The sequence below is a fragment of the Odocoileus virginianus genome, chromosome 11 (genome assembly GCF_023699985.2).
Source record: "Odocoileus virginianus isolate 20LAN1187 ecotype Illinois chromosome 11, Ovbor_1.2, whole genome shotgun sequence".
Taxonomy (NCBI): Eukaryota; Metazoa; Chordata; class Mammalia; order Artiodactyla; family Cervidae; genus Odocoileus; species Odocoileus virginianus.
Window position 1 is genome coordinate 29,428,330 of NC_069684.1, and position 71,417 is coordinate 29,499,746.

Below are 71,417 nucleotides of genomic sequence, written 5' to 3' on the forward strand. Positions count from 1 at the left end.
AACTCCGTCTCGGCCCGTGAGTCCTTCCAGGGTGGACCTGGCTGTTTGGCCAGCCCCGTGCAGCCCTCGAACATTGACTCCAGAGGTACCCTTGGTCTGGTCTCACTCTTACCAAATAGCATTTTGATGAGTTAAGTGTGAGAGAATTAAAAACAACCCGATTAAATTTCCTTTATAAATACACATGGGTCTGGAAATCAAGGGGAAAAGCAGCTTTGGGCTAATAAAATGCTGCGTGCGTTTTCCCCACAAGTGTTAGGGCAACACGGCTGACAAGCCCTCAGAGTCCAGCCCCCCAGGTCCAGAGTCTCTCAAGGAGAGCCCTAATCCCACTCCCTGGCCTGGGAGCGAGGCCGTGCTGACTGTGGGGCTGGGGGAGGGGATGGCTTCCCCTCTCCTACCCTCCGACCCCCCTGATACCTGCGGGTGCTGCGTTCCACCTGACCATCTCATCCAAGACCAGCGGCCATGGCCATGGGCACACAGGAGAGTGAACCAAGGCAGGGAGACTGACGTGCCAGGGGGCCTCCTGGCCTGCAGGAGAGAGCTGGGGAGGGCTGCTGGGCACACGGCATGGGGGTGGGGTCCAGGGCAGTGGAACATTTGAGGTCATTGGAAAGGCAAACAGAGTCATTAACAGCTCCAAAAATAACCCAGCAAGAGAGAGGTCCCTGAGGGCTCCTCCAAGCAGTGGAGTTTGGATAGGGGTGGGGGGCACCTGTATTGGAGTGCAGTGGGCAGGGCCCAGAGCTGGCCTTGGGGGCTGGCCAGGCCCCCAAGAGTCTCCCTCAGCAAGCCTAGGTGCCATCTGTGAAATGGGTCCACATGAGAGCTGGTGGAGGCTGAGCTCATTCATTCACTCATTCACCCCAATTTTAAAGAACTTGGGGCAATGCCAGCATGTAGGGCTGTGTACTGTTCCACGTCAGGTACTATCCTGTGTCTTTTCATAACAGCTCTGGGGGGGGGGGGCTTTATTGGAGTATAGCTGACAGGCAGGAAGCCACTCTGTTTAAGGCGTGTGACTGTAGCTTCTGACATAGGTGTATGCCTGAGAAGCCATCACCATAATCAAGACTGAATGTCCACATCACCCCACAGTCCCCCTGGGCCGCACCGTCACTTCCCCTCCTTACCAGCCCCTAGTTTGGGAAAGCACTGACCTGCGTCCTCTCTCTACAGCTTAGTTCATGTCTCCTAGAGTTCTGTCCAAATGTAATCATTCAGGATGGACTTCTCCTTGACTCACAGGAATTCCTTTGAGATTCACCCTGTTGTCATGTCCACCTCTTCTTCATATCTTCTGTGGTCAACAGTTCCTTCCCTTAAATGTTTCTGGTGGCTCGAGTTGGCCAGTGTTAAATTCGTTCAGCTTTTGTTTGTCTGAAAAAGTCTTTATTTCACTTCTGCATTGAAAAGCTATTTCCACCAGGTGTGGAATTCTGAGCTCAGGAGGTTTTCTCCTTCTAGGACTCTCTCCACTGTCTTCTCATTAGCATTGTTTCTGACAGGTACTCTGCCATCCTCCTTATTTTCCTGTTTCTGTGTTTGTTGTTATTGTTGTTCAGCTGCTAAGTTGTGTACGACTCTTTGTAACCCCACGGACTGCAGCACACCAGGCTCTTCTGTCCTCCACTATCTCCTGGAGTTTGTTCAAATGCATGTCCATTGAGTCAGTGATGCCATCCAACCATCTCATCCTCTGTTGCCCTCTTCTCCTGCTCTCTGTCTTTCTCAGCGTCAGGGTCTTTTCCAATGAGTCAGTTCTTCCATCAGGTGGCCAAAGTATTGGAGCTTCAGCTTCAGCATCAGTCCCTCCAATGAATATTCAGGGTTGATTTACTTTAGGATTGTCTAAGTGTCTTTTCCAAATGTCTCTTTGTTTGCTGCTTCTGAAAGGTTCCCATGTCCCTGGTTTGAGCCACTTGATTATGAACAGATTCTCTTTCTATGTGTTACATGGTTGAATCTTACCACCACCCTTTCAAATGAAAAGTAAGGAGATAATCAGAGGTGATGGGCATCTCGGTTCCTGTTCCAGGCAGGCAGGTGAAACAGATACAGCCTGGGCTATGTCCAGCTGTTTCCAGCACCTGAACTCCTGCTGGTGCCAGGCCTGGCCTGTGTGTTTGGATCCAGTGGAGTCACCCCACTCTGGGGCAGCAAGGCCCCTGGACTAGGGTTCCTGTGGCTGTGGCTGCAGGTGAGGAGGCCTATTGGGGTCCTCTGCCATCTGTGTGGCAAATTCTGGGCAGACACTTTTTAATTTTTAGGATGAGGTTTTCTTCACTCTAGGGTCCTTTTCTCTCTGCTGTCTGCTCAGGCCGAGCTGGGCAGGAGCCACTGTGAAGGCTACATTTGGAAAATCAGAGTGAGCCTGGTGTCTAGCACCAGCCACGTGGCCACTGAAGACTCCCTTCCTCTGTTCCTTCCTGGTCTCCTTTGGGCCAACGGACCGGAGAGATGAGGGCAGAGTGTCTGGGTCCTGTCCCTGTACGACACCGTAGGGCTCACGCAGGTGGATGGCAGCAGGCAGACCAAAGAGAGAGGCTGAGTCTGGATGCTACAAGGATGCAGGTGAAGTCACCAATTCCCTCACCAGGGGCTGTGGAAGATCAGCCCTTTCTGGGGGACACATGGAGTCCTGGGCCTGAGGGGTGGTCAAGGGAAGCCAGGAGAAGACTCCCCGCAGAAAGGGGCAGTGAAGCCAGGCAGGCCCACAATACTGGTGTTTCTACACACACTGTTTGAAGCAGTGGGAGCAAGCAAGTGGGGGCCCAGGGGTGAGATGTTCTAAGCCCCACAGAGGGGCTTCCCAGATGACACTAGTGGTAAAGAACCTGGAGACGTAAGGGAGGCGAGTTTGATCCCTGGGTTGGGAAGATCCCCTGGAGGAGGGTATGGCAACCCTACTCCAGTATTCTTGCCTGGAGAATCCCATGGACAGAGTAGCCTACCAGGCTACTGTCCATAGCGTCACAAAGAGTTGGACATGACTGAAGTGATTGAGCATGCACGCACAGTGGGCAGCCCCCAGGCCCGTCCTGCCATTTATTGCTGAAGCATCACCCACCTTGGCCAGCTAGCTTGAGGCCCTGGAGAGCCTGCCCCCTCCAGCTTCCACTGGCAGCCTCCATGTGAGCTGAGCGATGAGAGCCTTTTTTTGGGCTGGACTGACTTGGTTTTCCCCTCCCAGCTGGGTCTGTTCCAGGGACGGCGAGTATATGAGGCTGCAAGAGAAGAGGCATCTTTGTTTCGTTAATTTTGCCCGTTGGAAAACTCCGGTATTAATATTTATGAGAAATGACCTAATATCCACACCGCCTGCCGTGTGTTTGCTTAACATATTTAACGTGATTTGGGGGCTATGTTGACTTTTTAACTGCCTCGGTAAGGGCGGCCTGACCCGTCTCCCCCCCACCACTGAGGGAAGGCGATGGAGACTCCACAGCCTCCGAAGTTCACCTTTCAGTGGCTTTGGAAAGGCATCCTGGGGACCCCACTTCCCTGGCCCTCGGGAGGGGGCCCTGCTGGGACAGCCGGCGCCAGGTGGGGGTCCAGTGGGCTCCCCAGACGTGCGCCCTCCCAGCCTGAGCCCAGCACACACGGGGCAGAGAGAAGGTGTATTTCTCCTGGAAAAGAAGGAAAAACATTGAACAGGGTCTGAAAATAGCTCCTTGGTTAGTTATAAGACAGCAATTTAAATAAGTGCTTCCACCCCATTTCTCTTAAACATAAAGATAATTGTCTTTTCCCTGAAGTAGATGCCAGTTTTATCTTAAATTGATTTTTTTCCTCTAACATCCTCTGTGCATTGCATTAGCTAATACGGTGCTGCAGGCCAACCCTGTAGGAGTGGTGGGGACCACGTGCCCGGCCTAGGCCTTTAGACCTGAAACCAGGGAGGGTGTGTCTGGGGGAAACGTCCTCGGCTGGAGTCCCAGGTCTGCTGCTGAAAGCTGTGTGACTTTGAATAGGGTGCTTCACCTCTCTGAGCCCCAGGTTCCCCTGGCACAAGTGAGAACAGGAACGATTTCTGGCCTCAGGAGTTGTCTTGAGGGTTTGAATCCGCACCTGATGTGGGCTCAGCCCTTCTACCAGGTGGGTAGACCCACTTCTGGGCTGGTGTGGGGACTTGGGCCCAGTGTCCACTGGTGTTGCTCAAAAAAAAAACACCCCAAAACGTGCTCACAGAGGCCTGTGATGGGCCATCTAACAGGCCCCACACCTGCCAGGGAGTCCAGAAGATGCATCGAAGCAGAGGCTGACTGCTGGGCTCTGCCAACTAGTTGCCCTGGAGCCCCTGAGGTGGATGGAGGGGGAACTCTGGGCAGAGAGGGACCCTCACCAGGCACAGGCTTTGACTTCCAGGGTCTGGCCCCAGAACTTTGGAGATTACAGAGGACATGCTTGCCAGGTGCCATTTGTGAGCTCCAGACATGGGGGGGGGGGTCTCTGCCATGAGAGATTGTGGGGCACCCCTGCTGGGAGACCCATGTCCTGAGCACCTGCCTGAGAGAAAGTAACAGAGGACCTCCCGGGTAACCCCTCCCATGTCACCAGGTGCTCTTTCCCTGGGCACAAGCCTCGCCCTCTGAGAGCGGGGATGATGCTGGAAGTGGGGGAGGGTAGGGTGTCCCATGCAGCCTCTCTGCTGGGGGTCTGCAGCCAAGGCGGGATCTCCCTGTGATCGCAGAAACCCAGCAGGGTCGGGGCTCCATGTTCTGTCCTGGGAGGTGGGGGCAGGACGCCTGGCCAGTCTCTTCCTGGGTCCTGGTGTGGAGCTGAGCTCTCCCGACTTCCCACTCCACCCTGTGGGGCAGGCGGTAGCTCCGTTTTACAGCCTCAGCGCCAATGCATCAAGGAGTGACTCTGATGGAGCCCACAAGACCCACTCCCCACCCAGCCTCACAAATGCACCTGCTCACTATGTGGCCTCAGACAGAAAGTAGACAGGACATCTCCTCCCTTTCCAGTGTGTGGGTGAGGCTGCCTGGATTCTGTCCTCCTCCTGACCCCGCTGTTCCAGCCACGGCTGCCCTAATTCCCCATTGGCCTTCCTCAGCTACCCCGCTGTCCTGCGTGGAGAAGCAGCAACTGCAGCCCACCCAGGAGCCAGGCTAGGAGGCAGGGCTGACCCTGGCAAGGATGTGCCCGGGTGCCAACCCTGGTGTGCTGGTCTGAAACGTGACCCCTCCATGCTCCTCTGCAGAGCTCTGCCCCATAGGGTGAAGATGCAGCTCCTGGACCAGGCGCTGCTGAGAGACATAGCCAGCTGCCCGCCGGGCCTGCTCAAGGCTGCTGGGAGAGGAACCCAGCACGCGTGATCAATCAGTCCCAACGATTCTTGACACGCTTCTCGAGTTACACACCACATGGGTGATGTCATAGCAGCCGCCAGCCGAGGCAGCGGAGAAAGAGGCCCCTCTGTTTCAAACCCAAGCACAAGGACAGGCCAGCTTCTTGATGTCTCAGAATTCCTCCCCCTCAGCCTTGGGAATGAGAGTGCTCGTGCTGGAATCATCACCTATGTCAGATCATGAAAGTGATGTGTGCTTGCTGTAGAGGATGTGGGAAGTCTAGAAAAGCAAGAAGATATAGAAAATAATAAGAATTCCACTCCATTATACTGACTCCTAGTATCCTCCATCACATAGCTCTACTTACCTAGCTACTCCTCATTCACCCATGGACCCATCCATCCATCATCCATCCATCCATCCATATATCCACCCATGCACCCATCCATCCATCCACCCACCCATCCATCCACCCATCCATCAATGATCCATCCATCAATCCATCCATCAACCCACCCATCCATCCATCCATCCATCATCAATCTGTCCATCAATCCATCCATCCATCTGTCCGTCCATCCAGACATCCATCCATCCATGGCATATACATACACACATAGATTCATTACATCCATCATCCATCTATGCATAATCCTTTCTTCCATCCATCCATCCACTATCCATACACATATATGATGATTCATCCATCTATCCATCTATTCATACATCCTTTCTTCCACTCATCCATCGATCTATCCATCTATCTTTTCAAACACCCTTTCTTTTTGACTGAACACCTGAGTTTCCCCAGATGTGTTTCCTAGATTTGGTATTTAACCAGGAAAAAAGCTTATTGTAAGTATAATGTGCCGGTCATGGTGGGGTGGGAGTTGGGGACGCTGTGGCATCTTCAGTTTTGTATGCTTAATTATGTGTATGTGTGTGTGTATGTGGGTGTGTGTTAAAGCATGTGAGTGAGAATGTTGGAGTGAATGTGAATGTGTGCGAGTATGCTTGTGTGTCTCCAGGAGAGAGAGGGGTGTGTTGTGCCAGGCTGGCGTGTACTTTGCTCAGGCCTTCCATGAGAACTCTGGGTCCCACCATCTGCCCAGATGTCCATCTGCCCAGCCCCATGGAAACTGCCCACTTCCTGCTCCAGTGGGCGCATCAGCATCAAGATGGATGACAAGGCTATGCTTGTCACAGAGCCCACTCTGCCACACATGGTCCACGTTAGCTGACCCCCTTGTGTCCACGAAGCACCTGGCTCCGGTGGTCAGTCCCGCCCCTCCCCCGCCAGCCCACCTCCACTTCTAATTGGGCCACAAAGCTGTTTAATGGTGTCTGCGCGGCTGCAGGGCTGCTGGGGCAGACAATGCGCTATTCATGTCCAAACAGAACATGAGCGATCGGGCTAATATCTTTAAGCTGAGAAGCGAGGCTTAATTGGAACAGATGCTGCAAATTCCAGTGCAAAAGGCCAGCTCCTCTGTGATCGAAACCAGGTATGTGCCAGGGGTTCATTTTAATAGTGGCTTTTATTTTTTTTATTGGCATATACAAAACTCACTAATACCTTACACAGAGACAGTAACACCTCTCGGCAAATCTCGGCGAGACGCCCACCACCCGGCCACTGTGTTCCGGTGGACGCCACTCTCGCCTCTCCCCTGGACTGAAGCTTCAGGCCTCCCAGAGCACCTGCCCAGCCCTGCTTTGAGGCTTCAGGTCCCACAGATGTGGCCTCCCATTGGTTAGGCTGCCTCCTCATCCAGACACCCGCCGTGTTCCTGCCGATGCACTGCTGCTCCTGCCTTTCCTCTTCTGAGAGTGCTTCCACTTTTCATATCTTAAATTGAGTCTTCCGGTCCAGAAGAAAGCTCCTAAGCCAGAGCTGATGGTGCTAGCACACAGCTTTCAGTCCGTTGCTGAGCTGAACTGGCTCCGTTTGTCATGCCTTCTGCTTTTTCAGAGAAACATGCCAGGCCCATGGCTCCCAGGTTCTTTTGGGACCCAGAAAGAGCCTGTCTCCTGGTTGTCCTAAGGCCACTGCCTGCCTGCCCCATCCTGCCAGGGTGGATGTCAGAAGACTGCTAAGAGGGAGCCTCAGATAGGGACCCAGAAGCCACCCAAAGGGTGTGCATTCAAAGCACTCCTGGTCTGGCGGTCCAGGTCTGGAAACTGCCTCAGGGTCCTTACTGCATTGTTTCCATCATAAAAGCTAAAACAAGTAGACTTTCTGGCTGGCAAGGACTTCCATTTGCCAGCACTCCTGAGAGCCTGAGAGAGCAGTAGGTAGGATTTATCTGAACAAATGTCTCAGGAGGAAAACTTGGCTTCAAGTAGAACCCAACCCTTCCATTCATCCCTCTATTCCCCCACCCATTCACCCATCCATCCACCCACCCATCCATTATACATCCATCTACCCACTCATCCACCCATCCACCATGGTGGTCATCCATCCACCCATCCTTCCATCCACCATCCATGAATCCATCCACATATCTATCCATTCAATTAGTACTTAGTCAGCTCCTACTAAGCATTAAACTGGTGCATGGCCTCCCTCCCTCTTGGATTGGTGTGCATGGAGTGGCTAGGTGTCCTGTGCCCATGGCTGGTGGCCCAGAGGATGCCAGAAGGACCAGGAAGTCAGTGTATCCACTTTGCACGGGCACAGAGGAGAGATGAAGAAGGGGTCCTCTGTCTGGGGCTGGGGGCTGGCACCTGGAGGCCTTTCCTGCAGGAAAGGATCTCCAGGTCCAAACCAAATCCCCCAAGAAATCCCTTCTCAGGCTCAGGGCTCTGGAAAACCTCCAGATAATTAGTGGGCAGAGGGGAGGGGGGCTTAACACCCGGGGAAGTGAGAGTCAGGGGCCATTAACCAGGGGTGGGCCAGGCTTCCTGTCCTGCCCTCTGAGGGCCCCAGGCCAGGGAAATGCAGGTCAAGCAGGGTGGTGGCCCTCCTGTGACTCCGGCCCAAGGTCCCTGCCATGGGAATCAGGGCCCAGTGTTCTGAGAGCTGCAGGGTCCTGCTGCCAGACCCTCCTGCGTTCGGGTAGCAGAGGATGTGCCCAGACTCACAGTGGGGATGGTCAGTGTCACCTAGGCTCACAAAAGGGATGGTCAGTGTCACCACAACTGAGACCCAGGTGGCCCTACTCTCGAACTGGCTGAGAGCTGGCCCCATGGTCTGTCACCCCTCTAGGGGCCGCAGAGCCTTTCTGGACAGCGGGCATCCTTCCTGCCTTGCTGCAGGTGTCCTCTCGGTGGGTACAGTGAGATGGGCCAGGGAAGTCACTGCGGGCAGGGAGCTGGTGACCTGGGGAACTGGGGTCAGAACTCAGGCTTGTTCTCCTGGGGACCAGAGATGCCCCTTTAGGAAGCTGCCCCACAACACACATCCCCTGGGGGTGATGAGCAAACTATGTCACAGAGACCAGCTGGGGCTGTAGCCCCAGGTGTGAAGTGTTAAGGGGACTGGAGGACCGGTCTGCCAGGGAGAGGTGCACCTCCAAGGGCGGATGATGGGCGAGGAGGGCTCCCCCAGTAGAGGGGCGTGGGGATGCTCTCTGAGGCACCTTCATTTCCATGTCTGTGGCTTCTTCAAGGACTTTTCAGAAGCATGGAATCTTTCCAGAATAAAGCATGGAGGATAGCATGCCAGACCCACCCACACTCACACTGTCTCCACCTTTTTCACATTGGTCACAAGGACGGCCCTCGATCCCATTCTGAGTCCACCGGGATCCCTCAGTGTGACTTTGACCTTCCCCAGGTCTGGTTTGCATCCTCCTGTTGGGGTCACATGCTCAGTTCTGCTTCATGTGTTGCTTGAAGGGCATGTGCTGGTGTTGGCTTCCCCAGCCATGCTGCTGTATGACGTTACAGGTCAGTGGATATGAACGCCCCAACCCCTGTGCTCACCCCATCTCCTGGGAATGGCATCCAGGGTCCTCCCCAGATTCTGCTGTTGTGAATGATGCTAAGATGGACTTTCTTGCAAAGATTCCTTAACACATTCACATGAACTTTTAAGAGTGAGGTTACTGGGCAGGTGTATCTTCATCAATGAAATTTGCCAAGTCGCTTGGAGGTGTTGTGCCAAGATGGGTAACTCCAGCTGTGGGTGGTGTACCTGAGGTCCCCAGCACTGGTGTCAGTGGCTGGGGTTTGGGGGGCCTGTCACTCCTGTTTTGACTAGCATCTCCCTCAGGGCTCATGATGTTGAGGGTCTCTGTCTGGAGCTCAGGCACTCATGTTACTGCCTCTATAAAAGCTCCTGGTGGCCTTTACCCAATTTTCTATTGGAATGTTTTGTCTTTTTGCTTTCTCTTGTGTTTTTTAAATGAAAGATTTATTAAAAGACGACATACATGCAGAAAAATGCAGATGTTGTAACTGTGCAACTGGGTGGATTTTCACAAAATGGGCACACCCATGTATTCAAAGCCCAGATCGAGAAACAGAATATTCTGGTCTGTCACTTTGGGTCCTTCTCATCATGACCCTGCCTTTGGCGCCAAAGGTGGTTACTATCCAAATGTGACACCATGGATTTGTTCTGCATTTCTGAATTTCAGGCAGGAGGAATTATGTGGTATAATAATGTGGGTGAGGCTCTGGTTTCCTGTAGGGAGTAATTGCTGGTGGGTTCTTGTCCCCCTGAAGCATCCTCTTGTTTAAACGAAAGATTTATCCATCCATTCTAATACTGAGTTGTCTCCAGCGTTATGGTATTTTGATGAAGGGTCTTATCCACAAATCTGTGATTGCCTGTGATATTCCTGTTGGGCATGAACATGGGGCGGGCACCCTGGGTCACATGTGTCCTGGTTCTGTAGGTTCTTTTCAGTCATCTCTGCAAGGCTTTGGCCTGACGTGAGCCCTTCTGGCAGTGTGGGAGCGTTCCTATTGCTCCGTGTTCTTGCCAACACTTGCCTTGTCAGTCTTTCCAAGTGAGCCAAGCCAGAATAGCTCATGGTGGTCTGAATTTGCGTCTTCCTGAAGGGTGAGACAGCTGGGACTGTTTCATGCTTCTCAGGCACTTGCTGCTTCACCTTCACGGGAGCCTCGCTCACACGTAGCCATATTCCTGTAAAGTTTTCCGCGGATCCCTCCTCCCTTGCGCATGTTCCCTGTGACTCCAGGAGCCATCCTTTGATCAGAGATGCTGATGCAAAGGTCGTGGTCCATGCTCTTGCTTCTCTCACTCTCTTGATCATCTTCTATAATGGATGGAATCCTTTCACAACATATAGTTGAGCTTATTCATCTTCTCCTTCTGGTTAGTACTCTGGGTACCCTGTTCAACATCTTGGCCTGAGGAGGTCATGAACATAGTCCATGAGAACACTAGAATCATTATAGCTTCCCCTTTTCCAGTTAGAGTTGCCCTCCACCTAGAATATATATTTTTTGTGTTGTAGGAGGTAAGGGCCAAGTTTCATGTTTTTGCTGTATGCCTATCCAGTTGATCCAGCACAATAATTAAAAATACCATCCTCTTCCTCCTTTTCTACCCCACCCTCTTTGTCAGAGACAAGTGTCTGTATAAGCATGGATCTGTTCCTGAGCTCTGTTCTGCTCCATGAGTCTGTGAGAATGAGGGTGAAACCATTATGGAGTTGGTCAGTTGTAAAGAGAGACGGGCAGTGTATCAGTCTCCTATGCTGTATAACAAATACCACACCCTTAGTGGCTGAGAACATCACCCAATATCTCAGAGTTCCTGTGGGTCAGAAATTCGGGGACAGCCCAGTTGTTCTCTGCTCAAGGTTGCACAAGGCTGTGGCCCAGGTGTCAGCTAGATTGGGTTCATTTCTGAAGTTCTGGATCCTCTTTGGAGTTCCTGGCTATCAGCAGAAATCAGTTCCCTGTGGTCACAGAACTGAGGTCTTTGTTTTCTTGCTGGCTATCTGATAGGGTATGGTCTCAGCTCCCAGTCCTCGCTAGGTGGCCTTCTCATCCTCAAAACCAGCAATGAAGACCATCCCTCAAGTCTAACTTCTCCCATGCTCCAAATCTCTTCCCCCTAAACAGCCCTGCTCCCTTCAAGGACTCATGTGAGTAGGTGAGGCATGGAGGAAATTCTCCCTCTACTGATTCAGCACCTTAATCACACTGGCAATTAAGTTCCTATTCTTCCCCTGTGGGTTGTGTGTGTCTGGGTGGGTGACACGTTCCCACTGTTCTACACACATCTGGGTAGAGGAACACACATCACTGACATAGCTTGGACTTTAAGATGGTATAAAGAGTAGATGGAAATTCATTTGCTCTCGCAGCAATAGAATTGGTGGTTGTGAGCTAAGCCAATGACTGTCCAACCTCCCTTGCAGCTAGTTGTAGCCATGACAACTTGACCCACTGGAGTGGAAGTGAATAGGTGACTTCAGAATTGTGCACTTCAGGATGTTCTGATCTTTCTCGTGCCCTCTGTCTGCAACAGACATGGGTGTGCAGTCTTGAATCTTCCTGGATCAGAGAGCTATGGGTCACACCTTAGAGGCGGGGAGGACAAAACAGAAGGAGCCCAGGTTCTCAGACAACTTCCTAAAGGAAACTGCCCTGCCAGTCATGGATGGCCTCTTTCCACCCCTGGGAGAATTAAACCTTATGTGTTTAAACTACTGTGTTTAACTTTTTTGTCAAATAGTTTACTAAGCCTACTTCATACTCACAGTGACTGATGTGAATTAAACTTTTTAATATTAAACCAAGGAGGGCATGGCAACCCACTCCAGTATTCTTGCCTGGAGAATCCCATGGAGGATTCTGGCGGGCTACAGTTATGGGATTGCCTAGATTCCTACATAACTGAACGACTAAGCATGGCACACAGCAATGTTAAACCATTTGCATTGTTCTGATAAATCCAGTTAGGTGATGACATTTTTCCCCTCATTTGTTTGTGTATTTCATGTTATTGGATTTAATTTTTGACTGTATTATTTATGAATTTTTTGGAAAAATCTCTGTTCATAAGTGAATTTAGCCTATACTTTTCTTGCATTACCTTTTTTAAAAGACTGTTTTTAGAGAAGGACCATTTTTTTAAAGTCTTTTTTGAATTTGTTACAATACTGCTTCTGTTTTATGTTTTGAGGATTTTTTGGCCACAACACATGCAGGATCTTAGTTTCCCAACCAGGGACTGAACCCAGAGCCCCTGCATTGGTAGATGAAATCTTAACCACAGGATTATCAGAGAATTCCCTTGTATTGCTCTTTTTTGATTTTTATTATCAAAGTGATTTTGGCTTCATTAATGACTTGGGAGGGGCATTTCTTTGTTAATAATTTTTGAAATTGTTTAGAATTTGAACTTTATAATTACTGAGTATTTTGGAGACTACCCTCTAACAATGCTGTGATTCTAATGGTGTGTTGCATGGGTATATTTTGTATTATCTTTAATGGTAAAGGATTTTTGCTGTTTTTATTTCTTTTTTAGTAAGTTTAAAAAAGGAAAACTAAATTCTAGGTAATCCTTTGGCAGTCCAGTGGTTAGGACTCCGTGCTTCCTCTGCAGGGGGCATGAGTTTGATCCCTGGCCTTGGAACTAAGATCCTGCATGCTGCATATTTTTTTTTTCCGTGTGGCCAAAATAAAACACACACACACACACACACACACACACACACACACACACACACATACACACGACAAAAAACAAACCTAAATTCTAGACCTCTTTTGGATTTCACCAGCATTCCCACTGAGGTGATTTTTCTTTCCCAGGATCCAATCCACTGTGTTTGGATGGCATGCCTTCTTGGTCTCCTCTAATTTATGACACCCTTGTTTTTCCTTGTCATTCATGGACTGCAACACTTTTGAAGAGTACCAGTTAGGTATTTTGAAGAATGTCTACAAACTTGGGTTTGTTTTATTTTCTCATGATTTTTCATTTGTAATTAATAAATGTTTGAGGGGAAATACTTTGCAGCTATACAAATATCCTGTTTGTCCTTAAACTTTTATGCACTAATAGTAGCTTTTATTGGCGGATCCTGCTTACAGCAATTATTACTGTTGTTTCCTAATGGTGATTTTTAAATTTCCACCAGTTCATTTTAAACTTATTAATTACAATATTTCTATAAGTAAAAGTTGCTATACTTCCACTTTCATTTATCTATTTAATCATATGTTTATGAACTCATGGATATATTCCCCTCTGGGTTTTAATCTAATACTATGATTATTTATTAGAGATTCCTAGGTGGCACAGTGGTAAAGAATCTGCCTGTCAATGCAGGAGATACAAGAGACACAGGTTCAGTCTCTGGGTCAGGAAGATCCCCTGGAGAAGGAAATGGCAACCCACTCCAGTATTCTTGCCTGGAAAACCCCATAGACAGAGAAGCCTGAAAGGCTACAGTCCATGGGGTTGCAAAGAGTCAGATATGGTTAAGAGACTATGCATGCATTTATTATGTTACTTGAATTGTTTCAGTTTTGGCCACTGAAAGCTCTTTTGATAGGTTCCCATGTCCTTTAGACATATACCTCCTCCCCATTTTTTCTTCTTTTTCTTTAAGACTTTTGATTATGCTGGTTCCTTTGCATTTGCATATGAATTTTAGGATAAGATTGTCAATTACTCTTTCAAAAAAAGCCAACTGGGAACTTGATAGAGATTTCATTGACTCTCTGGACCAATTAGGGGAATATTGTCATTTTCACAATATTAAGTCTTCTGATCCTTGAACATGAATGCCTTACCATTATTTAGTTCTTTAATTTCCTTCAGCAGTGTTTTAGAATTTTCAGTGTACAAGTCACGAATATCTTTTGTTAAAATTTGTTCCTAAGGATTTCATTCTTTTTGAAGCTATTATAACTGAAATAGTTTCCTTAATTTCATTTTCAGAGAGTTCACTGCTAGTGTATAGAAATATAATTGCTTTTTGTATATTGATCTTGTGTCCTGCAACCAGCTGAACTTGTTTATTAGTTCTAATAGATTGGTTACTCCTTAGGATTTTCTATATACAGGACTATGTCCTCTGTGAGTAAATATAGTTTTGCTTCCTCTCCAAAGTGAATGCCTTTTATTTCTTTTTCTTGCCTAATTACCCTGGCAATTATCCCTAGTACAATGTTGAATAGAAGTGATGAGAGCTGCCATCCTTGTTTATTTCTGATGTTAAGGAAAGATTTTTGGTGTTTTAGCATTAAATATGATATTAGCTGTTGACTTTTCATAGATGTTCTTTATCAGATTGAGGAAGTCTCCTTATATCCCTAGTTTGTTGAGTGTTTTTACCTTGAAATGGTATTAAATATTGTTAAGTGATTTTTCTCTATTTATTAAGATGACCATGTTGTTTTTGTTCTCTATTCTATTAATTTGATGTACTAGGTTGATTTTCATAGGTCAGACTAGCCTTATTTTCTTGGCATAGATTCTTATTTGTCATAGTAAATTTTTTACAAGTCATTGGATTCAAATTGCTTGTTTTTTTGGGTGGTTTTAGTATTAATATTCATAAAGAATTCTAGCCTTTCCCCCTAGGTTCTAGTCTAGTTTTCTTTTCTTAGGATGTCTTTTTCTGGCTTTAATATCAGGACATTATTTTCTTCATAGAAAGAAAATATTCCCTCTTTTATTTTTGTAAGAGTTTATACAGATTTATCTTAAATATTTGAAGAAACTTGACAGCCAGGAGAGCCCATGGGTGCAGTAGCTCCATGGGCTGACAGGCTCAAGACCCAGGAAGACCTATAGGAAGAGACTGACATCCCTTTCTGAAGGTGGTCAGGTTAAAGGTGTTCCCTCTTACTCACAGGAGGGTCAGACTTTTTCTTCTATTCAGGCCTTCAGCTGATTGGATGAGATCCACCTACATTAGGGAGGGCAGCCTGCTTCACTGAGTTCACTGATTCAGATATGAACCTCTCCAGAAACATCCTCACAGACACACTCAGAATCATGTTTCACCAAATCTCTGGGCCCCCTATGGCCCATCAAGTTCACATGCAGAATTAACTATCACACCTTCTTCCTCTCTGCATTGTTTGGTTTGCACCTCTTTTTCCAGTGTATTAAGTTGGAAGTTTAGCTTAGTGACTTGAGAACTTTCTTCTTTTTCAATATTGGTGTTTTAGACCTAACTCTATTTGCTGTTTTGGGTGCATCTTATAAGATTTTGGTATGTTGTTTTCATTTTTACTCTTCTCAAAGTAATTTCTAATTTCCTTTCTGATTTCTTCATTGATCCATCAGTTATTTATAAGTGTGTTATTTATTTCCATGTGTTCGTGAGTTCCCCAATTTTTCTTCTTTTATTGAGTTGTACTATCATTCCACTGTGATCTGAGAACATAATTTGTATGATTTCAGTCCTTTTAAAATTACTGAGACTTAAATGGAAAAAAAAATAAAATAAAATTACTGAGACTTGTGTTATAACCTATTATGTTCTCTCACCATATGTTGTGGTGCTGGAGAAGACTCTTGAGAATCCCTTGGACCGCAAGGAGATCCAACTGGTCAACCCTAAAGGAAATCAACACACTGAATATTCATAGAAGGACTGTAGCTGAAGCTCCAATACTTTGGCCACCTGATGCAAAGAGCTGACTCACTGGAGAAGACTCTGATTCTAGGAAAGATTGAGGGCAGGAGGAGAAGCGGGTGACAGAGGATGAGATGAGTGGATGGCGTCACTGACTCAATGGCCTTGAGTTTGAGCAAACTCCAGGAGATAGTGAAGGACAGGAAAGCCTGGTGTGCTGAAATCCATGAGGTCATAAAGAGTCAGACATGACTTAGCAACTGAACAACAACAAATGTTCTCTCCTGGAGAATGTTTTATGTGTACCTAGCAGAAAGTGTTTTCTGCGTTGCTGGGTGGAGTGTTCTGCAGATGGCTGTTAGGTGCAGATGTCTTAGCATGCTTTTGAAGTCTTCCATTGTGTTAGTGATCTCCTTCCTAAGTCTGCTGCTGCTGCTGCTAAGTCACATCAGTCGTGTTTGACTCTGTGCGACCCCATAGATGGCAGCCCACCAGGCTCCCGTCCCTGGGATTCTCCAGGCAAGAATACTGGAGTGGGTTGCCATTTCCTTCTCCAGTGCATGAAAGTGAAGAGTGAAAGTGAAGTCGCTCAGTCGTGTCCGACTCTTTGCAACCCCATGGACTGTAGCCTATAAGGCTCCTCCGTCCACGGGATTTCCCAGGCAAGAGTACTGGAGTGGGGTGCCATTGCCTTCTCCGCCTTCCCAAGTCTATTCATTACCAAAAATTGGGGTATTGAAATCTCCAATTATTATTGTGATTGTCCATTTCTTTCTTCAGTTCTATCAGTTTTTGCTTCATGTATTTCAGGGCTCTGGTTTTAGATACATATGTGTTTATAGTTACTATCTTCCTGATGGATTCTTTTTATCATTAAGAAAATGTCCTTTGTTTATCATACCATTTTTGTCTTATATTTTGTCTCATCTGATATGAGTACAGCCACTCCATCTTTTTTTGATTTCTGTTTGCTTGGCGTATTTCCCCCATTTCTTTACTTTCAAACTGTTCACTTCTTTGAATCTAAAGTGTGTCTTTTGTACACAGTGTATAGTTAGATTATGATTTTTAGAAATCTATTCTGCCAATCTCTGCCTTTTGATAGGGGGAGTTAAGTGTAGTTCAAATAATATACAATTCACTGTGACTTTACTGCTTGTTTTCTCTATGTCTTAAGTCATTTTTGTGGCTCAAACAGTAAAGATTCCACCTGCAATACAAGAGACCTGAGTTCAGTCCCTAGGTGGGGAAGATCCCCTGGAGAAAGGAATGGCTACCCACTCCAGTATTCTTGCCTGGAGAAGTCCATGGGCAGAAGAACCTGGTGGGTAAAGTCCATGAGGTTGCAAGGAGTCAGACACGACTGAGTGACTAACACTTCATATCACTTTTGTTCCTGTGTTCCTCCGTCACCACTTTTTTTGGTGTAAAATAGATTATTTTCTGGTTTGTCTACTTAATTCTATTGTTGCTTCCTTTGCTGTATTTTCTTAGTATTTTCTCTGAGGATTACAATTAACATCTTAAATGATTACAAGCCAGTTAGAATTGATATCAACTGAATTTCTTTAGTATGTACAAATTCTGCTTTTCTATATAGTTCTCTCTATTCACTCCCCCATTTGGTGCCATATTGCTGTTAAATTTACATCTTTATACATTTTCAGTCCATCAGCACAGTTTTATAAGTATTGTTGTATACAGTTGTCTTCCAAATCAAATAGAATAAGAAAATAGTTACAAACAAAAAACACACACATACAGTCTTTTATATTTAACTTTGTCGTTTTCTTTATAGTTTCTTTGTGTGGATTCAACTTACTGTATAGTGTCCTTTCATTTCAACTTGAAGAATTTCCTTTAGTGTTTCTTGTAGGGCAGTTCTGCTAGTGATAAATTGCTTTACTCTGTTTAACTTACTCATTTTTGAAGGATACCTTTTCTGCATATAGATTCTTGGATGATAGCATGTTTTTTTCAGAGTTTTGAATATGTGATCCCACTGAGCTCTGACATAAAAGTTTCTCATAGACTGTTAGCTTTTCTTTGCTGCTTTAACATTGCTTCTCTCTCTGTCTTTTGGCAGTTTGACTGTGATGTGTCTTGGGGAGGAACTCTTAGGGTTTATTGTACTTGGAATTCACTGAACCACTTTGATGTATAGATTAATGTTTTTTATTCCATTTGGGAAATTTTGGCCATTATTTCTTCAAATGTCTTCCCTTTTCTCCTTCTAATTCCAGGTCTTCCGTTGTATGTATGCTGCTGTATTTCATGGTATTTCACAATTCTCTGACACTCCATTCATTCATTTTTTTAAAAAATATTTTATTATTTATGTATTTTGCTGCTTTGTGTCTTACTTGGCAGTTGGTGATGTTTAGCTGTGCCTGTGAACTCTTAGTTGTGGCATATGGGATCTAGTTTCCTGCCGAGGGATTAAGCCTGGGCCCCTGCATTGGCGGCTTGGAGTCTTAGCTACTGGATCACCAAGGAAGTCTGTCTATTCACTCTTTTCAATTCATTTTCCTTTCTGTTCTTCAGAATGGATTATCTCAATATACCTAACTTGAAGTTCACTGATTCTTTCTTCTGGTAACTAACCTCTGCTCTTGAGCATGTCTAGAGATTGTTTTCATTTCAGTCATTATAATTTCAACCTCAGAATTTCTATTTGATTATTTTTTTATAATTTCTATCTGTCTATTGGTATTCTTTACATGGTGAAATGTCATTCTCGTGCTTCCTTTTATTTCTCTAGACATGATTCCCTTTAGTTCTTTGAACATATTTATAGTAGCTGATTTAAATCTTTGTCTAGTAAGTCCAATGCATGGGCTTTGTCAGGGGAAGTTTCTACTATTTTTTCTTTTTCTATTATGGACTACACCGCTGTTTCTGTACATGTCTCATAACTTTTTGTTGAAAAATGAGCATTTTACATAATATAACAGCTCTGAAAATCAGATTCCCATTGCTTTCATGTTTTTGTTGTCACTATTGTTTGTTTACTTAGAGACTTTCCTGAACGAATTCTATGAAGTCTGTGCTCTTTGTCACATGTGGTTACTGAAGTCTCTGCTCGGTTTGCTTAGTGGTCATTTAATATTTGGACAGAGATTTCCTTCATTACCTTTAATCAATAAGTCCTTGAGACTTTGCTGAGGGAGCTTCAGTGCTCTATCAGGCAGGTAACAACCCTGCCTCAGTCTTCAATTCCTCCGTGTACAGAATTTCAAGGTCAGCTGGAGGTGAGAGGTTAGGGCTCTCAGATTTTTCCTGGGCATCTGCATAGCCCTACATATGCTCACGGTTTTCTAGATTAGCAGGAATGTGCTGGAAGCCCTCCTCCAGTGCCCACTGGGTTGCTGTTTCTCATAGCTATTGTGATGGATACGCTGTTGCTTTTCAGACCACCACACCGTTAGGAGTGGGGAGTAGGGTAGGGCAAGTTAACATGCCACAAAGCTTTCTGTTCTTGAGATTCAAGTATTTTATTGAACTAATTCTCTTCAAATTGTTGGAGGCCTAAGACGAATTTCTAGAGTCCTAAAAAAGTTTATTTTGACAATTTTTAAAAGTGTTCTCCTTGCTTTTAGGGAGGAGCAGAGTTTTGGAGGTCCCTACTCCACTATTCTGGAAATGCCTCTCTTCAGAGTTTAAAATTTTCCATCTCAGTCAAGGTAAAGACTGATAAGCCCCCTTGTAATATTTGTGTGCTGCCAAGTAGATTTTGTTAATATCTGTTCCTTTTATTGAGTTGTATGGGGACCATAGCTTTATGCAGAAGTGTCAGTCCAAACAATTGCCCCTTTGGTGACTATGGGTTTTATTCCCTGTCCTGGGAGCCCATTTCAAGCCCCTTATATCACAACCAGCATCTGGGAACCAGCCCCCAGGCAGCCACAGTGTTAGCTTACCTCACCTACTATTTTGGGTCATGTTATTCATTTTTGTGCCCCTGAAAATTTCCATTACTCTTCTGCAACCTCAGTTCTCCTTTTGAAAGATGTATATCATATTTGCCTGGCATTTCTAAGCTATTTTTTAAAAAAATAAGAACGTTCTCAGGTTATCTTGATTGGCATATTTCTGGAAAAAAGGAGCACTCTATTTCAAAACTCACATAAACATACACATATAACCACCAAAATGCAACAGGTACAGGAAGGAAACATTAAACCATGACAAAGACAGTGTGAATGTCTTGCAGGCAGATGAGAGTCTGACCTGAGTCCAGGGGTCTTCACGACCATCCAGTCCACCCGTGGTCCTCACTGGAGGTATTCGATGTGATGGGAGGGAAGAGTTTAGTTAGGCTGCTGCTGACAGCCAGGACTAAGGAAGCCATGTCATCCCTGAGCCTCTGCCCATCCATAAAGACACCTAATTTTCCTGAAGCAGCAGCCTGGAGCTTCAGGGACTATTGTCAGGACCTCAGGAGGCCCACCACCCTCATCAGCATTCTGAAATAGTGGGAGATTCATAGACCAATGTTCATTAGGAGACTACAGCAGGTACCAGGAGATGTTAGAAGAGACTGTAACAGACTGAATGTTCATGTTCTTCCACAAATCCATACATTGGAACCCTAAATTCTAATGTGATGGCATTAGGAATGGGGTCTTTGGAAGTTGATTAGCTCATGAAGGTAGAGCCCTCACGGACGGAATCAGTGCCCTTATAAAAGGGACCCCCAAGGAGCTCCCTCACCCTTCCACCACATATGAAGACACAGGAGAAGATGGGATCCATGAACCCAGAACTGAGCCTCCACCAGACATCGAATCTGCCGGCACTTTGATCTTGGACTTCCAGCCTCCAGACCCTGAGAAACAAATGTCTACTCTTTATAAGCCCCCCAGCCTGTGACGTTCTGCCAAGTGGTCAGTTCTGACCAAGGCACAGGGGATTTCCCTGGGAGAGGCCAGGATGAAGTTGGTACCCCTGGAAGCTGATCTATTTGTATAAGGGAGCTTTATAAACTGGGAATGAGGGTAATTGCTGGATTACCAAGGACTGTCCTTTGGTGCAAAGAATGCATCTATCTTACAGGTTTCAAAATCCAGCAGGGAGACATGTGTAGAGCAAGGCCAGAGCAGGTGGCAAAATTGTTCAGAGGGTATATGTCTTCTTAGGAAAAATGTTTGGAGCTATCCCACTCATCAGGACGTTAAGTACCACATTTCTCTCAACCCCATATATTCAGATGTGTATTTGAATATATATATCCACACAACTCCAGTTTTCTCTTTTTCCCCTGCTTTCCAACCATTTACTATTGTTGTAAGTTCTCAATTTAGAAATCCACAGAGGGCTGGGATCAGGTTCCATGCATCGAGGTAACTGGGGTCCTGTTTTTAGAGAAACTGGTGAGTGGATGGAGTCTGAAGTTGTTGTTGCTTTTGTCAGTCACTCAGTTAAGTCCATGAAATTAAAAGATGCTTACTCCTTGGAAGGAAAGTTATGACCAACCTAGATAGCATATTAAAAAGCATTAATATGTTGGCATATTATTTTGCCAACAAAGGTCCATCTAGTCAAGGCTATGGTTTTTTTCAGTGGTCATGTATGGATGTGAGAGTTGGACTGTGAAGAAAGCTGAGCACCGAAAAATTGATGCTTTTGAACTATGGTGTTGGAGAAGAGTCTTGAGAGTCCCTTGGACTGCAAGGAGATCCAACCAGTCCATCCTAAAGGAGATCAGTCCTGGGTGTTCATTGGAAGGACTGATGCTGAAGCTGAAATTCCAATACTTTGGCCACCTCATGAGAAGAGTTGATTCATCGGAAAAGACCCTGATGCTGGGAGGAATTGGGGGCAAGAGGAGACGGGGATGACAGAGGATGAGATGGCTGGATGGCATCACCAACTCAATGGGCATGAGTTTGAGTAAACTCCGGGAGTTTGTGACGGACAGGGAGACCTGGCGTGCTGCGATTCATGGGGTCGCAAAAAGTCGGACACGACTGAGCAACTGAACTGAACTGAAGTCAAGTCCAACTCTTTGTAACCCCATGGACTGCAGCATGCCAGTCTCCCTGTCTTTTTTCTGTCTCCTGAAGTTTTCTCAAACTCATGCCCATTGAGCTGATGGTGCCATCCAACCATCTCACTGGGAGCCACATTTCCTCCTTATCGCTGTGTTATCAGTGACCACTGTGCCCAGAGCACTGATCAAGAGCAGGTGCTTTACCAAGTGCTTTATGGGCACCGTGTTGGCCTCCTGGGGTTTCCATTATCCTCCATACTTTGTAAAGAGTGAGAGTTAAAGAGGGAGGGGGGCAAGCTGCTTGTGGCCCCAGGGCTACAAAATTGCAGACCTGGGATGTGAACCCAGGGTTTACTCACTCTGGAGAGCATAGTGGTATCATCACGGTTTTTCCTGACCATTTCCTGAAATTCTAGTTGCCCAGCCAGCAGCAAGGGTATGCTCACATGTCTTCCTTGAGTCTGCTTCCCAAGATGCGGGATGTGGCTGTGTGCGCCAGGGATGTTCTCACCAGAAAAAGCCTGCAAGGGAGAAGTAGAAGCAGAGAAGGAGGGAGATGGTCCCTTGTGGTCCCAGCAGAGTCTCTGGAACGTAAGAGGATGGGCTCAAGCTTATACATAAAGTGTGCGGTAGAGACCATGGTCTGTCCTTTTATACCCCTACATTCATTTTTTCAGGAGCCTGCCCCGGGGGCTACATGCCTTCCAGGACCTGACAGCAGTTCTCTGGAGAAGGAGGTGACACAAACCATCAGCACTCAGCACTCAGGTAGCAAGGAGATTGCGCCATCAATCCAGGATCTGAGTGGGGTCCCAGTAACATCTACTACATTCCACCCTTGCCGGCTCAGAGTCACCTGTTTCTCAATTCAAACCCAGACATCCATCCATAGGTTCTCCATGAGCCTGCTCTTCATTCCTGGGAAAATTTATAAGAAGAGGGTTAGTGTGATGAACTGTAGCCCCACAGTTATAGTGAACCTCACAATGCAACTGACTCATCATTTCCTTATTCTGGATGTCCTCCCCATGAACTCATGCTCCTCTGGTCTAGCTGACTTAACTAGTGAGAGGATCCACTAGATGTCATGGTTGCTATTTCTTTTAAGACCAAAATTAGTGTACTTGTCCATTTATAGTTAACAGCATATTAAAAAGCAGAAACATCACTTTGGAGACAGAGGTCCATATAGTTAAAGCTGTGGTTTTTTTCCCAGAAGTCATGTACAGATGTGAGAGTTGGACCATAAAGAAGAAGGCTGAGTGCTAAAGCATTGGTGTTTTCAAACTGTGGTGCTGGAGAAGACTCTTGAGAGTCCCTTGGACTGCAAGGAGATCAAGCTGGTCAATCCTAATGGAAATCAACTGTGAATATTCATTGGAAGGACTAATGCTGAAGCTGAAGCTCCAATACTTTGGCCACCTGATGCGAAGAGCCAACTCACTGGAAAAGACCCTGATGTGGGGAAATATTGAGGGCAAAAGGAGATGGCAGTGGCAGAGGATGAGATGGTTAGATAGCATCACTGACTCAATGGACGGGAATTTGAGCAAACTCTGGGAGACAGTGAAGGGCAGGGGAGCTGAGGTGCCCAGGAGATCCCGCATGCAGGAAAAGCAAACCCACACCTAGAACACACAACAATCCATCAAGATGAGTCCCTGGACTTTCCAGCAGGGAAATGGTTTTATGGAACCAACTGGCCACTGAGTGGCTGGTTGCCACCTTTAGGGGATGTTGTGATGTCATGACAGATTTTTTTGATGTGATAGATTTTTTTATGTGGACCATTTTTAAAGTCTTATTCAATATTTTACAACGTTGTTTCTGTTTGATGTTTTGGTTTTTCAGCCTGGAGGCATGTGGGATCTTAGCTCCCCAACCAGGGATTGAACTTGAATCCCCTGTGTTGGAAGGCAAAGTCTTAACCACTGGATCACCAAGAAGTCCCACTGCATCAAGAATTTGATTGTAAGGAGCAGATGACACCCCTGTGCAAAGATATGTGTGCAAGAACGTCCACTGCAGCACCACCTCCATGGGAAGTTATCTGCTCCTAGGAGCCCAAGCTAATGAGCAAAATTAATTCAGAAAATCTCGTCTCTACTGGGCTCCTGGGAGGCAAGAGTGAATCAGGCTACCAATCTTGTGGTGTCCTGCTGCTTGGCTCCCTTGTAACACCCTGGCTCTCCAGTGGGGAGAGAACCCCGGCAAGCCCACAAACCCTGCCCCCTGTCTACAGTGTGGGGTACAAGCCAGGGTGCTGGGGCCACTTGACAAAGCTGTAGGCCAGTGGCTGTTACAGGTGGGGCCCCCGGGCCTCTCTGTGGGGGTTATGGCTTTCCTTGGATCCTCCTCCTTCAGAAGCCCAGGCCACCCGGCCACGTTCTGTGAAGAGGACCCTCTCTGACTGTGGGTGCACAGAGTGGGGGCTGAAGGCTAGAGGACCTGAGCCTGGGGCTCCTGGCTGCTCCAGCCCAGTCCAGCCCTGACCCGAAAGCCTGACTGCCCATCCCCGCCCCTCATCCACTGGCGTTAGATGTGGGCCTTCCTCTGACTTGAATCCACCAGATTAGGGCTGATGGGGACACGCCCTGAATTCGAGAGCCAGTGTATATGCTGAGCAGAGAACTGGGAGGCCCAAGTCCTTCCTGCCCCAGGCCTCTGCCGACACTGCCCCTTGTGCTGCTCCTTGCCATGCTGGAACGTTCTGCAGCCAGGCGGCCACGGTGCCCTCTGCCGAGCCTTTGGGGTCTCAGCTCAGTGGGGACATCCTCAACCACCTGTCCCCCTGCCCAGTCTGTCCCCAACTGTTTCCTATTCTTCATGGCCCGTACCCGGCTCTGACACCATCTGGACAAGTATGTGTTACGTCGCTCCTGCCCACCCCACCACCCACCGAGTGTCCCCAGCAAACTCAGCCAGGCACTCGGTACGTGCCCTAGTGGGGTGTGAGGCCAAGGTGGGGGCCCCGGGCTCACCCACACTAAACCTTTGGAACAGCATCCTCAAAGATTTGGCCCTTGAAGGACACAGGAAGGAGCAGCGCAGACCACTGCTCTCCCCCCAGCACGGCAGACTCTGTCCCAGGTTCCTGGCACCCGCCAGGCTCCCATGGCTCTCCATCTGGCTGTTTCAGCCTAAGAGAGTTGCTGCTGATAACTTGGGAACGTGGTGATAAGGGCCGAGCGTGGGTAACGCTTACCTCCCGGCTCTTGTGAGAACCGCGGATACACTGGGGCTGTGTCAAGTGTCTGCCGCGGGGTTTCCAGGGGTCCCTCTCCTGGGAGTCTGGGCAGACAGGCAGGGTGTGGGGGATGGGCAGTTTCCATTTTTAGGATTCTGGAAAGCTGCAGGCACGTCTTTGGCACGGATGCCCAGCCGGGCTCGCTGAGGCTCACGTTCCCCCTTCGCCTGCCTCCTTAGGCTGGGATGGGGAGGGTGCTTGCACCCAGAGTTGCTCCACGTTTGGGGCTCCTTTGAGGAAAACACCAGCCAGACCAACTGTGAACATGCCCACCCCAGGGAGCTTAGGACCCTGAACCGATGCCTGTGAGCTGGGTGCAGGCAGGTGGGGCAGCCAGGTTTGCAGACACAAATTCAAGATGCCCAGTTAAATTTGAACTTCAGATAAACCAGAGAAAATGCCTTGTGAGGGCAGGTCCTACACATGCGGCAACCCACCTCTGACAATAGGCTATGGTCAGAAAACTCGCACACAGACACACCCCTGATTCACCAGCTATGTTGGGCAATGCCGGGCGGGCTGCTCAGGAGTGGTCCTGGCAGGTGGTGCCCCAGACAGCACTGTCTACAGACCTCCATGCCCTAGTGGGCAGGCCCGCACGGCCACAGCCAGCCTGGCAGCCACCAGCTGCACGTGGCTACTGCCCAGTGGCCTGGGGCCCTGAGAGTGTGGGTGGACATGGTCACAGGAGGCTGTGGCCCCCCTGCTGGACATTGTGGTGGAGGGGGGAGCCAGGAGGCCCCTTTGAGTCTCTGGGAGTTTGGAGGAAATTCTCTGCAAACTGGAGCGATGAGGCACCCCAACCATGAGGAGCCCAAGGAGGGCAAGTGTGGGGAGCAGGGTGAGCCAAGGGAAAGGTCGGGGAGGGAAGGCAGGGTCGGCTGGCCTCTGGACACGGTCTGGACACAGTCTGGGAGGGGATTTATTCAGACTGAAGGACTGAAGCGGTGACGACACTAGCTGATCCTTCCCCGTCTCAGGCAGTGGGTCTGGCCAGGTGCTTGCTGTGTCCACCAGCCCGACTGTGTTTCCTGAGCAGTAAGGGAGGTTATCAGCCCTGAGGGAGGTGGGCAGATAAAGCACCAGAGAAGGGGGCTCGGGCCTGCAGTTTTCTGTGTTGGGTTAGGAAACCCCAATTAGTTCGAGCCCCACCCCACCGACTCACCACCAAGACCTCAGACCCGTGACCCTGGCTCTGCCCAGAGAGGCTGCTCCTGAGCACCATGGAGGGTCTTCTTCTTTTTTTTTTTTTTTAGCATTTCTTTGAATTTTATTGAAAATTGACATGGGCATTAGAAAGATATTAAGCTAAACTGTGCTGGTTTGGGGTTGTTTCTCCTAGCGAAATGAAAGCCCCAGAGGAGCAACGACTGGTCACATTTCTGAGCAAAAAGAACAAAGGAGAAGAAAGGAAGAATGAACACAGATTCTGGAAACATGCAAATAGGCTGTCTCATGAGACACGGGACAGTAGAATGGCAATGGTCATAGGGTTATATGGGGATGGGCACACTCAAATGGTATTTCAATGCAAGTTAAAGCAATGAATTCAGGACAGATTTATCAACATCAAAGCTCTCCCTACAGGTCCCACACTGAACAGAAACCTCTCTCAAAACTCCAACTGGCCTTGGAAGACTGAATGGAGTAATTTTGCTCTCACTAAGCTTAAACTCCCTTATCTCTCCTTTCCTTTCTCCAACTGAATGTTAGTAGATCCACTCACCCTGCTTGCTGAGGGGGTCTGCAGAAGGTCTGTGAATGCTTAAGAAGATATGAATGTTGCTTGACTTTCTCATCCATACTCAGAAATGTTTAATAGTGGCTGTAGACAATTGACCCATTGAACTGGAGAACTGGTGTTTAAAAAGAAAAACAGAAAACTCAGATGAAAAACTTGCAAACAGTACTTCCACACCCTCAGCTGGGCTCTCCTGCCTCAGTCACTTACACTTGGGTGAGTCATCCTGCAGTTGTCTCTCTGAGGTTACACTGAGTCCATTCTCCAGCTCGGATGGATCTTTTCCTGCCTTTTTAGATTAGGACAAGACACTTTCATTTAAAATACCATGTAAGTTTGGAGAGAGCTTCTTGCCTGGGCACTTGAAGACTTGTTAAGAGAGAGAGTGTGTGTGTGTGCATGCACACGAGCACACGCGCACAATTTGGAGGGAGAGGGTATTGGTTGGTTTCTGGTTTGAGACAATATAGAACCCTAACTCTTCTATAATGGTAGTCTTTTCATTTAGACTTAGTGCAGCTGCTGAAGACAAGATTAAAAAAAGTTTTTCTTCCCTTTGTTTCTTTTTAGAGTCTGTGAGCCTCTAGCCTGGGAGCCCTGGAACTGGAGCAGCTCCGCAGCCGTCTTCCTCTGTTTGAAAGTGTCCACTTCGTCATCCAGGGATTTCTTCTTATTCTCTAGATTCTTCTCATGCTGGTGTAGTTTCTTCAGACGGTCAAACTTATCATGCAGCTCTTTCTCTGCTTCTTGAAGTTCAGCTTTTTTTTTTTTTTTCAGCTTTTTTCTCTTTGACTCTGGACGAAAATCTGTCTCATCTCCTCTTCTTTTTTTTGGAACTCCTCTAGGAACTTGTTCCTTTTGACCTCATACGTCTTCTGTAAACTGAATGGTTTTCTCAGGGTCGGTATCCTTGAAGCCCATCTCCTCCAGCTTACAGCGGCGGTACAGCTCATAGTGCGGGCCGTGGGTCTGCTCTCGGAGATCCTCCATGTTGACTCAGATCAGCATCTCCCGCAGCTTCACAAAGTCACAGTGGGCTTCATTTTCAGCTTGCGCCCCAGGGATACTGCCACACTTTCATCATCTTGTTACCTATCTTCAGATCTTTTGTGCTGCCCATGACAGCAAACGGCAGGTGGGCATTTATGGTTCTGTTGATCTCTGCTGCTAACTTGTCATCTGTAGGGAATTGGTAGATCTGGACTCTGTTGCTAACAAGCTCGCTGGTGATTTTGATTTTGAACTTGTTTAGCTCAGTTTTAGAAATGGCATCTGATTTGATGATGATGGAGATGATGTTCATCTTACTATCCAGGTTCTTCCTAGTCACTAGGTCCAGAGACTTCAAGGAATGACCCGTGTGGGTGATGAAGTACAAGCAGGCATGGATGCGAGAGTCATGGTAGGTGTGCAGTACCCTGCAGTTCTTCAGCTCCTACTACAGGTAGGCCTCAAACTGGGCATCGATGAATTCCACAATGGGTTTGTAGCTGTCCTCCTTGTTGATCTGGTCCCCGAAGCCCACCATGTTAACAATTGTCAGCTTTAGCCCCATGTTGCTCTCTTGAAGCTCATAGGTATTGGACCGGAGCTGGATTCCTGGTTGTGTGTGGGTGGCTGGCTCCCCCTTGACCTTGGTGTTGAACAGGGTGTCCATGAGGGTCGACTTGCCCAAACCTGTCTCTCCCATGCACAGGATGTTGAAGCAGAAGCCCTGGCTGACTGACTTATTCATCAGCTGGTTGGGCAAGCTGTCGAACCCCACATGTCCAGCCAGGGGGACCGTGCGGCAACCTTTACCCACCTGGCGAGCTCTATCGGTCACTGCCATTGCTCCTGCATCTGCCAGGGCTGCCATGGGTGCTGCCACAATGAGAGCTAGAGCACAGGAAACAGCCAGGGTCTCCCTCTTGATGGGCCCACAATGTTTATTTCTACAGAAATGTTGTCTGAGCCCCTGGCAGTCTAGGTCTGTGTGGCTGGTTGTCTAGAGTCTGACGCTGTTGGGGGACAGTGAGATGTGACGTGGGACTGAGATGGTTGGGGGGACCACTTCCCTCTCCTGAGAATGCCTCCAAGATGCTCCAGGGCCTCTGCCACCCAAGCCAGAGATGAATTCTGACAAGAGAGGTTGCCTTTTGGGTACCTTTAAAGAGAAGGTCCCATAGATTCTCATAAAAAGAAAAAGAAAGGTAAATCAGGACTGGGGAAATGGGTCATTTTAGAAAGGCAAGCCTGGTGGGTGTTATGTCCCCATGACATTCTGAGGCTGTGGGAAAGCTGCTGAGAAGTGTGTCCATTTGCTCCATGTGCCAGCAGCCACCTCCAGACAGCTCCTGGAAAGACTGCATCACATAGGGGATGCTTTCTGTCACCAGTCACGACACATGTGTGTGTGTGTGCTCAGTCATGTTTGATTCCGTGCAACCCCATGGACTGTAGCCCGCCAGGTTCCTCTGTCCACAGGATTTCCCAGGCAAGAATACTGGAGTGGGTTGCCATTTCCTCCTCCAGGGGATCTTCCCGACCCAGGTATCGAACCAGCATATCTCGCGTCTCCTGCACTGGCACCTATGTTTACATAACGCCAACAGATGGAGGCATGTTGTAACTACACAACTATACAACTGCTACACAACTCAGACCTCTGACGGTATCCTGTGAATCTTCCCCCGACATTGTAATAAAACACCAAAATGCGGGGGCAGGGGCTTAAAACAACAGAAATCTGCTCTGGCACAGTCTGAGGCTGGAATTCTGAATCCAGCTGTGTTCAGGGCTGGGTACTTCTGGGGCTCTGAGGGGCCACCTGCCTGAGGCCTCTCCTAGCATCTGGTGGGGCCATGGTCCTCAGCTTGTAGACATGTCACCCCCGTTTCGATCATCACACGTCTCTCCCTGCGTGTCTCTGGTTTTCCTTCTTCCGAGGACATCAGTCATTGGAATTCTCGTCCATTCTAACCCAACATGATCTGATTGCATCTGTGGAGAGCCTATTTCCAAACACTGTCACATTCTGAGGTTCTGAGTGGCCTTGAATCTTGGGCCGACACTGACACAACACACTGGTTTGCATATCCTTCAGAACTGAGCCTGGATTCTCTGGCCAGTCTCAGCCACCTATCCTTGGGACCATCTCCTGGTGGCCCTGGCTATCTTCCTGATGTGTGGATAAGGCTGGATGGGGGTGAGGCGGAGTGGGGGCTCCCTCCTCAGATGGGTCTCGGCCTCCTACCATGACAGGGACCACGCCATGGGGCCCCAGAAGATTCGCAGGGGTGGCGTGGGGGACCGCGTCTGCATCAAGATGCTTCCATCTAGAAACCTGAGCTGTGGGGAGGGATGAGCATTGTCAGAGAAGGGGCTTGTGAGAAAGCAACCTCACCGTGGACAAAAATCCTTTCACCTCAAGTCAAAACTCCAGGAGAGGATAAATCGTGTTCCCCCCTTGTCTGGCTTCAGCACTGATGCCACTTATAGTATGAAAAATGCTGCTGAGCGGGCTGGAAGAAGCACATGGTAAAAAGGTTAGTCCCGAACTTTGGGCTCCAGCCTGTCACCCTGCCCCCACCCGGAACACAAAGCCTTTTCTTTCTCCAGCTGGAAATGCGCACGGCCCATGAATGCAAAGAGCTCTTTCAACATTAGATTTTAAATTATTTGAATTAAATCTGGGATCCTTCCGGGCCCTGTGCGCTCTGGGTTATTTATCACTGGCTAAATGCAGAGGTCTGCCGGGCCTCTCCAGGGACGGCCCCCACTTAGACGCTGCCTCTGAAATGTTATAAACTATTTAAAACCGAAAGCTTGGCTGTGTCCGGCTGGGGGGGCGCGCACAGAGCCTGCTCTTCCGAGCTCTTCGGGAAAACGAGCGACTCACCACTCTGCACACTTGTTCATTTGCTCCGCTTTTCCTCTGGGTAATCACTTTAATACACTTGAAAATAAACCTTGTCCCCACTGAGTCAGGGTGATTTTTTTCCCCCTATTTAGCAAACATTGATTTTTTTTCCCCTCCCCTCGGTGTCCTGCCTGCATGAAGCTAACAAGCCTCCTTTGTTCCCGCGCCCCGGCCCCGCCCCCGCCACCCCCACCGCCCCAGATCTCGCTATCGGCGGTTCCAGCAGGGCACCGGCAGGGGGCGAGAGACCCCCTTGTCTGAGGGCCACGTGGGTGAGGGGATGCCAGGCAGCTCAGAGACTCCACGGTCAGGAGGCAGGGGTGGGGTGGGGTGTGGAGGGAAAGATGTCACCCTAGGTTCCCCGGGATGTCCTAGATCAGGAAGGAGCATTCTGAAGCAATAAGTGGCCGTGTTAGTGTTTTACATAAGCTACGCTGCCAGGGAGGGGTCCAGAAGAGGCTGTGCCCAGCCGGGGTGCTCCTGCTGGTTGACCTGTGTCCCCCGCTCTCCCAAAACATCCACGCACCGCTTTCCATTAAACTCCATTAGTGCCCTGAGTGGCCAGCAGAAGGCAGCATCTCTGCTGAGCTGAGTGGATCTGCGCTGCCAGCCGGTGACCATCCCTCCAGTCCTGGTGCTCCGGTCAGTGCCCAGGAGGGCAGCCTCCAAGATGGCCCTCAATGACCCCTTCTCCAGGCACCCCTCCTTGCTCTGCCCTGGGCTGGCTCATTCTGACCAACAGGAACAGCAGGGGTCGTGATGAGACATCACTCCAAGATCAGCTTAAAGAGGATGATTCCGTCCTGGGTGCCCACCCCCAGCTGCTTCACTAAGAGAAGCAAGCTGCTGTGTCATGAGGCTTCTTGGGAGGGGGCGCAGGTGGTGGTCTGAGGCCTGCTGACGATTACATGGTGAACGGGGAGCTGAGCCCTTCTCACCTCCCATCCACCCAGATTCCAGCCCCTGGAGCTGCAAGGCAAGACGTGTCTGTTGTGAAAGGCCTTCCAGTGTGGCCCTTTGTCCCTGCAGCTCGAGGAGACTACATGGCAGGTGCTGCTGATCTAACCATGCCCCTGCCTCTGGTTTTCCACGTGGCAGCTTTACAGCACCTGGACAGGAGAGGAGAGACCCTTTAGGACCTGCTTCATCGTCCTTCAAACATGGTGCCTCAGAACTTGTCCTTTTCTTCTAGGTTGTTCATTTTATTGACATAGAGTTGCTATGTCAATAGAGTTGCTAGTAGTAGTAGTAGTTTCTTATGATCCTTTGTATTTCTGTGGTGTCGGTTGTAACTTTTTTTTTCGTTTCTAACTTTATTGGTTTGAGTCTTTTCCTAAATGCCCATCAAGAGCTGAATGAGTGGTTAAAGAAGATGTGGTATATACACAATGGAATATTACTCAGCCATTGAAAAGAATGAAATAATATGATTTGCAGCAACATGGGAGGACCTAGAGATTGTCACACTAAGTGAAGTCAGTCAGTCAGAGAAAGACAAATACCATTTGGCATCCCTTATATGTAGAATCTAAAAAGATGGTATGAATGAACTTATTTACAAAACAGAAACAGACTCACAGACACAGAAAACAAACTTATGGTTACCATTTGGGATAGGAGGGGGGATAAACTAGGTGTTTGGGATTAGCATATACACACTGCTATATATAAAATAGATAATCAACAAAGACCTGCTTTAGAGCACAGAGAACCCTACTCAATATCCTGTAATAACCTATAATGGAAAAGAATGTATGTATATGTGTAACCAAATCACTTTGCTGTTCTCCTGAAACTAGCACAACATTGCAAATCAACTCTATTCCAACATAAAATAAAAACTAAATCTAAAAAATGGAACTTCCGACCCTGATAGCTTCCTCCCACCTTGTAAACATGTGCAGTCTTCCCCGTGTGGTTCCAAGTTAGTGTCCAATCCTCGACCACACCACGGGGATGGAGAGGGGTGTGTGGGAAATGACCCACTATCATTTGTGATAGTTTAAAATCTGAAAAATGTCAATAACTGAAAAATTCTTAAATGGGAAAGCCTCATCAGAGATGGTTTGGAGGAATTTGGTCAGTCGGATGACAGGGCACTGAGCAGCACTGAGGTCAAGGCCATGCTCCTCAGGCTTGGGGACAAGGGCACACACTCCCCGGGGGAAGGCAGAATGGTGTGTGTGGCTGCATGTGTTTTGCAGAAAAAGCCTATTTCTGGGTGTTTCCAGATGCACTTGTGCCTGGAGAACATCTGGAAGATTCGGACCCAGCAGTGACTGTAGCCACATTTGGAGAAGCACCTGGATTGGCGGGGGTGGGTCTTTCCAGGGGGCTAAGCAATAAAGAATCCTCCTGCCAGTGCAGGAGACGCAGGAGATGTGGGTTTGATCCTGGGTGGGGAAGGAAATGGCAACCCACTCCAGCATATTTCCACTCCAGGAAATCCCATGGACAGAAGAGCCTGGTAGGTGACAGTCCATGGGGTTGCAAAGATTCGGCTATGACTGAGCACACACATCATCACATCACATCTGGGGGAGGTGGGAGGAGGGGTCTTCTTCTATCACTCTACAATGTCCGTCACCTCAGTGCTTCCATCAGTGGCCCGTTACCTTTGGAGCAAAGCCAAAAGAATAAAAGCAAAAGGAACAGAACACACGATGAGGCCATCACTCTCTTACCCCAGCCGATGGAGCCTCTTGAGCTTGCCAAGCTGTGACCAGCGGCTGGTTCCAGGGCTGTCTCTGGTCTGCCCACTTCTGTTGCTTCTAATGGTTGCAGGGCCATGGCCCCCTCCACGCTTATGCATCATCTGGAAGGGGACATGTTGGGGCCCTGAGGTTTCCAAGTCCAGGAGGAGAGGGGACAGCTCTGCCCAAAAGCCTGTCTGTGGTTCCTCTGGAGGTGGGTGAGGTTCCTGGCTGCCCCAGCCCCCTCCACTGCTGTCCTCCCCTCTGGCTGCCTCCTCCTGCTCCTTCGCCTCTCCCCTCTGGCCTCCTGGGGAGATACTCCTGTGTCTCAGCACATCCAGGCTCTCTGTTTCACCCTCCTCTGTCCAGGATGGAGAAAACTCCCATCTGCCCTGAAGGGAGGTGAACCTGCCAGCAGGCTGTGAGGGCTGAGTCACTGATGGCTTAGGCCCCAGCAACCTTGCCTGCAGAGCAACGCTCCTGCTCCCTTCTGTGGCGGGATGGACAGGACAGCCCCTACTATTGGCTGAATGTGTTCCCCCAGTTCCTATGTGGAAGCTCTGACTCCTAGTGCAATGGTATTTGGAGGTGGAGCCTTTGGGAGGCAATTAGGGTGAGGTAAGGTCAAGAGGGTGGGGACCCAGAATGGATTAGCACCCTTAGAAGAACAGGAAGAGACCCCAGAGTCAGCTTTCTTGGCCCCATGGAGACACAGCAGGAGCCTGGGAAGCTGGACCCAACTGGATCTTGGACGTCCAACCTCCAGGCTGTGAGGAGTAGGTGTCTGCTGTGGGAGCTGTCCAGCTGTCAGTCACGGCCACTGAGCTGTGAGGGCAGAACTGCCCCTCCCCCCCACAAGTGGCAGTACTGGGTCTCTGGACCACCCTGGTCTACGCCGGGAAGGCCAGCAAACCTGTGTCCACACTCCTGAGATGTGGGCTTGGGCCACTCGGCGTTTCAGATGGCCAACATGCAACTGACACCCCTGTCAGGAAAGGTTGCCTTCCAGATCTGCTGAGATCCATGGCTTCTTGAGGAGCCCTGGATCTGCTGCAGGGTGGGGGGGCCTGTCCTGCTGGATCCAGAACCTGGGTCCCCAAAACCTCAGTCTTGGAGTTCCAGCCACACCTGTCCCAGGTGAGCACGTTTCTGTGTCTCCTGCCGGGTGGGAACTGGTCCCCTCCTGCTGTCCACAGAGGTACATGTCCTCTGAGGCTGTGATCAGTTTCAGAGCATCAGCAATCTAGACACTTATAAGGCTCAATGGGCCAGCTGGTCACAGTGCGACCCCAGGTTCACAGCCCACCAGCCACAGGTCTCTGCCATGCTCAGGAATAAATGTGCAGATAATGCAACCAGATAGTAAACTCTTCATCCAACATTCCCACCTACATGAAGAGGCCATTTGTTACTTTGGAAGGACATGATCAGAGACCTGTCACAGCAGCAAATAGGAAGTGACAATGGGGTTGAGTAGGGAGAAGATTAGAAAGGGGAGTGGGAGAAGTGCAGACATCAGGGGCCAGGGCTGGAGTGCAGGGGTCGGGGACTAGGGTGCAGGAGGTCAGCAGCCAGAGCAGTTCTCCCCTGCCACCTCCTGCACCTGCAACTAGAGGTGGCTGAAGTTCCAGGCTCTTGCCTGTCTTCCAGGTGGGGACCCCAGACTGCCTGGCCCCCTGGAGCCCCCGGAGAAATTCTGGTGGTGCTGGGCTAGAAGCATCAGCAGGAGACTGTGGTCACATAGGGCACCTCTGCGGGGGATCTGACCAGGCTGACCTCCACTGAAGAGTCTGGAGGCCAGTTCTGATCCTCAAGGAGCCTGCTGCTGGCTCTGCCCGGGGTTGGGGGGCGCTCTGGAGACCTCACCTAGAAGGGGAGGGGAGCTGCCCCAGGTGAAGTCTGAGGTTCCCTCTACATTCTACCATCATCACTGCCAACCTCCACCCAGATGAGTGATGAAAGAGGAAAGCCCTTGCCCTTGGGGCTGTGGACACACCCGTGGGGTCCCATTATGACTGACGAGTGATCAGATATTCTCCCATAGCCCTGGGGCACTTGGCCCCTGAGCCAGCAGCACTCCCAGTTTAACACATGACCAAGAGCCCCTGAAATGCAAGAGAAACCCACCACCCAAGAGCCCTTCATGGGCTTCGGATGTGGGGGCTCTGCTTGGCCCCTCCCCAGGGCTCTGATGGAAGCCGCTGGGTTGGCCTGAGCAGTTGTGGCCAGGGAAAGTGAGGCAGGCAGGGTGGGAGGGACGGAAGCCTATGGGTCCCAGGGGGGAAGCACGGACCCCACAGAAACAGCCCTGTGAGAACTCCAGCACACCGGCAGGATGTGGAGGATACGGACCACACAGGACAGTCAGACAAGGCATCACTTGGGAAAGTGGGCAGTTGGACACAGATACAGCTTGTCCTCCTTGGATTTTGAAATGGAAAAATCCCAAGGAGCATTCCAAGATATGAGCAAAGTGGGGTCACTTGTACTTAATATCTGCTTTGCAATACTTTTCTTGTGTTTCCCCAATTTTTTGTCCATCCATCCACCCACCCACCTATCCATCATCTACCTAACCATCCATCCCACTTCAAGATTTAAAAAATTTTTTTAAGTGCTCAGGACCAGAGTTCCATAAAAGTGAAGGGCATTAAGCAGAAAGAGTTAGTCACTCAGTCATGTCTGACTCTTTGCAACCCCATGGACTGTAGCCTAGCAGACTTCTCTGTCCATGGGATTTCCCAGGCAAGAACATTGGAGTGAGTGGGTTGCCATTCCTTCTCCAAGGGATCTTTCTGACCCAGGGACAAAAAGCAATGGTGGGGATAATTGGTGGTCTGGCCTCAGACTTCCTCTCCCCTAAACAGATTTGCCTCACTTGACCACTTAGTGGGGTCTCCACTAAGCCATGCTGAGCCGTGGACAGCCCCACCAAGGGCTGCTTTACTAAGGTCCTCAGAGCATATCAGCTCGGTGCCAGTTCCTTCTTACTGCTCCACCAATATGGCTTTCATTAGTGTCATGTGACTGACATCCAGTCCAGGTTAATGAGCCAGCCTCATGGGAGTCTGAGAGAGGAGTGATCTAGGGTGCTGTTCCTCTCCCAGCTGTCTTGAAGAGAACAACAGAGTAGACAGGGCTCTGGGTGCCATGCTGAAGCTCAAAGGTCACCAAGAAAGGAGGTGGACAGCACGACTGGATGCACAGCTCAACTACTAAGAAAGGGAAGGTGGGTGGAAGGGCAGGAGGGAGGGGGGAGGGAAGATAATTAAGCAGGAGACTGGGTGGATGAATGGATGGAGTTGGTGAATGAGTGGGTGGATGGGTGAAAGTGTTGGTGGGTAGATGGATGGTGGATGGGGTAAGTGACCAGATAGATGGATGGAAGAGTGGATGGTGAATTGGATGAATGGGTGGGTGGATGGATGGGTGAGTGGGGAGATGGATGGATAAATGGATGAATGGGTAGGTGGGTGGGTGAATGGATGGATGGGTGGGTGGGTAGATAGATGGATGGATGGATGGTGGATGGAAAAATGGATGGGTGGATAGGTGATACAAGTTCCCATCTAAGAGATTCAAAGGGACTAGTCTCCCAGGAAGAGTGCCCAGGTCTCTGGGCTCGTCTGAGAATGCCTAGAACAGAGTGGTGGGAGAGAAGTCATCCTTGGGCAGGGGGCTAGATTCCCACAAGCTCCCTCCAATACATCCACCATTCTCTTTCTCGCATAAGCAGTGCCTGTCTTGCCATCTACAGAGTCCTTCTGTTCCTTCAGGCTGGCAGCTGACCCTGGTCCAGACCTTCAGCAAGCAGGGTCTGGCCACCAGATGTCAGCCAGCTCTAATGAGCTCAGTCTGCTGGTCACTAATTGGCTAAGGCTCTGGGCACTGGTGACAGAGGAACGAGGGATGACAGGACAGACAGGGACCCTGGCCCAGGGCTTAGCTGGCCTAGGCTCAGTAGCCAGGGCAGTGAGCAGCAGGGTGCCCAGCAGATCCAAGGCCTAATGCCTGGCAACTGCCCAAGGCTGCCCAGTTGCTGTCCAACTCCCATCGAGGGCATGGGCCATGTGGGGGCTGGGGGGCTGCTGTTGGGTGTGACCACTGGGGCAGAAACCAGAGCAAGCTTTCCTTTACAGGGTGGAAGCGTGCCCTGCAGAGTCACCATGGTGTAAGCCTTGCCCGGCGAAGGAGATGGCGTCATGGACGGTTCTCCCGCAAACTCAGTCAAGCGATTTATGATGCATGACTGGCACTGGTTGGTGACAGGGCGGCCCTGGACAGAAGCTTATGACTGGAGCTGGAAGAGGGGAACCATCTGGGATTAATAGCAAACACAACCCCACAGTGACTGCTCAGAACATTGCAGCCACTGAAGGGGCTGAGATAGCTGCAGCCATCCATGAGAACATGTGCACCGAGATACCCAAGGCCCCTCCCTGGCGTCCAGACCAGGTGGCTGGAGGGATGAGCGGCAGACAGGGAGGAGGAAGGAGGGCTGGATGGAGGCTTCTGGGCACCTGAGCAGCACGAGTTGGAATTCCCGCCCAGAGGGGAGCTTGAACCCAGCTGAGCATCATGTAGCTCATAAACCCACCGGTTTCTCAGTGACCATATGGTGTCACCCCCCAGAGATTAGCCTACTTCTTGGCAGTGGGGTCTTCCTGCCTCTCTCCAGGTGATGGACAATCTGTTAGCAGGTCAGACACTTTCAACGGTGGAGACAGAAGCCTTCCCAGAGCCTGGGACCGCTGAAACAGCACATCCAGGAGTGCGACAGGGGAGCTGAGTTCCTGCTGTGGTCCTCTCAGCCACATGCACAGAGGGGAGTACTGCAGGGGTCCACTCTGCAAGGCATGTGGGCCCCAGTGGTCATGGCCATCATGGGTGGTAGGAAGTGAGAGGGTCTCAGACCCAGGGTGGAGGGCTGTCTGACTCTCAGGCTCAGCGGGGGGAGTGAAAACATTTAGGAAGCGGGGTCCTGGATCTCCTTAGACAGCTTCACTTGGAGACATGGACTTGATGGCCAGCCCAGCCTTCACAGCTCTCTCCTTGAGGGTCTGAGCTTGTCCGGGATGGGCAGGGGTGATGGAGGGATGGAGCACTGCCCACTACAGGTCTAGCACTGGTGGGAGGGCCTGGACCTGCCAGACAGGCCATCGTGCACACTGGGCCTTTGGAGATGGTGGAGGCAGTGTAGTGTGTGTCTGTGGAGCTGAACCAGGGTGGGGCGCTGGCCTGGCCATCACTATGCATCGTGCTGTGTCATGTGACCTCAGACCACCACCACCCAGCTGGTCAGTCCAAGCTCTCATGAGCATTTGTCCTCCCTGGCTCTGTTCCCCTACAAATGCCCACATCCCAGCCAGCCCTGGACCCCCAGGACACAGCCTTGGCATTTGACGTCTGCACCCATTATGCTTATATCACCACCCATGTGGGCTGCTTTTAGGGCCAATATCTAGAAACCTTGAGGTCACACTCCTGATTCAGCATGGAGTGTTTGGTAACAATGGGAAAGTTATAGCAAAGCCTGAGAACCCAAGTGCACAGGGCTTTGTGACGCAAGCGGGCTGGAATCCTCAAGACACTGCATTCTCTGACCATCCCCAGCCCAGCAGCCTCCAGGCACACAGGCTGCCTCAGCATCACAGCCTGCATCTTTGAGGTCCCCACAGTTCTGGGCTGTGTGGCTGAGGGCGGAGCATCACCCACCATCAACCCCATGTGCATGTGATTCTGTCCTCAGGGGAGAATCTCAGTGACACTAAGTCTCTATTGATCCCTTCCAGGCTCAGCACTGGGACGCCCACAAAGCTGGTCTACACAACACGTCTACAGCACACACCCACATTGTGCATCAACACTACATGACTAGCACCTATTCCCTTTTTGCTGGTGGCGGGGTAGGGGGGTTTCCCTTATGATTCAGCTGGTAAAGAATCCACCTGCAATGCGGAGGACCTGGGTTCGATCCCTGAGTTGGGAAGATTCCCTGGAGAAGGGAAAGGCTACCCACTCCTGTATTCCAGCCTGGAGAATTCCACGGACTATATAGTTCATGGGGTCACAAAGAGTTGGACACGACTGAGCGACTTTCACTTTCACTTCACTTAGAAGGGTCAGTGGGACACACAGAGAGGGCCACCCATGGAGGCGTGGGTCTGGAAGGGTGGTGGTCCCCTGGGAGAACATTCTGGAAGGGAAAGGAGCTTGCTGGAGGGAGGGGGGCAATGATTGTGGAAGTGACAGAATGTCAAGTCAGCATCCTGTTCACCAAGACTGGCTCCACCTTCATCAAGAAAAAAGTCACCCCTGGGTCCCGGGTCTGTGCTCCCTTCCAGATTGTTCTCCCAGCTGGAACCAGCCCAGGGTGTGAGCATGGGGCTATGGGAGAAGGTGGTCTCCATCCAGCTCCTCGTGGGCTTGGCTAAACCTGCAGCCTTGCCAGCCTCAGTGACCTGGTCACTTCTGACCATGCTTCAGTGGGCTTGGCCAACTGTGTCACAGACCAGAAACAGAGATGTCCCAGGCTTTGATCAGGGATGCCCCGCCATGAAACCTCAGATATTTGTTTTCACAGGTCATTGGGTTCCCGACATCTTGACCACTGGATTTGTGACAGTGCTTCTGGGGCTGCAGAGGGCAAGGAGGGGCCCTGACATCAAACCAGAGAAGGGACACATGTGCCTGGAGAGAGAGCTATTAGGCTCAGAGGCCTCTGCCTAGCAGCTACCCTGTGAGACAGGGTCAGGCAGGGCTCATGGGGCAAAGAAAAGAGAAATTTCCAAGAGCTTCCTGGAAGAGTCTGAATCCCAAAAGTACATTCTGAGTGCCTGCGGTATTGGAGCCTTGGGCTCCACCTGGACCTGTGCCAGGTGCTTGGTCATCCCCTTTAGCAAAGAGAAGTGTGTTTGTCACCCTCCAGACAAAGGGCCAGAGACTCCAGATTTATGGGCTGGCCCTGGCTGGGCTGCTCCACGGGCTCTAAGGCCAGCGGGTCCCAGACCCGCAGGAACAGCTGGCCTTCCTGTCTGGAGTCTCACCAGTTGGGGCAGGTGTGTGCAGAGACTCTGGGCCCCCACCCCCGAAGGCCCTCTGATGTTGGCCAAGGACAATCGTTGCCTTGGCTGGATTGTTACATATGGGTCGTCATCCCTGAAAAGGCCTCAGCAGCCAGGCTTCATGAGAGTAGAGCAGCTCTGCGAGGTGGAGATGGAGAGTTCTTGGGGACTGGCCGTCTGCTAGCCCTGCGTGGGAGATACCCCAAGACCGTGGAATCCTGCGCCTTGAAACTTCCAGAGGAGCCTTGTATGTCACAAAGTGGCCTGAGGGGCTTCCAGCTTATTTGGGGGGAGTGCAGATGAGGATGCTGCAGGCATGTTTGACCCGCGTGTATTAGACTGCCCAGCGGTGATTTTCGACAATGGGTCCGGGCTTTGCAAGGCAGGACTGTCTGGAGAGATTGGCCCCCGCCATGTCGTCAGCTCCGTCGTGGGGCACCCCAAGTTCAAGACGCCTTTGACAGGGGCCAACCAGAAGAAGTACTTTGTGGGGGAAGAGGCCCTGCACAGGCATGAGGTCCTTCATCTGCACTACCCCATTGAGCATGGCCTGATCACAGGCTGGGACGACATGGAGAAGCTCTGGAAGCACCTGTTCGAGTGGGAGCTAGGAGTCAAGGCCAATGACCAGCCGGTGCTCATGACAGAGCCCTCGTTGAACCCCAGGGAGACCCGGGAGAAGATGGCCGAGGTGATGTTTGAGAGCTTTGATGTGCCCGCCTTCTACCTGTCGGACCAGGCCGTGCTGGCCCTCTACGCCTCGGCCTGCGTCACGGGCCTGGTGGTGGACAGTGGGGACGGGGTCACCTGCACTGTCCCCATCTTCGAGGGCTACTCCCTGCCCCACGCTGTCACCAAGCTCTATGTGGCGGGGAAGGACATCACAGAGCACCTCACCCGGCTCCTGCTGGCTAGCGGGAGGACCTTCCCGTGTGTGCTGGACAAAGCCCTGGTGGACGACATCAAGGAGAAGCTGTGTTATGTGGCCCTGGAGCCTGAGAAAGAGTTGTGCCGAAGGCCGGAGGAGGTCCTCCGCGAGTACAAGCTGCCCGACGGCAACATCGTTCCCATCGGGGACCAGCTGTACCAGGCGCCCGAGGCTCTGTTCTCGCCTGAGCAGCTGGGCATCCAGAACCCGGGCCTGTCCAAGATGGTCTCCTGCAGCATCACCAAATGTGACGCTGACATCCAGAAGACCCTCTACGGGGAGATTGTACTGTCCGGCGGCACCACACTCTTCCAGGGGCTGGATGACCGGCTTCTGAGGGAGCTGGAGCAGCTGGCCTCCAAGGGGACCCCCATCAAGATCACGGCACCGCCCGACCGCTGGTTCTCCACGTGGATCGGTGCCTCCATCGTCACCTCCCTGAGCAGCTTCAAGCAGATGTGGGTTACCTCTGCTGACTTCAAGGAGTTTGGGACATCTGTGGTTCAGAGAAGATGCTTCTGAGGGGCCCCGAGTCCAGGGCAGCCTATAGGTGGGAAGTGTGTTCACCATGTGGCATCCTCGGGATGTTCAATAAAAGACAAGATGGGGCAGTGTTTGGCCATGTCAGGCTCGGTTCATTCTCGGGGCACCAGAAAAATTTCTGACCCTGGTGGGGAATCTCGTTTCAGTGGTTCCATCCCCTGGCCCCCTTTCTCCCGAGAAAACCCTGGGTTATGAGTTGAGTGTCTTTACGTAGAGTTTGTGCCCAAAGCAAGGGCCCAGGGCTCCTGCCCAGAACCTGGAACCTGCATTTTAAACATGTGTCTTAGGTCTGTTGGGGCTGGGAGTGGAAACAAGAAGGAGTGCTGTGCTGTTCTGAGGTCACGAAATCTTCCTTTGAGATAACACCACAGGGTTTACACTCTGCCTAAACCTGGGGCGGGCAGCTGAGTGAGGTGGAAACCCTTGCCTGGGTGGAGGGATTCAGGAAGGAGCAGAAATTGCCATCGGTTTACGGCTCTGTGAGGCTTCTCCTCCCAGTGGCAGTTTAAGAATCACCGGTTGATTATTGTGATGTTTCTATTTGTTTTTACTTTCAAAGATGTTTATAGCATTGTTTGGTGGTAAATACTAGAGACAGTTAATGGCCATCAATAAAATCTCATTTGAATAAATTATGCATAAAAGGAATTTTTTCCACATTGATGGTGTGGAACTCTCTCAAAATGTAATTGAGAGAGAAGTAGAAAATAATAGAGATATCTTTATAAAATGAATTCCCCCTTTTTGGATAAAGAAAGCCATAACACTTTAGCATGTATACCTGAGCAGGTTAGTATGTACAGGCATAAGTGAATATGTCTTTTATGGGGTTATAAGCACATGAAGAATGAAGGGCAGATACCATGTGCTGGTGGGGGAAGGAAGGATTGACAGGTATTAGAGGGAGAGAGGAAATCTTTCCTTTAGGAAATTTTACTAAAGAAATTCTGCTTGAATGAAATAAACCCATTTATCTAAATTGTGTGTGTTTGTATGTTTAATGTTTGCCTGGTATATCTTTTCCCATTCGTTTACTTGCAAATTACCTAGGTTATATTTGAAATATGCACACAGTGTATCAAAAGATAGCACATAGTTGGATCGTGTCTGACTCTTTGTAACCACATAGACTTTAGCCCACCAGGCTCCTCTGTCCATGGAATTCTCCAGGCAAGAATACTGGAGTGGGTAGCCATTCCCTTCAGGGGATCTTTCCGACCCAGGGATAGAACCCAGGTCTCCCGCATTGCAGGCAGATTCTTTATCATCTGAGTCACCAGGGAATCCCACTTTTAAAAATCCACCAACATCTGTTTTTTTTTTTTAAATAATAATTGGTATATGTAGATATTATATGCAGATGGTTTACATTTAAGGTCCATCTTAAGTCTGCTGTTTCATTGTTTTGTTTCCTCTTTATTTTTTTCTTACCTTTGAAACCATGTCCCATAGGGTTAAAAAAAACATGACTGGCAGAAATTCTCGAGCTTGTCTTAGAGCTTGTTAAAAACCCCTCTACTTGCAGCCTGCCTTCACTTAATTATTCTATTGCAAATTGCATACACTCCAAGTTTCAGGTAGCCCAAACTATAAGATATTTGCCCTAGTTGTTTGCCAGGAGTTTTGAATCAGCTGTGTCTAATTCAGGGTTGAGCCAGCTAAGACTTGTTGGGACCACTGACCCTGAAACTAGACCTGAGTAGGTACCCTACAAAGGAATTTTTGACATCAGAGGACCAACACCTCCCCCTCATATCTGGTCTAAGCACTGATATTTTTGAATATGCATCCCATGAGGAAGCAGGCAACTCAGATACACCTGCACAGAGCTCTGGTTACAACTTTTCCAGGCACTTTTCCTCACACTTAAGACCACCCCACTTCTTTATCCCACAAATATCTCAAGACACTTGCCTTTGTGTGGGGGAGGAATCTGAGACTGGTTCTCCCATCTCCTCACTTGGCTGCCTTGTGAATGAACCCTCTTTTGGTTGCAAACTTTGGTATCTCTGCATTTGACTAGATGTGAATTGGACAAATGATCCTGCTTCAGTAACCCCTTCTTGCAAGTTACTTGAATGCTTTTGGGGGATTCCATCTTGATTTATTCCATATTTATTTATGGCTTTGTATTGATTTCTTGGTGGTTGCTCTGAGTAAACATCACCACCCCCTGGTATTACATTTTACCTCTTGGAGTAAAGTGTATTTAGGTCTCCTTACCCACCCAACTTTTAAATAGAATTGTTTTTTCTTTAACCAGCAAATGATTCCAGAAACTCAAGAGAATAGTCTAGTATGATTACTGCTATTTTTACCCAATCCCACATTCCTTTGCCCTTTCTGGAGTTCCAAGCCATTCTTAGTAGGAACTTCCCTTAGTTCTTTCAGGGTAGGTTTGCTAGCAACAAATTCTCTTAGTTTGCCAACATTTGAGAGTGTCTTTACTTCCCCATAAAGGATATTTTCACTGGGTATAGAAATCACAGTTAGCCATTTTCTTTCAGCACTTGAAAAATATGGTGCTGATTCATTCTCCATCACCTCTGTGGATTTCAGATCAGAAATCTTATTATTTGATTGGTGTTTCCCTTCAGGTAATGCATCATTTTTCTCTGGCTGCTTTCAAGAATTTTTTCATTATCTTTAGTTTTCAGGAGTTTAGTTGTGGTGTGTTTTGGCCTGATTTCTTGGATTTATCCTGTTGTTGTTATTGTTGTTCAGTCATTAAGTCCTATCTGACTCTTTGTGAGCCCATGGACTACAGCATGCCAGTCTTTCCTGTCCTTCACCATCTCCTGGAGTTTGCTCAAACTCATGTCCATTGAGTTGGTGATGCCATCTAATTATCTCATCCTCTGTCACCCCCTTCTCCTCCTGCCCTCAATCTTTACCAGCATCAGGGTCTTTTCCAATAAGCCAGCTCTTTGAATCAGGTGGCCAAAGTATTGGAACTTCAGCATCAGTCCTTCCAATAAATATTCAGGGTTGATTTCCTTTAGGATTGACTGGTTTGATCTCCTTGCTATCCAAGGGACTCTCAAGAGTCTTCTCCAGCACCACAGTTTGAAAACATTGATTCTTCAGTGCTCAGCTTTCTTTATGGATGTATCATTTTGGGATTTATCCAGTTTCTTGAACCTGCAGCCATGTCTTTTGTCAAACTTTGGAAAGTTTGTGCTATTATTTCTTCTAATATTTTTGTAGTTCAATCTATTTTCTCTCCTCTGGGTCTCAATTTTTTTTTTTTCTGTCCATAGGCCCCTTCCTTCCTCATTTTCAAGTTTACCTTCTGTGTTTTCAGGTTGAATAAATTCTCTTCACCCATCCTGAAAGTTTCTGATTCTATCCTTTGCTATCACACTATTTTTGAGCCTTTCCAACACATTTTTTATTTAAGTTGTGTTTTACAGTTTGATAATTTCCACTTGGTTCTCGTCTTATAACTTCTAATTCTTTACTGAGAGTTTCCAGTTTTGTATTTGTCTCAAGGGAATTCGTCATTGCCTGCTGAAATGTTTTTATGATGGAGGCTTTAAAATCTTTACCCAGATAACTCCAACATCTAGTCCATCTCTATCTGCTCCGACGATCACATCTGCTGATTGTCTTTTCTCATTCATGGTATGGTTTTCCTGGTTCTTAGTATGAAGAGTAATTTTCTGTTTTACCCTGAACATTTTGATGAGCCTCTGGAACCTATTTAATCTTTTTGTAGCATGCAATCACTCCTGTGGAGGTGAAGTGTGAGGGCTGGGTGGGTAGGTGGGACCCATGGTTATCTCCCCATCAATATGGTCACTACTCATGCACCCTTCTTGTGGACAGGTGGGGTGGAGGTTCAGCTTCCCTCTCAGCCCCACTAACCCTTCCTGGAGAAAGTGGGCTCTGACTAACACCTCTTAACTACTCCTGAGTGGGAGGGGGGTAAATGCTCAGCTCTCTGCAGGGCCACCGTGATGCCAGTGGAGGGGGAGGCAGAGTGTCAACTAGCCCACTCCTGCCAACTTTCATCTTGTTCATGCTGAGTGGGGTGGAGAGTCAGACCTCTGCAGGGCCCCACAGATATAGAGGTGGGGTAATGAAGCAGTGCTGACAAAACCCTGCTTACACAGCTCCTCCAGTCTCATTGCTGCTGGGTGAGGCTGGGGCTCAAATCATGATGGTGATTATCATGATGATGATGGTGATGCTGCTGTTGCTGGTGATGATTGTGATGGTGATGACGATGGTGATACTGATGATGGGGGTGATGGTGCTGCTGCTGATGGTGATGATGGTGGTGATAGTGATAAAGCTGAAACACCAATACTTTGGCCACCCGGGGTGAAGAGCCGACTCATTGAAAAAGACTCTGATGCTGGGAAAGATTGAAAGCAGGAGGAGAAGGGGACGACAGAGGATGAGATGATTAGATAGCGTCACCAACTCAATGGACATGAATATGAGCAAATTGGGAGACAGTGGAGGGCAGAGGAACCTGGTGTTCTGCAGTCCATGGGGTCACAAAGATTTGGACACCACTTAGCAACTGAAAAACAACAACAATGGAGATGATGATAGTGATGATGGTGATGATGATGGTGATGGTGGTGATGTTGATGATGATGATGATGATGGTGATGATGGTGGATATAATGGTGATGACTGTAGGTTTCTGACCTCTAGGTCATCTTCAGCACTAAATTTAATGTGTTGTTTGGGGTATGGACAGGGAAAGTAACTCAAGACCCTGACAGAGTTTATATCAGAAGCTTTGAAACTGATCTGGCTTCTAATTCTGGCTTCCCTAAGCAGAGTGGGAGGTCCAGGGAAATGTCCGGTAGGCTAGGCTGCTGCTAATGAGGGAAGAGAAATAGAGCTTGGCCCCTGCTTTGTCTACATGAAAGACCAGGGTTTGGGAATGAGGTAGGCTTAGTCCTGGAGGAGGAGGAGGAGCCCTCTGGCTTTGGGCTCCTCAGACCTTGCCTGCCAGGAGGCCAAAGAACGAATCTGAGCCAGTTTCCCATTTCTGAGATATGGGCTCCCACTCCCCACATCTTGCAGAGGCCTCTTCTGACTGCTTCTCATCTTCTTGGTCCTGGACAAGATCTTTCTGTGAAGCAACATTTAGATGCAAGATGAGACGAAATACTGCAGGCAGGCAAGGAAGACAGAGAGAGCAGAGCCACTCATGCCAGAACACGACCCTGGCTCTGAGTAGACCAACCCACTGGTATCTCCAGTGGGGACCAGATGCTGTCAATTTCTCCATCACCTTGCCAAAGGCCTCTCTCCTGGCCCTGTGAGAGGTGATCACTCATGCCTCAGAGGCCAGTGATATGACTTTGGAGTCCAGGCCCCTCTGTGTGCTGAGGATGGACAATGCTCAGGGCCACCACATCCTCTATGGTGGTCCCTACCATGATGCTCAATCTGCCACCCCCAAAGCTCAGCTCCCACTCTGGACAGTAGCCTTGGTTTCTACAGGGAGCTTGGGAATGGGTTCCATGAAAGATCTCACCAGTGACTGTGGGATACCCACAAACCACGTGATGTGGCAGGAACCAGACAGGAGCAATGCTGCCTGTCAGATAACCCCCACCGGCTACCCCACGGCAAGCCCACCTCCTGAGACATTGTGGAGGAGATCTGAAGGCATCTCTGTCACCAGGGTTCCTGTGGCCCCAGACTCTGATTAAGAGTCAGGAATCCGGAGAGAATGGGGCCATTGTGAAGCAGGTGTTTGGGGGAACCTGGTGCATTAGGGCCCTTCACCCCTTGGCCAAACCCCAGGCCTCATTGTGGATGGTGTGGAGGCCGTGATGGCCACTGTGCGTGTCCACCAGAACAACAGCCTGTCCGTCCACATGATGTGAGCCAGAGGTCGAGACACCCCTGGTACTTGGGTCCTGCCGGAGCAGGGATGCCCTCTGCAGGCTGGACTGAGGATGCACTTGGGCAAGACACTAAGCAGACGGTGTCAGCCCCCAGAAGGGACTCAGGATGATGTGTGTGACTATGTCCTTCCCAAGGGCCACCCCACCTGGAACATAGGACCCCGAATTCACAGCCAGTCCCAACTGAGGGACCATGTGCAGCCAAGACGTCTACCGGACCTGCCAAGGAGCTGGACCGGGTGTGCAGATGTGCCCAAACTGCCCAGCGCTGCTCTGGCTGTCCTACTCTGTGGGGGCTCTCTGCTCAGGTGTGGTCCACCCCTCAGGTGGGGGGTCACCCTTGAGGAGCTCAGTGCAGCCTTGCACCCTGACAGCACTTCTCCCAGGCAGGACTGGTCCCCAGCAGGCCCCCAAACTCACTCCTTCATCCCACAGACCCTCCAAGTTCCAGGCGGGCTCCATGTGCCTGGGGTCCTGCAGGAAATGGCCACACTTCTTTATCCCCCAGCGGTAGGATATCCCCCAGCAGACGTGGCTGCTGAAGAGGAGACAGGGCCTTGGGCAGAGGTGTGAATTCAGATTGAACCCCAGACCCCGTGGTGCTCTATGAAGGACATCCAGTTGACAGGGCTGGGGAAGTGCAAGGGGCATTGCACATCTGGCAGCCAGCGGGCTCTGCATACAGACCCCCAACCTGATGTGGGTGCGGGTCCAGAGCTGTGAGCAGTTGTGTCGACTGTGTGCAGTGCCCGCCCCCTGCATGGACTAGGTGCGTCCAGCTCTTGAGCACTTCAGACCGGCATGGGACCCTCTCCCCAGGGCCTTCGGGCAGAGGGGGCTGCCTGGGAGGGGGTGCCAGTCCTGGAGAAGGCAAGCAGACAGGAACAGGCTGAGCCTCCACAGGGTCCTTCCAGCACAGAGATGGATCCTGAGGCCCCACGGCCAACAGCTGAGTTGGGGGCCTTGGGGGCACCTTCAAGCCCTGTGTCCATCCTGCAACCCCTATGCTCCCCCTGCCCCTGCTCTTCCCCAGTGTGTGTGTTGAGGGGAGGCTCTCTGGCCCCAGGACAGCAAATCCCAAGCTCCCTGCCAGCACAAGGAACTTGTAAATAGGTGAGGTACAACTGTGGACAGTTAGAATATCATAAGGCTTGCTGACGTCCATGCGAGGGGGATTTACAGTTACTTAGAGTTTAGTCTCATCCTCCAGGGACCTGACAAGAGAACTGGGGGGCTACTGGTGGAGATGATACCACTGGGAGGGAGCCCAGGGTCCAACACACAAAGCCAGGATCCTCCACCAGGGTGACCTCATCCTGACACCACCCTCCATGCTGTTCTGACCCCCTCTGGAGAACCAGGAGTGGCTCCCTTCTCTGCAGGGAGCCCAGCCACTCTGGGAACACCCGGCACTGGGGTAGAGGAGGCTGATGGCCTAGACTCTCAAAAGGGATGTGCTGGACTCTCAGGCCACCAGGTCGCCTGATGCCCTAGGTTGTGGGCACACGTGGTAGTACTTGGGTGATGGCAGCCTGGACCATGCAGCCCCAGTACCCAGGCCTATAGGGATAGAGGTGGGGGATTCAGCAAGGGACGAGAAGGGAGTGGACATAGGGCTGTAGGTGCTGAATGGGCTGCACAAAGTCTGGTGCTTCCAGGAGATGCCATCAGTGCTGAGATCCTGGGAAGGAGAGGCCGGGGTCCAGGCAGGAGCGTCTTGCTGGGGCCTGGATTTGGCCTCAGTTTCCTCCCTTGAAGGCCAGGTGCCAGCACAGAGAGACTGTATTCTGAGGAGTGTGTCTGCTGCTGGCCACCATCTCATCCAGGGCACGGGCCAGAGAAGGTGTCTGTCCCTGGGTGAGGAGGTGTGTTTAAAGCTGCAGAGAGGGGGAGGGGCACAATGCCCAGGGCTTGGTGGGGGGGGCAGCAGGGACAGAGAGTCAGGCTCCCCTGCTCCCTACCTCCTGCCCGCCTGACCTGAAGCAGGATATGGGGAGTCAGGGCCAGAACAGCCTGCACGGGGCTCAGTCCTGCTCTTTCCATGGCTCCTGGAATGTTCATCTAAGTGGGAATGACAAGCTCTCGGTTGGGCTGGTTGGAATTCAGTGGTGCTGAGCTGACTGGTGGGCCCCCAGGCGGGGTGCCCCTGTCCCCGCCAGGTCCTGGGGTAGGGGTGGTTCTAGTCACCTGGAGCTGGCGGAGGGGCAGGGGCTCTGCATTAGGGACCTGGCTCCCTAGAAGATGGTGGGGTTTGGTCCCCTGGGACCTGGGGAGGTGTCAGCTCTCATCCCAAGAGGTGACCTCCAAAAGCGGCTCCCGGATTCCTGGGTCACTAGCCTGCTCTCAGGCTGGGGGTCAGAGTTGGCTCCAGCCTCACAGTTCCACTAAAAATGAAATCCCCTGTGTTCCCACACCCAAGGGCACCCTGGAACCTCCCACTGAGCCCTCCCACAAGCCCCAGGAAGCACTGTCACCCACCGAGCTATGAGGTAGCACTGTCAGCACAGGCCAGTCCCCCTCCTCCTCCTCGGCCCTCAGCCCAGGCCTAGGCTCTTGTCTTTCTGGGGATGCCCAGAGCCAGCTCCATCATCCCACTTTCCCGTGCGTGCCAGTCTGCGTGTCTGGGGCTCCGTCCCCCAGTGACAATGCCCCACACTGGGAACAATGCTCTTATTGTCACGGCCGGCCCTGGCTCGGAGCTCAGAAACGTTAGACGCCACGTCCCTGGTTATCACGCTCACAGGGAACAGGGCTGGGTTCCAGCTCGCACAAAGACATAATAATTTTCTCCCATTATTCAAATCTCCTGTTTCCCTTGCCCCACCTTTGGCGCGGCAGCCAAGGGGAGAGGGCGGCTGGCCGGTGAAGGCCCAGGACCCCGGGATGCCTTTGCACGTGGGCAGCTGGGCTGTGTCGAGGTCCCGCGAAGGCTGCAGCTGGGTCCCTGCTCACTAGGGGCCTGGCTGGAGACTAGGACACCAGGCAGAACACAGAGCATTTCCAGGATCGGCTCCCTCCCCACAGTTGTCTCTTGACGAGAGGCCCGCCGTGCTGGCAGAGCCAAGGATGACGCGGGACAGAGATGCAGTCAGTGGGTGGAGGCAACCCCACCACCCGCTGCCACCCGTGCCGGCCAACTCTGCTCAGAGGTGACTGTTCCTGGCCCCCAGAGCTGGGGGCTCTGTCCACTGCTACCAGCCTGCCTACAGGGTCGGGGGCTGCCACGGGAGACCCCACCCCATGCCTGGCACGAAGGGAACATTGGAGGCTGGTCCTCCCACCGTGGCCCCCGTTTGGGCCTCGCTGACAGGCGTCAGGGAGAGTAAGCGGATACCTCCCAGTTATGCAACCCGGGGTCGGCGAGGATGGGCCACTCGGGCAGCCAAAACAAGCACCGTCTGGGCTCCAGAGTGTGAAATTGTTGGGCCCTATTAAAGGGAGTCGGGGAGGCGGGCTGGGGGCTGGACACGGATCACAGCCTCCCTGTGACAGGCCTGTGTTGTGGGGTCTGGCCGAGGCTAGCCTGGCCCCAGGGCCACCCCAACGCCCTGCGGGGGATGGGGGTGGGGCTTCCAGAGTCTTCTCCCCTCCCCCTGCTGAACTGGGACATTTCACCCACAAACCCTGTGTGTGTGTTGGGGGGGTCGGATGGAGAGGTTTCTGCCTCCCTTTCTCTGTGCCCCAGGGACGCTTTGTGTCCAGTCTATTCACTTAACACTTGCTTGTCCAGCAGCAGCTCTGTGCTGGGCCAGGTAGGCCCTAGAAGTTCCAATAGGAGCCAGGGCAGCCCTGACCCCAGGATCACAGCCTGGTTGTCGCCAGAAATCCACAGCAGAGGGTCTGGGTCACCTGTGACTCGAGGGACCCCACCCTTCCTGAGGTGACTGAAGACTGGTAAAGGCCTGGAGCAGGGAGGATGCCCCCCAAATGGGCCACTAAGTAGGGGGGGAATGCCCAGATGCTGCGGGGAGCAGTCCAGGTCCTGGTCCTGCCAGGCAGGAGGGGCAGACAAGGGGAAGCACCCTTGTCTTGGGCCCTTAGTGTAGAGGGAGCTCCGGCCTTCCGGCCAATGTGTTTCCAAGCCTGAGATGGGCAGTAGGAACTGCAGGACTGGGTGAAGTATTGCCTGAGCCTGGGGATGGAGGGGTGGCGCCCTGCAGGGTCAGCAGGAAGAGGGGGAATGTAGGGGAACACTGGGCTCCTTGGGTGCCGCCAGCCCCCTGGCCCCCAACCCAGGCTGGAGTCCTGCCATCAGGCTAAGGTGGTCCTGGCCACAAGCGCAGCCCCTGCCCTCCGCCCACGCGGGAGGCTGGCCGGGCCAGGAAGCAGGGCTTTATGAAGACAGATGAGGGAGGAAGGAGACACTCCATCCCGCCGGAGAGGGCAGGCCTTTTATCTCACGGGGGCTTGGAGAATGCTTCACATAAAACTCATCCACAGGAGCATCAATCAGAAAGTGGAAGGAAGACTCTATAAAGACCTGAAAATATTGGCTGCAGCCTGTGCCTGTGGGCGGTAAGGCGCTTAACCAGAAAAACCTGTGAGTCCCTGAGAGGTTTGTTTCTAAGGCCCCAGGGAAGCTGGAAACAGCACGCCCTTGACCCACGCCTGAGTTGCTCTAGGTCTGTGGGGATCGGGTGGGCTGCAGAGACTTTGGCCAACATGGCTCCTGCCCCGCGTTACTCCTGCCTCATGCCACTCCCCACCTGATGACCAAAGCTCAGCAGGGAGTCCTGGGGGGTAGCAGCAACTCCCCATCAGAGCCCCTGTCCTGGCGGGAGCCCTGGCATCTCAGCTCCAAGCATGCCCAAGGCTAATATGTCCCCACAAAATCTCCTCAGCCTCTGTGCTCAGAGCCAAGTGCAGCCCCCCTCAGAGTGAGGGCAAGGGAGCCAAGCAACCTCTGTCCTCTTTTAGCAGAAAGAGGGGCACCCAGAATCCAGGACCCTCCCAGACCAGCAGCTGTGTGCAGGGAGCAGGAACGTACCCACCCTCCCCAGCCATGCACCCAAGCCAGCCCTGAAGCCAGAGATGAGGCTCCTGGGCTGGGAGCTGTGGGCGGGTGGGCAGAGGTGACCGTGGACCTGGGGAAGCCCTGGGAAAGACTGGGAGGAGGGCGGTCCTCTTTGGATCCAGGCACATCCCTTGTTAGAGAACCCTGGCCCTGGGTCCAGCCACCATCATAGAGCGGCCACTCCTAGCTCTCGGTCCAGGGCCTGGCCCACTCTCCCCATGTTACTCTGGTCAGCAGCTTGGGCATCCCTGGTGATACAGCAATGCTGCCAGGTTCTGTGCACCACTTTTGAATTCTCCTGGAGGGGGCTTGTGGGCCTAGAGCAGGGGGATGTATTAATACCTCCCCAGGGCGGTTTCCTGGTCACTCTTTGCTTTTCCTTCCCAGCTGTTCAGACAGACATTGGTGTGTGTCATGGAGGCTGCAGGGTTGGGAGTAGGGTGAGTGCCACTGGAAACCAAAGGTTCTCACCATTGCTAGAAAGACACACCAGCGATACATTTACCTGGTATCTCTGCCTCTGTGGGCTGGTCTCATGGCTCCAGGCTCAGTGCCCAGGGTTCAAGCTTCCCAAGGCTTGAGCCCTTCCTCTCATCATTCCAGGGAGGTTGTTTTGGGGAGGGAGCTGGGGAAGAGGGCGTCAGGTTCTCCAGGGAGGAGGGACAAGCACCCCCATCCTCTCCCTGCTGGGACCACCCTCCTGAGCAGCCTGGAAAGCTCTTCCTGACCCTGCAGCCAGAGGGCCCCAGGCCAGGTGGCCAGGCCTCCAGGGCTGATCAGCATGCTTGTCAACTTCTGCCTTTGCTTTCTTGGGAAGCTCGGTGCTGATTGTGGAGCTCAGAGCACGTTTTCTGCTTCCCACATGTTGGTAAGTCGGCAAGTAACTTGTGACCCTTTGACTAGGCCACAGTGCCCAGACACTGGGTCCCACATGGGTCCTGATGTGCTGGGATGGTGTTTTGTTATAAGAGCAACATCTCAGTCAGTGGACTCTGAGTGAAACCCATTGCCCTGCGGACTGTGGTGGGCCTCGCCTGATCAGTTGAAGGCCTGCCTAACCCCAAGGCTGACTTCCCCCAGCAGGAGGAAGTTTTGCCTGCAGATGGCCTTTGGGCTTGAGCTGCCCAGTTCCCTGGTCTCCTTCTCGACACACACCGCAACACGCACCCTAACATACACCCTAACACACACACAGATACACCATCCTAACACACACACATACCCTAACACACACACATATGCTGACACACACACACACACAAACACACCATAAAATACACCCTAACACACACAAAGACACACATACCCCAACACCCACACATACCCTAAAACACACACACAAACACACAGCCTAATATACACCCTAACACACACACAAACATACATACATTAACACACACACACCCTGACATACACAGACACCCTAACACACAGACACATACACCCTAACACACACACATACCTTAAGACAAACAGACACCCTAACACACCCACACAGACACACATCCTAACACACACACCCCCTAACACACCCTAACATACACCTTAACACACCCAAAGACACACAAAACCTAACATACACACATACCCTAACAGACACCCTAACACACACACATACCCTAACATACACACACCCTAACACACATACACATCCTAACACACAATCCCTAACATACACACACCCCCTAGCACACATGCACCCTGACACACACACACCCTACCATATACAAAGACACATACACCCTAACACACACACATTGTAACATATACCCTAATACACACAAAGACACATATACCCTAACACACACATACCTGAACACACACACCCTAACACACACACATAAACCATTGCTTCTGTTTCTCTGGAGGACCTGACTAACATGGGTTGCAATGGAAAATGTTTATGACTTTAGTGCAACTTGCTTTCTGCTCAAAACGCCCCCACTGGCAAGTGTGTCCCACCAGCAGGGATGCCAGTGATGCCCCCGGGAGAGCCCTGGGCCTGAGCTGGGCAGGGCCAGGATCCAGGCTCTGCTGTACCCAGGCTTGGAGGTCGGAGTGTGTGCTCAGCAGCTGGGGTCCCTCTTCTGATCGCCAGCTCCCTGCTCACTGCTTGCTGCCAGCCTGCTTTACTTGGGACTTTGGCCGCATCTTAGCTGTGGGCATTGCGGACACGTGGCCTGTGTGTCTCCATGGACCAGGCTCCTCCTGTTTGTGCTCAGACCCCTGAGTCTCCAGAGGCACATGTGTCTGAGGGTGAAACATGCAGGAAGTGATGTCCAGTCACTGAGGAGTCCGGGGAGGGGCTGGACCTCAGCCATCAGGCGCCTCCCAGCCCTCTACGCCCCAAGCTCCCGTTAACAGGGACACAAACCTCACAGCACGTGATCCAGCCCCTTTGGCAGGACGTAAGAAACCAACTTGCTTTTCTGAATGCAGGTGGGTAAGAGGCAGGTGTCAAGGTTTCCGAACACAGAACAAACATAATTTCTGTAACAAACCACATCAAAGCCCAGGTTTGGGGGAAATCACTGCACTGTTCTTGAAAGTGACCCACAAATGTGCCTTGCCGTGGGCCTGGAGAGCATGAGTTGAGTGACTTTTGCCTGGTGGGTCTGCAGTGACTCAGCTGCTGGCCTGTGACTCTGGCCCCAACACTCGTGAGGACCCAGTGGCCCCTGACCCTGAGACCTGGTCCGCTCACCTGTCACCTCCTGGATCTCGGGGGTTCTCCTGACATGTATGGGTGTGTTTCAGGCTGAGGGGGGGACACACATGCAGATTCACATTTACACACATGCACACATATGAGAGATATACATGTGCACAAGTGTGAGGCATATAACCCACATATACACATGTGTGCACACACGTGTAGCTGCAAACATACAGAGACACATGCATACAGGTGCACACACACCAAGTGAGCACCCACAACAACAATCAGCTCCATGTCCTAGTCACCAGGACTCCCCCCAGGCCCTGAGAGGGTCATTCCTTGCTGTGCAGATAAAGTGCCTTAGACTTGCAGGCTTGATGCATGTGACCAGCCAGTGACAGTGAAAACACAGACTCCTTGGCCTGAACCACCCTGAAGAGGCTGGGTTTCCCAGACAAGCCCAGAGCAGGGCGGGAGCTGTGGGCCCCCCTGTGTTGGGGCAGCACATGGCATCACCAAGCATATGCAGGAGGTCCCCCTCCCATCTGAACTGGAGCACATTGTGGGAGTCTGGGGGGTCAGCAGGTCAGGGATGCCCAGGGTGGCAGGACCCCTAGCCTGGATACCCACAGAGGAATGGCGGGAACAATACGCAGATCCTACCACGTGTTCCCACCCGGCATCTGCCCCATGTCTAGTGACCCTGGGAGGGGCAGTCATAGGGGGTGTGCTGACTTGGGTCGGGGCAGGAGATGGTTGCCAGGGAGCCCCAGGTGCTTGCTCTGCAGACCTGCTTTGAGGGTGGAGGGACTGAGGGGCTGGGAGCAGAATGTGGGGTGGGGGCTTCTCCGGTGGGGAGCTCAGACTCATGGGTCACAAAGCAGCCCCAGTGGCCAAGCCAGGAAGAAGTGTGTCAGGAATGGTAAGCATGGCCCTGCTTTGTGCTTGAATCTGGTTTCCAAGAGAGCTACGTAGAGTAGGAGGTCTCTTCTCATGATGGGTGTTGGGGGGTGCACCTGAGGGTGAAAGTTGCTCCTGGCCCCCTGGGGTGCTGCTTTAGCTTCTGGCCCGGGGACCTTAAGCAGAGGGTCCCAGTCCATCTCCCCACGTCCCTCCCACAGAGCATCTTCTGTAGGGCTTGCTCACGGCAATTAGCTGGGGGCCGTGTGTGAACAGGGGCTCCTGACACAGAGACCAGAGCTGTGAGGGTGCTGTTGGGCTGGACCTCACATCTCACTGCTCCAACCAGCCTTCCAGAAGCCACATATGAAGACAGAAGAGAAACCCCCGCTCAGCTCTGTGTGATGATGACTCTGATCCAGTGTGTCCTGCTGTCCCATGGGCCCTCTCCTCCTCACCCCATCCAGTTGGCCCCCTCCCCACTGGAAGCGTGTGTTCAGGTAGAGTCTGAAATGACTCCAGAATTTCTGCTGGGGTTTACATGAGACCAAAATCACTCTTTCTGCAAGGATCACACAACTGCTTTTATTCTAAATGCTTCTCTCTGTCCTGGGTATCAGGAAACCTCCAGTTCTTAAAGCTTTGGCTGGAGGACAGAGGCTATTTCATGGGACAAAGCCAAGGGGACAGATGCAGCCTGGTCCACTTCCAGTGTTGGTGCCCAGATGAGGGTCTTCACCTCTGGAGCGACCCCTGCCTGGGGTGCTGGGGTGGGGGGAGCTGATGTGTCTCTGGAGGGGTCATAGGAGGGTCATGGAAGGGATTCTCTACCTGCCGATGAGCTGTGAAAGTGAGATGTCCCCCAATAAGAGACATATTTGAGGGCCAAAATGTGCTTTGGGAGTTTCAGAGATGCCTGGAGGGGAAACACAGGGAGAGATGGGAGTCACCCTTTGGTATCCTGGGGGCAGTACTGCTGAAAGTCAGTGGGGGAGGGTGGCGCTGGCTGTAGGGTGGTGGGGTCTGCCATGATGTGTCACAGATACCCTGGACTTGGGGCAGCCTGGGTGGGCACCTGCAGCCAGGGAGGTGATGTTTAGACTCTTGGGGGGAACCTGACCCTTGCTTGGGATGCCTGAGGCTATGGGAGAAGGCACAGCCCCCAGCAGCCTTGGGTCTCAGCAAGACTACATCCAGGGGCCTCTTCCTGGGGTGGGAGGATGAGTGGGATGGGAACCCAAGTCCATGTCAGAGCAGGGAGGCACCCCCCACACCCAGGACTCCCTCCTTGACCGTACTCTCCTGGGCCTTGGCCGTGGCCTGCTGAGCCCAGGTTTAGTAGCATCTCCTCACTCTGGATGCTTAACCAAGCTCCCCTTGGAAGCTCCCACCCACAGCCTTGTCCACTCGCCCATAGCCTCCAGACCCTGCTGCCACTGCTGTGCTGTGCCAGCCCTTCACTGGAGCCTTGCCCATGGTGCAGGACGGCATAGAAACCTTGTCCTGCTGACAAATATCGGGCGCAATTTCTCTGTGACAACCCCAGACCCCAGACTTGGTGTAAGCATCTCAGCAGAGGAGCCGGGCCCCTTGGGGTCTCCTGGTTCCCTCTGAAGGACCAGAATCCAGTGTGTGGCAGGGCTTCTCATAGTCTCTACCCCCTAAAGCACCATCTCTGGGGACCAGCCCTCATTCGACCCCCCGCCATTCTGTTTGCAGCTCACACGAAGCTGCCCCACAAGGCAGTGACAGCGGAGCCGAGCTCAGAGCAAAAAGCAGGATGAAACAAGTGAAGGTGGTGGGAAGAGCACGTGCAAAGGGCCTGAGGCACAGGGAACCGCCCTGAGTCTCGCTTGGTTTCCCTTCTCACTGCACAGCCTGCCCAGCATCTAAGGCTTGGTGCCCCTCCTTGGTCTGTAAGTCAGTGACTCCAGCCTTCCTGTCCTCCCATGGCCCTGCCCTCTGAGATCCTGGGGTCTCTTCATTGTGCCTGTTGACCCTACTTTCCTTACCTGCCCGGGTGACTGAGAGCAGCTAAGAATCAGGTGTGGGGTTGGCCAGCAGCCTTGTGTCCAATGCTAACTGGCTCTGAGACCTCAGACAGGTCATCTGGTTGCTCTGTGACTCTGCCTCCCCATCTATGAAGGCATAGAAAAATCTAGAAGTTGTGGGAACCTGCTGAGAGACAGACTGAGGGCAGGTGAGGATGAGCACAGAAGCCCATGTCACTGCCAGTCACACTGAGGTTCTCTGGTCCTTTTGCACCTGTCAGAACTGCCCCAGTGAGGGCCAGTTTGAGCCCCAGTTACCAGGGCTCAGGGGTGGGGGGGCGTCTTGCGGTCCGAGCCCCCTGTCCCTACCCCTTCTCCCATGTTCAAAGTCTGGACAGGTCAGGAGCCAGGGCCTGAGCTCTGTCCACTGGAGGAGTCAGGGCTGAAGCCAGGGATGTGGATGGGGAGGGGCCCAAGGGAAACCTGGCACCTGCTGAGACACACTGCGACAGACTGGTTCCTTTGGCACCTCACCTACTGCTAAAACCCCTGAGCCCAGAGGAGGCATCTCCAGCCCTGGTGAAGGGGCGGGGCCTCTTTCCAGGACTTTGTGCTGCACATGGTGTGTGCACGTGTGTATGTGCTATGTGTTTAATTTATTCCTGACCTGTTGGTTTCACATGGCTTCACAAACTTTTCAATCACCGGCATATTTTTAAAGATCTATCCGCCTGGCAGCACTGACCCCCAGACTTCTGTTTCTAGTAGTTCAGTGGTTTTCCTCCCTGCTCCCTGCAGAGGGTACCCATGTCCCCCTGAGACAAGCACCGCCAGTGCCCTCTGTGGAACTTGGAACAGGTCTCTGGAGCGGGTGACAGATGATAGAGCAGTTTCACAAAGCTCTGCTCGATTCTGCTCTGGACATGTCCACTTACAGGACAGAGGTCCCTGTCCCCACACTCTCTTCCTGCTGGGTATTATTGGACATTCAAATTTCTGCAAATTGGTTGTCTGGGAGGTGGAAAACCTTTTTTAAAGTTTGCATCTGTATGGTTACTATTGAATCTGAAAAATCTCCATGAAAGTGTTGGCCACTAAAGTTTCCCCCGTGTGGATTCTATCAGTGGTAGCCTGTCCTTTACAGTCTGGATTAATCACTCAGTCATTTTAACTGTAGTTTCTCATGCCACAAACTTTCCCCACCATATTCTTCACTAGACCGGATAGCTTTAACTATTTTGCCAAAGAATTAACGCTTTCTAATTGCAGTGCTAGAGAAGATTCTTGAGTCCCTTGGAGAGCAAGGAGATCAAACCAGTCGACCTAAAGGAAATTAACCCTGAGTATTCTTTGGAAGGACTGATGCTAAAGCTGAAGTTCCAATACTTTGGCTACTGATGTGAAGAACCAACTCATTGGAAATGACTCTGATGCTGGGAAAGACTGAGGGGAAAAGGAGAAAGGGTAACAGAGGATGAGATGGTTAGACAGCATCACCGAATCAAAGGACACGACTTTGAGCAAACTCCAGGAGATAGTGAAGGACAGGGAAGCTTGGCAAGATGCAGTTCATGGGGTTGCAAAGAGTCAGACATGACTGAGTGACTGAACAACAACAAATTTTTATTTTGTATCTGTTTAAATCTCCAATTACATGGAGCAAGATCCCTTAATTTCCAGCTACAAGGAAAGAATTTCCAGCTACAAGGTCTAATGTAAGAATTTATTACTGCCCCCCAGATGACAAAGATATCACCCCCACATTTCCTTCCATTAATAAAACTGATATCATTTTATCATTCACATCCAGGCTTTGATCCAACAAAAGAGCATGTGTGCACGGTTCCCCCCCCCCCCCGCCCCCACAGAGGGAGTCTGTTTTCCAAATGCACGCAGGCCACTGTCTGTCCCTTCTCCAGAAATGAGACCCATGCCACCTACACCTCTTTCTGAGCTCTGTTCTCAGAGCTCACATGCCACACTCACACCATGATCTCTTTCACTGGCTTTATTCCTGTAGTTTTGCAGCGGTCTAGTTTAGTGGGCTTTCCAGGTGGTGCTAGTGGTAAAGAACCCACCTGCCAATGCAGGTTAGATGTAAGAGACTCGGGTTCAATCTCTGGGTCAGGAAGATCCCCTGGAGGAGTGCATGGCCACCCACACCAGTATTCTTGCCTGGGGAATCCCATGGACAAAGAAGTCTTATGGGTTACAGTCTGTGGAGTCGCAAAGAGTTGGACACGACTGAAGCGACTTAGCACACACAGTGTTTAGTAGCCTTGCTCTTCTTTACAAAAATGTCTTAGCTGTTTTCAGGCACATCCCTGTTGGCATAAATTAATGAGATCCTCCGAACACGCTGATGAGATTTTGATTGGAATTGAATTGACTCTAAAGACAAAACAAAGAACTGCTGTTCCTACAATGTTGAGTTGTCCCATCCATGTCACTTCTAGTCATCATGTTTCATGCTTTTTAATAGAGATTGAGCATTTTCCTGAAAAGTCTTGTGAATTCTTTATTAGACTAATTCCTGGGTACACAGGAGACTTGTTTCTACTGTGAATGGCATCTTATTTTTTTAAATTATTTTTTCTGATTGATTGCTGTCAATGTAGAGAAATGCTCTGAGTTAATCTCTAATCTGGAATCTTACTGAATTCACTTATTATTTTGTTGTTGATGTTGTTTGTCTTAAGTTATTTAGAATTCTTATTATGAGTGAGCACTATATAATCATTCTTGTTTTTCTTTTTTTGTTGTTATTCTATTTTATTTTTATGAATAACAGTAAGTCAATTCCTTCCTTTTATTCTCGATGCCTTATTTCTTGTTTGTTTATGATTGAGGTGTGAGGACCTTGAACAGTCATGTAGGGGCAGAGAGGATTCCGAAGTCTGTGACATGAGAAACCTGCTTTAGGTTATTTGAAGACCACCAAGTTAAGAAAGCTGCTTCTTATTCCTAGTTCTCTGAGCAGCTTTAGAAAGACCTGAAGTGCTAAAGCTTCATCACATGCTCTTTCTGCACCTGTTAACTTTTCCTTAAGCCCTTAATGTGAATTGATCAATTTCCTGAGTTTAAACCATCTTTGCATTCCTGGAAGAGATAAACCATATTTGATCATGATTTATCTTTCCCAATATTTTATTACAAATATTTTCAAATATATTAAAAAAGTTGAATTTTCAATTGAACATCTATACACCTGCCATTGAGATTAATATATAACTAATAAAATGTACTAATATTGTATACCATTTATATTGATATTTTGCTAAATGTCTTTTATTACATAGCTATTCATCTGTCTTTCCCTCTATCCATCCAATAATTCGTTTTATGTTTTGATACGTTTCAAGGGTAAGTTGCAATCCTCAGCTCACTTTCCCCTAAATATTTCAGCAAGTATATCCTTAACTTGTCATGGACACGACTTAGTGACTAAACCACCACCATCCATAACTTGAGTTCAGTATTTCTGAAGTGTCCTTTTTATTTCTTTTGTAGTAAAATTTATAAGTGACTTTGCCAAATGCACTCACCTTTGTGTGTGACCCAAATACAGGAGCTGCAGAACAGTCACCCCCCAAATCTCACTCACATTCCTATCCAGCTCATCTCCCCAGAGGTAAACAGAGCTCTGATTTTTTCACCTTAATTAGTTTTCTTGCTCCAGAACTTCACATAAACCGAGTTACGTGGTAGGTACCCTTTTGTGTCTGGCTTCTTTAGTGGATATGAAGGTTTTTGGGTTTGCTGTGTCTTTAGGTGGACCAGCAGTCCAGCTGATTTCATGGTTTTAAGGAGAGTTTGATCCTCCAACTGATGGACACATGAAATGTTTCTGGCTTTTTGACATTATCATTAGAATTGCTATGAGCATTCTTATGTTAAGTCATTTTCTGGACATGTTTTCATTTCTGTTGGGTAAACATCTTGAAGGGGAATTTCTGGGTCATGGGGTAATTATATGCTTAGATTTATAAGAAACCACCAGATCTTTCCCCCAAACACCCACCAGCACTGTTGTGAGTTCCAGCTACTCTACAGTCTCACTGGCATTTGGGGTTCAGTCTTTCAAAATTCAGCCACTCTGGTGTGTGTGTATTTTAAAACACATGGTTGGATCCAGGGAGCCATTATTTTACTCAAGATTTTCCTGTCTGTGTGTAAAAAGATTCTAAGACCTTTACTTCCTTCCCTTCTGTTGTCCTGACCCAGATTTAGCACCAAACTGACACCTGTCTCTTAAAATGAAACAGGTTGCTTTATCCCTTGTATTATTTTCTAGAAAAATGTATGTAAGAATTATTTGTCCCTTGAAAGAACTCATCTGCAAACTGCCTTGGTGTAATGCTCTTTTTTGAGAAGGGTACGGACTTTGATTCCCATTTTCTGCTTAAGTTTTCTATTTCTTCAGAGAAAACTTTGTATTTTCCCAGAAATTTGCCCATCTGATCTCAAAGTCTTCCTTAAATACCTTGCCTGTTAACTCAGCTGGGCATAAAGATAGATGTGGGGACTCACTAGGTGCCAGAAGATCAGGGGTAACTGCTCCCCAAGACCAGTGTGGCTCCGGGGAGGGCAGGAGGCCTCAAGAAGGAGGTGAGTCTGGGGCGGGCTCTGAGCTCCTGAGAGCCTCCCAATGCTTTGCCCTCTCCCCAGCCTTGGAGGAGCTGAAGGGGTGAGCTGTTTCCCCTCAAGGAAAACCCGGAAAGACGCCTGCACTCTGTAGCTCTGAAATCTGTGTGAACTCCCAAAAGGCTCCTCCGGGGCCTTGCCTGGGGAATAGGCATGGCAATACCTGCCTCAGGTGTGTGCAGGGAACAAGATGTGAATTGCAGCACCTCCCTCAGGTGTGTACACAGGTCAAGGTCGATTGTGGTACACGCCTCACGTGTGTGCACGGGACAGAGTAGATTGTGGTAGCTGCCTCAGGTGTATATTGGGAACAAGATAGATTCAGTGAGATGAAGGTGAAAACACACCTCACAGCAGGTGTGTATTTCACAAAGATTCATTTCCTGCCTTCCTCCCTCAGGATACACAGTGGTAGTGAGGCTCTGAAGGTTTTCATTCCTATTTTTAAAGCACAGAGGAATAAGTCTCTGGTAACATGATTTGACACTGTGTGACCCTGAGTGGGAGGTCCCTGGAGCTTCATGAAAGTGAAAGTGGAAGTCACTCAATCATGTCTGACTCTTTGAGACCCCATGCACTATACTGTGCATGGAATTCTCCAGGCTAGAATACTGGAGTGGGTAGCCTTTCCTTTCTCCAGGGGATCTTCCTGACCCAGGAATCAAATCAGGGCCTCCTGCATTGCAGGCAGATTCTTTACCAACTGAGCTATGAGGCAAGCCCCTGGAGCTCCAGTTACTTCAGTCGTGTCTGACTCTCTGCGACCCTATGGACCATGGTCCGCCAGGATCCTCTATCCATGGGATTCTCCAGGCAAGAATACTGGAGTGGATTGCCATTTCCTTCTCCAGTGATAAAGTATGAAATGAGTGAAGTGAAGTTATTCAGTTGTGTCTGATTCTTTGCGACCCCATGGACTGTAGCCTACCAGGCTCCTTTGTCCATGGGATTTTCCAGGCAAGAGTACTGGAGTGGGTTGCCATTTCCTTTTCCACTGGAGTCCATGGTGCTCGTCAAAATGTACCACCTGCCCAGACAGGTGTGAGGTACTCTGTTTGTCTGAGTTTGTAATGAGTGTATGATTCCTGTGGCCCAGCTCACAGTCTGGAGAGAGTTTCCAGGCTGCAGGGCAGGGCAGGGAGTCTAAACGGAGCCCAGAGTTCCTGGTGAGCTGAGAGATGGGTCCTGAGTGTCCCACATTCTCACAATTGATGAAATTCAAGTGAAGGTATAGATAAGTCAATAGCATTGGGTCAAGATGATATTCCTGGCTTGCACAACTGTGTCAGGGTGAGGTACAGTGTTAACACAGGACAGGATGAACAAAGAGTATATTGAGACTCTGTGTGCTGTTTTGCAACTTTTTGAAGCACGAAATAAAATATAGCTTTATTTTTAATTACCAGACATGAAAAGAAGTGGGAATATATGCCTCATGGCCAAGAGAAAAATCAATAACTAAGAATAGACCCAGATTTGACAAAAATGATAGAAACACAGTAAATAAGCACTACAGAAACTAGTGTAAGTATAACTTATGTCATCAAAAAGGCAGAGGAAAATATAAACATGATGAGGAGAAAATAGAAGAGAGAGAAAAGACCCAAAATGAGCTTCTAGAGGTGAAAAAGTACATTATCTGAAATGGAAAAACACACTGAATGGGATTAAGACCGGTGCTGTAGCAATTTTTTCAAAAAAGAAAAAAGATCAATGGGATCTTTTAAGAGAGCAATAGAAATTATCCAAAGTTAGATACAGAAAAAAATGACTAAAAAATGAAGAGAGCAACAGCGATCAGTGAGGTAATAAGAGCAGTCAAACACACATGTCATCAGCATCTCTGACAGGGAGGAAGGAGATGAAGGACAGGAAAGTATCTGGAGAAATCACTGCTGAAAGTACTAAAAGTTTAATTAAAAACAATAACAACCTTATAAACTCACAGATCCAAGGATCTCAATGAATCCCAAGTGAAAACAAAACTAACAAACCCAAAGCATAAAAGCCCACAAAACAAACAAACAAACAAAAATCACTGCAAAAAAAAAATACAAAAAGAAAATCATACCAAGACTATCATAACCAAATTGCTAAGAAGATAAAGGGAAAATCTTACAAGCAGCCAGAGAATAAGATATATTGTGTACAAATGAGCAAAGATAGGCACATAGATATATTTCTCACCAGAAACCATGCAAACCAGAAAACAATGAACAGACTTCCTCAAAGTCTGAAGGAAAAAACTCTCAACCTTGAATTCTGTACCCAATAGAAATATCTCTCAAATGAAGGCAAAATAAATAATATTTCAGTTGAAATTAAGAGAGGAGAATTTATGGTCAGTATATCATCATAATATATATATGGTCCATATATATACAACCATATATTTATGGTCAGTATAGCACCATCAGTTCACTATAATAGCTATTAAATTACATTCTTCACACAAAAGAAAAATGATGGCAGATATAAATATGAACCCACGCAAATTTCAATGTATGACAAAAACTACTGTAATAATGTAAAGTAATTAGCCTCCAACTAATCAAAATAAATGGAAAAAAAACCAAAAAAAAAAGAAAGAAAGAATATTAGAAGTGACAACTATGTGGGTAGATAAAAGAGTGTTTATTTAAATTTTTAAAAATTTAAAACATAATTAACTTCTTAGGAGAAAATAGTAATGATATATTAAAAGTTTTATAAGTGACATTTTTGATAATAGCACAAAGGACAGAAAAGGGGAAATGGAGGTGCACATTGTAAAGTTTTTACACTATATGTGAAGTGGTATAACATTCTTTGAAAGCATCTTGATAAGTTAAAGATGTGTATTGTAAACTCTAGAGTTGTCACTAAAAAGAAAAGGTAATGCTAATAAGCTAATATTGTAGGTAAAATGGATATTTGAAAACATCCATTTAATTCAAGAGGGCAGTAAAATAAGAACAAAAAGAGAGAAATATGTGAAAACAAATAGTAAGATAGTATATTTAAACCCAACCATATATATAATCACATTAAATGTAAATGGCCTATACCTTCCAATTAAAAGAAAGAAACTGTAAGACTGGATTTAAAAAAAATCAAAATCTAACTATATGCTGTCTACAAGAAACTCATTTTAAATAAGAAAAACATAGATAAGTTAAAAGAGTGGAAAAAGATACACCATATGAACACCAACTAAAAGAAAGCAGGGGCTGCTATATTAGCATCAATAAAGGTTTATTTCAGAATAAGAAATACTATCATGGACAAGGAATGACATGCCATAATAATAAAGGAATCAGCATAAATATATATATATATATATATTTCCCTTATATTTCTTCTGATTTTTGCTTTATGTAACCTTGTTTCTTAGTTGTTAGGTACCTGATGAATGTATGATGTCTATCTTCTTTGCGAACTGTACCTTTTGTCATTAAAAATGTTCATCTTTAAAAAATAAATAAAGTAGAAGGAGGTCAAAAAATAGTAAAGGAACAGTTCTTGAAGAGGATACAGTGATCCCAAATGTGTCTGTATCCAACGGTAGCAAAATACCAGTTTCTTCCATGTGCACATGAGAGAGTCACTCAGAGAAGCTGTATTCTGAGTCCTAAAACAAGTTCAAATATGCTTTAAAAGGACTAAAATCATGCAACATATGTTTTCTGACTACAGGAGAATTAAACTAGAAGTCAGTAATAGACAATCTCTGATCCCTAAATACTTGGAAACTAGCCAGCACACTTTTAAATAACTCAAGGGTCAGAAAATAAATCACAAAAAGATTAGAAAATGTTTTAAACTGAATAAAAATGAAAACACAATATTTTTAAATTGTGGGAAGCAGCTAGGCAGTTCTTGGAGGAAAACTTACTAAATTCTTAAATTAGAAGAGAAGAAAAATTTCAAGTTAATAATCTAAGCTCCCTCTGTAAGAGAAAATTTAAATCCAAAGTAAGCAGAAGGAAATAATATTAATAAAGCTAAAAGAGAAAGATAAGTGAAATAGAAAACAGCAATAAGGAGAATCAATAAAAACAAAACCTGTTCTTAAAAAGTTTTATTGATAAACCTTTAAACAAAATTATCAGGAAGAAAAATGAAATGATGAAAATGACCAATGCCTGAAATAAAAGAGGGGACATGACTACCAAGCCTACAGACACTGAAAGAATAATAAAGGAATGCTATGAGCAACTTTGTGCCAATACATTTGAAAACTGAGATGAAAAGTGTAAATTTCTCAAAAAACTACTAATGTTCTCTTAAGAAGAAATAGGTGGAACTAACATACTTATCTATATACAAAATCTAAAGGACACTACAAAAAACCTACAAGAACTAATAAGTGAGTTTAGCAAGATCACAATGTACAAAAGGTCAATGTACAACAATTAATTGAACTTCTACATACTAGCAATAAACATTTGGAAATTAAATTTTTAAAAATTATAATAGGATAAAAATGATGCTTTTAGCAATCTGTTTAACTAAAGGGGGGGGGGGAAGTGTGTGTGAGGCTCATACACTGAAAACTACCAAATATCACTGAAATAAATTTTAAAAGATCTAAACAAATGGAGAGATATACCATGTTCATGGATTGGAAGACTCAGTATTGTTAGAACGAAAGTTTTCCTGAAATTGATCTATAGACTCAAAGAAATAACTGTTAACAACCCAGAGTGATTTCTTACAGAAACTGACAAGCTAGTTTTAAAGTTAATGAGGAAACACTTTAGCACCTAAAGTAAGCTAATAATTTTGTAAAAGAAGAAAAAATTTGGAAGGCTTGCATGGTATCTCAAAGCTTATTGTAAAGCTAGAGTCATGACTGTGTGGTACTGATGAAAGGATGGACAAATAGATCAATGGAACAGAGTTCACAAATGACTCTTACATATTTGGTCAATTAGTTTTCGACAAGGTTGCCAAGGCAATTCAGTGGGAAAACTATAGACATTTCAACAAATGGTGCTGTAACAACTGGACACGCAAATGCAAAGAAATGAACTTCAACCCTTACCACACACAAAAACAAATTCAAACTGGATCCCAGATCTAAGCAGAACTAAAACTAAAACTTTTAGAGAAGACACAGTAGAAAATTTTGGTAGCCTTGGATTGGAAAAAAATTTTCTAAAACAGAAGCAAAAGTAAAAGTGACGTCAAATTTTAAAATATTTTACTGAAGTGTAGTTGATTTACAAGGTTGTGTTAGCTTCTGCTATATAGCAAAGTGACACATATATGTAATGTGTTATATATTATGTATTTATTATATGTCATATATACATATATGACTGTGTGTGTGTACAGTTATACATATATGTAATTCTTTCACTTTTAAATTTTAATTTACTAAAATTAAGACTTTTGTTCTTCAAAAGACACTGTTTAGAAAATGAAAGGTCACGTCAGTTCCTGAAAAAATATATCCACAAGTCGTGTGTCTGCAGAGGAGGCTTTGGATGATAAAGTATCTGGGGTAACAGATGGAAAGGCTCCTGCCCAAGGTCTCTGGACACTCAGGGGCTGCACCAGCACCAAAGCCAGGTATTCTGACCCAGCTGGGTTGAAGGTTCTGATATTGTATTAGTGTTAGTCTCTTAACCATGTCCAACTCTTTGCAACCCCATGGACAGTAGCCAACCAAGCTCCTCTGTCCATGGAATTCTCTGGGCAAGAATACTGGAGTAGGTTGCCATTCCCTTCTCCAGGGGATCTTTCTGACCCAGGTCTCCTGAATTGCAGGCAGATTCTTTACCACTGAGCCACCTGTGAAGCCCTTAAGCACAATCTAATCTTTTAGTGAATTTTCATTTTCCAAGTGTCTAAGCCTCTCACCGTGGGCGTTCATCGGCCAGAGGGTTCCTAGCTGGGCTGGTCTGCCCTCTCTCTTGGCTTCATTCTTCCCAGTGGGCAAGGTCCCCACTCATCACCAGGACAAAGTGAGCAAGTGAACCCAGGATCCCTCCCTCCCCCACCTGAGTAGGGTGGTCGGTCAGTCTGCCAGCATGTGGACCCCAGCATGCTGGACCCCTGTCCTCCTGGGCTCCCAATGCCACCCACCAGGAGTGCCTTCAGGAGCTGGGGTTGCTCCCCTGGCTGCACAGGGCTGGCTTGAGCGGCCGCTGGACCAGTGCTTGAGGTGCCTTTGGAAGAAATCCACCTTGGGGGCAGTGTGGTTATTCTGGCAGAATCTGAAGAAAAAAATAACGTTGCCTTTATAAGTGAGTCAGCTGACCATTTTACAATTCTTCTCCAAACCGACGAAGCCATTTTCACAACATAAAATGAGTAAAAAATGTAATTATTTCAAGGTGTCCTTTACCTCGAACTCACTGGAGGCTCACAGCTTAGGGGTTTTAAAAAATACATATATTTAAAGCAAATATTATTGCAAATGACTACTCTGTAATTTGGATTAATTGCTTTTGGTTTTTTCTGGAAATAAAATCTTTAAGGCAAACCCATAAAAGCCCTGGAGCCCAGGGCGGCTGTTCCTTGCAGAGTCTGGTTTACAGGGAGCTTGGGGCCACCCTTGGGGGACCTCAATGGGTCATGGAGTCTCCTCCTGGGCCAAAGACCCTGTAGGAGGCTTGCCAAGCCTTGCAGAGCCCATAGCCAAGGATGACGCTGGCCCAAGAGGGCAGCCTATAAGTCTCAGGGAGGGTCCAGGAAAGGCCAGCCAGGTTCGTCATGACCTCCTCTGCAGGGTGATGTCAGAATCCCAGCCAGGCCTTGCTGGGTTAGCTTCAGGGACACACAAGGGGCTGGGAAGAGCTGAGCCTGGGCTGTGCCAGGTGGTCGTATGAAACACACGGCTGTGAGCTGGGCAGGAGGAGGGTGTGAAGGAAAGGGGACAGATGGGAGAATCTGGCACCACAGGGCACCTCCTCTGGGGCTTCCTGCCCTCTTTGGAGCAAGCTAGACTTGAGGCTTTGCTGACCCAGGAGTTCATCACAGGGAGGGGTCTCAGCAAGGCTGTGTGTGTGATGGAGGTATTCATTTTTGGAGGGGGCTGAACACCCATGTGTGATGCTGCAGGAGCACCAGGGAGACAATGATGGAGCAGGGGCCACTCAGAGATCTCTGGAGACCCTCAAGAGCAGTGTCAGCAGATCTGGGGAAGAGGGCAGGGTGTCTGAAAGGGGCGGGGCAGGAGCGTCATGCGACTGCCACTCACCTGGTCCTTCAAGCCCATCACCTTATTTATTCTGAGTAGCTTCCTAGGTGGCTCAGTGGTAAAAGGAATCTGCCTGCCAATGCAGAAGATTCAGGAGACGCCTGTTCAATCCCTGGGTCAGAAAGATTCCCTGGAGGAGGACATGGCAACCCACTCCAGTATTCTTGCCTGGAGAATTCCATGGACAGAAGAGCCTGGTGGGCCACAGTCCATGGGCTCACAGAGAGTCAGATACAGCTGAGCACACATGCACAGGAGCAACCCTGAGGTGGGCACCATCTTTCCTTTCCTGAGTACTGTGTCCAGGGTGACGTAGCCAGGAAGGGCAGATGGAGGAGTCGTGCTTCCTCCAGGTGCTGCAGAGGGAGGGGAGAAGGGGCAGGTCCTGGGCCCTGGAGGGCTCCATCCTTGGGCTAACAGCAGACACAAGACAGGTCCCGCCTGCTTGTTAAGATGAAATTTGCTACTGCAGGCGGCTGGACAGGGAGGACAGAGGTCTGGGGCTCTGGGCCAGCTCGGGCGACTTTGTGGCCTTGAACAAGTTCTATCCCACCACTTTCTAGGCCTCAGTTTGCCCAGTTCATTCTCAGTGTCATCATGAAATGCAATTTCCATCTTTCCTTGGACAGCGGATTCATCCATCCATCCATCTGTCCATCCGTCCATTCTTCATGCATCCATCCACCCATCTGTAAATCCATCCTCCAAGTAAATATCCACCCACCCATCCATCCATCCATCCAACCACCATCCAGCCATTCTTCATGCACCCATTCATTCACCCATCAGTAAATCCATCCTCCATGTATATATCCATTCATCCACCCATCCAAAACTATCAGTCATCTCTCTCATGTCACACTGTCTGTCAGGCCCTGGAGAACATAGCGAAATAAAACAGGTGAGAAGCCCTCACATGAGTGACACCATGAGAGTTGCATGGGGAGATAGAAGTTTGAGGACCAGGCAGGAGGCGTGTGCAGTAGGAGTGCGGGTGAGAGACAGGGCAGCCTGGCAGAGGCGGCAGCAGAGGGTTCACACAGCAGGAGGTGAAAATGAATGGAAAATAGCTGCCCTTGTTGTTGGGGAGTCACATCTGTGTCCTGGGCCATGCCCGGGAGTCCCACCAGACTACCCCTCACATCTTGCCCATGGCCTCCTCCTGGCTGGCAGCCCCAAGGTCCTCATGTGCCCACAAGCAGG

The 71,417-nt window shown here is 49.2% G+C and overlaps 1 protein-coding gene, 1 long non-coding RNA gene and 1 pseudogene across 3 annotated transcripts; 1 reads left to right on the plus strand and 2 right to left on the minus strand.

Annotated features, from left to right (window-relative positions):
• Positions 1–19,195: 19,195 nt before the first annotated feature.
• LOC110125159 (uncharacterized) lies at positions 19,196–38,685 on the minus strand. 2 transcript variants are annotated; one of them, XR_011490319.1, is made up of 4 exons: positions 38,048–38,685; positions 33,395–33,525; positions 26,795–26,924; positions 19,196–22,739 (listed from the first exon to the last, which is right to left on the minus strand). It is a non-coding gene; the product is annotated as an uncharacterized lncRNA (long non-coding RNA). The 2 variants fall into 2 exon arrangements; XR_011490318.1 differs by lacking the exon at positions 38,048–38,685 and adding an exon at positions 35,180–35,346.
• LOC139029641 (septin-6 pseudogene) lies at positions 26,974–29,132 on the minus strand (annotated as a pseudogene).
• Positions 38,686–39,968: 1,283 nt separating the features above from the next.
• Positions 39,969–42,009, plus strand: ACTRT2 (actin related protein T2). Its single transcript, XM_020874187.2, has one exon. It carries the CDS (start codon positions 40,784–40,786, stop codon positions 41,915–41,917), a length of 1,134 nt encoding a protein of 377 aa, XP_020729846.1. The 5' UTR covers positions 39,969–40,783; the 3' UTR covers positions 41,918–42,009.
• Positions 42,010–71,417: the final 29,408 nt, after the last annotated feature.

Excerpts from the sequence above, each read along its gene's own strand:
- ACTRT2 (XM_020874187.2), top strand. The coding sequence starts at position 40,784 with ATGTTTGACCCGCGTGTATTAGACTGCCCAGCGGTGATTTTCGACAAT.